This window comes from Ambystoma mexicanum, chromosome 6p (genome assembly GCF_040938575.1).
Source record: "Ambystoma mexicanum isolate Mex_15411 chromosome 6p, UKY_AmexF1_1, whole genome shotgun sequence".
Classification (NCBI taxonomy): Eukaryota; Metazoa; Chordata; class Amphibia; order Caudata; family Ambystomatidae; genus Ambystoma; species Ambystoma mexicanum.
In genome coordinates this window covers 35,735,233-35,807,321 of record NC_090935.1, presented here as the reverse complement: position 1 = coordinate 35,807,321, position 72,089 = coordinate 35,735,233, and positions in this window count along the sequence as shown.

Here is a 72,089-nt window from a genome sequence, read left to right as displayed (position 1 = left end):
CAGGGATAGCCAGGGGCCTCGCCACATGTGCCGCCCCGGGCCTCAGCAACATATCCAGGCCCTCCACACACACTCCATGGGAGTGCATGTGCATCTCCCATTGGTGGTGCCCTGACGCAGTGCAGGGATAGCCAGGTGCCTTGCCACATGTGCCGCCCCGGGCCTCAGCAACATGTCTATGCCCTTCATGCACACTCCATGGGAGTGCATGTGCGTCTCCCATTGCTGGTGCCCTGACGCAGTGCAGGTATGGCCAGGAGCCTCGCCACATGTGCCGCCCCGGGCATCACCCACATATCTAGGCCCTCCACAGACACTCCATGGGAGTGCACGTGCGTCTCCCATTGCTGGTGCCCTGATGCAGTGCAGGGATAGCCACAAACCTTGCACATGTGCCGCCCCGGGCCTCAGCAACATATCTAGGCCCTCCGCACACGCTCCATGGGAGTGCATGTGCGTCTCCCATTGCTGGTGCGTTGAAGCAGGGCAAGGATGGGCGAGAGCCTCACCACATGTGCCGCCCCGGGCCTCAGCAACATATCTAGGCCCTCCACACACACTCCATGGGAATGCATGTGCGTCTCCCATTGCTGGTGCCCTGACGCAGTGCAGGGATAGCCAGGAGCCTCGCCACATGTGCACCCCTGGGCCTCAGCAACATATCTAGGCCCTCCATACACACTCCATGGGAGTGCATGTGCGTCTCCCATTGCTGATACCCTGACGCAGTGCAAGGATAGATCGGAGCCTCGCCACATGTGCCGCCCCGTTCCTCACCCACATATCTATGCCCTCCACACAAACTCCTTGGGAGTGCAAGGATGGCCAGGAGCCTCGCCACATGTGCCGCCCCGGGCCTCAGCAACATATCTAGGCCCTCCACACACACTCCATGGCAGTGCATGTGCGTCTCCCAGTGCTGGTGCCCTGACGTAGTGCAGGGATAGCCAGGAGCCTCGCCACATGTGCCGCCCCGGGCCTCAGCAACATATCTAGGCCCTCCACTCCCACTCCATGGGAGTGCATGTACACCTCCCATTGCTGGTGCCCTGATGCAGTGCAGGGATAGCCAGGAGCCTCGCCACATGTGCCGCCCCGGGCCTCAGCAACATATCTAGGCCCTCCACACACACTCCATGGGAGTGCATGTGCGCCTCCCATTGCTGGTGCCCTGACGCAGTGCAGGGATAGCCAGGAGCCTCGCCACATGTGCCGTCCTGGGCCTCAGCAACATATCTACGCCCTCCACACACACTCCATGGGCGTGCATGTGTGTCTCCCATTGCTGGTGCTGCGCATGCAGTGCAGGTATATCCAGGAGCCTTGCCACATGTGCCGCCCCGGGCCTCAGCAACATGTCTATGCCCTCCATGCACACTCCATGGGAGTGCATGTGCGTCTCCCATTCCTGGTGCCCTGACGCAGTGCAGGGAAGGCCAGGAGCCTCGCCACATGTGCACCCCTGGGCCTCAGCAACATATTTAGGCCCTCCACACACACTCAATGGCAGTGCATGTGCGTCTCCCATTGCTGGTGCTGCGCATGCAGTGCAGGTATAGCCAGGAGCCTTGCCACATGTGCCGCCCCAGGCCTCAGCAACATGTCTATGCCCTCCATGCACACTCCATGGGAGTGCATGTGCGTCTCCCATTCCTGGTGCCCTGACGCAGTGCAGGGAAGGCCAGGAGCCTCGCCACATGTGCACCCCTGGGCCTCAGCAACATATTTAGGCCCTCCACACACACTCAATGGCAGTGCATGTGCGTCTCCCATTGCTGGTGCCCTGATGCAGTGCAGGGATAGCCATAACCCTCGCACATGTGCCGCCCAGGGCCTCAGCAACATATCTAGTCCCTCCGCACACACTCCATGGGAGTGCATATGCGTCTCCCATTGCTGGTGCCCTGAAGCAGTGCAAGGATGGCCAGGAGCCTCGCCACATGTGCCGCCCCGAGGAATCAACAACAAATCTAGGCCCTCCACACACACTCTATGGGAGTGCATGTGCGCCTCCCATTGCTTGTGCCCTTCCGCAGTGCAAGGATAGCCAGGAGCCTCGCCACATGTGCCGCCCCGGGGACTCAGCAACATATCTATGCCCTCCACACACACTCCATGGGAGTGCATGTGCGTCTCCCATTGCTGGTGCCCTGATGCAGTGCAGGGATTGCCGAGAGCCTCACCACATGTGCCGCCCCGGGCCTCAGCAACATATCTAGGCCCTCCACACATACTCCATGGGAGTGCATGTGCGTCTCCCATTGCTGGTGCCCTGACGCAGTGCAGGGATAGCCAGGAGCCTCGCCACATGTGCACCCCCGGGCCTCAGCAACATATCTAGGCCCTCCATACACACTCCATGGGAGTGCATGTGCGTCTCCCATTGCTGGTGCCCTGACGCAGTGCAGGGATAGCCAGGAGCCTCGCCACATGTGCAGTCCCGGGGCCTCAGCAACATATCTGCGCCCTCTGCAGACACTCCATGGGAGTGCATGTGTGTCTCCCATTTCTGGTCCCCTGACGGAGTGCAGGGATGGCCAGGAGCCTCGCAACATGTGCCGTCCCGGGGCCTCAGCAACATATCTGCGCCCCCCGCACACACTCCATGGCAGTGCGTGTGCGTCTCCCATTGCTGGTGCCCTGACGCAGTGCAGGGATAGCCAGGAGCCTTGCCACATGTGCCGCCCCGGGCCTCAGCAACATATCTAGGCCCCCACACACACTCAATGGCAGTGCATGTGCGTCTCCGATTGCTGGTGCCCTGACGTAGTGCAGGGATAGCCAGGAGCCTCGCCACATGTGCCGCCCCGGGCCTCAGCAACATATCTACACCATCCATACACACTCCATGGGAGTGCATGTGCGTCTCCCATTGCTGGTACCCTGACGCAGTGCAAGGATAGATCGGAGCCTCGCCACATGTGCCGCCCCGGGCCTCACCCACATATCTATGCCCTCCACACAAACTCCTTGGGAGTGCAAGGATGGCCAGGAGCCTCACCACATGTGCCGCCCCTGGCTTCAGCAACATATCTAGGCCCTCCACACACACTCCATGGGAGTGCAAGGATGGCCAGGAGCCTCATCACTAGTGCCGCCCCGGGGCCTCAGCAACATATCTAGGCCCTCCACACACTCCATGAGAGTTCATGTGCGTCTCCCATTGCTGGTGCCCTGACGTAGTGCAGGGATAGCCAGGAGCCTCGCCACATGTGCCGCCCCGGGCCTCAGCAACATATCTAGGCCCTCCACACACACTCCATGGCAGTGCATGTGCTTCTCCCATTACTGGTGCCCTGACGTAGTGCAGGGATAGCCAGGAGCCACACCACATGTGCCGCCCCGGGCCTCAGCAACATATCTAGGCCCTCCACACACACTCCATGGCAGTGCATGTGCATCTCCCATTGCTGGTGCCCTGACGCAGTGCAGGGATAGCCGGGAGCCTCGCCACATGTGCACCCCCGGGCCTCAGCAACATATCTAGGCCCTCCACACACACGCCATTGCAGTGCATGTGCGTCTCCCATTGCTGGTGCCCTGACGCAGTGCAGGGATAGCCAGGAGCCTCGCCACATGTGCCGTCCCGGGGCCTCAGCAACATATCTGCGCCCTCAGCAGACACTCCATGGGAGTGCTTGTGTGTCTCCCATTGCTGGTCCCCTGACGCAGTGCAGGGATGGCCAGGAGCCTCGCAACATGTGCCATCCCGGGGTCTCAGCAACATATCTGCGCCCTCCGCAGACACTCCATGGCAGTGCGTGTGCATCTCCCATTGCTGGTGCCATGACGCAGTGCAGGGATAGCCAGGAGCGTTGCCACATGTGCCGCCCCGGGCCTCAGCAACATATCTAGGCCCCCCACACACACTCCATGGCAGTGCATGTGCGTCTCCCATTGCTGGTGCCCTGACGTAGTGCAGGGATAGCCAGGAGCCTTGCCACATGTGCCGCCCCGGGTCTCAGCAACATATCTACACCATCCATACACACTCCATGGGAGTGCATGTGCGTCTCCCATTGCTGGTGCCCTGACGCAGTGCAAGGATAGATCGGAGCCTCGCCACATGTGCAGCCCCGGGCCTCACCCACATATCTATGCCCTCCACACAAACTCCTTGGGAGTGCAAGGATGGCCAGGAGCCTCACCACATGTGCCGCCCCTGGCTTCAGCAACATATCTAGGCACTCCACACACACTCCATGGGCGTGCAAGGATGGCCAGGAGCCTCATCACTAGTGCCGCCCCGGGGCCTCAGCAACATATCTAGGCCCTCCACACACACTCCATGGGAGTGCATGTGCGTCTCCCATTGCTGATGCTCTGACGTAGTGCAGGGATAGCCAGGAGCCTCGCCACATGCGCCGCCCCGGGCCTCAGCAACATATCTAGGCCCTCCACACACACTCCATGGGAGCGCAAAGATGGCCAGGAGTCTCGCCACCTGTGCCGTCCCGGGGCCTCAGCAACATATCTGCGCCCTCCGCACACACTCCATGGCAGTGCGTGTGCGTCTCCCATTGCTAGTGCCCTGACGCAGTGCAGGGATATCCAAGAGCCTCACCACATGTGCCGCCCCGGGCCTCAGCAAAATATCTAGGCCCTCCGCACACACTCCATCGGAGTGCAAGGATGGCCAGGAGCCTCACCACATGTGCCGCCCCGGGCCTCAGCAACATATCTAGGCCCTCCACACACGCTCCATGGGAGAGCAAGGATGGCCAGGACCCTCACCACTAGTGCCGCCCTGGGCCTCAGCAACATATCTAGGCCCTCCACACACACTCCATGGGAGTGCATGTGCGCCTCCCATTGCTGGTGCCCTGACGCAGTGCAGGGATAGCCAGGGGCCTCGCCACATGTGCCGCCCCGGGCCACAGCAACATATCCAGGCCCTCCACACACACTTCATGGGAGTGCATGTGCGTCTCCCATTGCTGGTGCCCTGACGCAGTGCAGGGATAGCCAGGATCCTCGCCACATGTGCCCCCCTGGGCCTCAGCAACATATCTAGGCCCTCCATACACACTCCATGGGAGTGCATGTGCGTCTCCCATTGCTGGTGCCCTGACGCAGTGCAGGGATAGCCACGGGCCTCACCACATGTGCCGTCCCTGGGTCTCAGCAACATATCTGCACCCTCAGCAGACAATCCATGGGAGTGCATGTGTGTCTCCCATTGCTGGTGCCCTGACGCAGTGCAGGGAGGGCCAGGAGCCTCGCCACATGTGCCGTCCCAGGGCCTCAGCAACATATCTGCGTCCTCCGCACACACTCCATGGGAGTGCATGTGCGTCTCCCATTGCTGGTGCCCTTATGCAGTGCAGGGATGGCCAGGAGCCTCGCCACATCTGCTGCCCCGGGCCTCATCAACATATCTAGGCCCTCCACACACACTCCATGGGAGTGCATGTGCGTCTCCCATGCTGGTGCCCTGATGTAGTGCAGGGATAGCCAGGAGCCTCGCCACATGTGCCACCCCGGGGCTCAGCAACATATCTAGGCCCTCCACACACACGCCATTGCAGTGCATGTGCGTCTCCCATTGCTCGTGCCCAGACGCAGTGCAGGGATAGCCAGGAGCCTCACAACAGGTGCCGCCCCGGGCCTCAGCAACATATCTAGGCCCTCCACACAAACGCCATTGCAGTGCATGTGCATCTCCCATTGCTGGTGCCCTGACGCAGTGCAGGGATAGCCAGGAGCCTCGCCACATGTGCCGCCCCGGGCATCAGCAACATATCTAGGCCCTCCACACACACTTCATGGGAGTGCATGTGCATCTCCCATTGCTGGTGCCCTGACGCAGTTCAGGGATAGCCTCTAGCTTCGCCACATGTGCCTTCCCGGGCCTCAGCAACATATCTAGGTCCACCACACACTCCAGGGGAGTGCATGTGCGTCTCCCATTGCTGGTGCCGTGACGCAGTGCAGGGATAGCCAGGAGCATCGCCACATGTGCCTCCCCGAGGCCTCAGCAACATATCTACACCCTCCACACACACTCCATGGCAGTGCATGTGTGTCTCCCATTGCTGGTCCCCTGACACAGTGCAGGGATGGCCAGGAGCCTCGCAACATGTGCCGTCCCGGGGCCTCAGCAACATATCTGCGCCCTCCGCACACACTCCATGGCAGTGCATGTGCGTCTCCGATTGCTGGTGCCCTGACGTAGTGCAGGGAAAGCCAGGAGCCTCGCCACATGTGCCGCCCCGGGCCTCAGCAACATATCTACACCATCCATACACACCCCATAGGAGTGCATATGCATTTCCCATTGCTGGTGCCCTGACGCAGTGCGAGGATAGATCGGAGCCTCGCCACATGTGCCGCCCCGGGCCTCACCCACATATCTATGCTCTCCACACAAACTCCATGGGAGTGCAAGGATGGCCAGGAGCCTCACCACATGTGCCGCCCCTGGCTTCAGCAACATATCTGGGCACTCCAAACACACTCCATGGGAGTGCAAGGATGGCCAGGAGCCTCATCACTAGTGCCGCCCCGGGGCCTCAGCAACATATCTAGGCCCTCCACACACACTCCATAGGAGTGCATGTGCGTCTCCCATTGCTGGTGGCCTGTCGTAGTGCAGGGATAGCCAGGAGCCTCGCCACATGTGCCGCCCCGGGCCTCAGCAACATATCTAGGCCCTCCACTCCCACTCCATGGGAGTGCATGTACACGTCCCATTGCTGGTGCCCTGATGCAGTGCAGGGATAGCCACTAGCCTCTCCACATGTGCCGCCCCGGGCCTCAGCAACATATCTAGGCCCTCCACACACACTCCATGGCAGTGCATGTGCGTCTCCCATTGCTGGTGCCCTGACGTAGTGCAGGGATAGCCAGGAGCCTCGCCACATGTGCCGCCCCGGGCCTCAGCAACATATCTAGGCCCTCCACTCCCACTCCATGGGAGTGCATGTACACGTCCCATTGCTGGTGCCCTGATGCAATGCAGGGATAGCCAGGAGCCTCGCCACATGTGCCGCCCCGGGCCTCAGCAACATATCTAGGCCCTCCACACACACTCCATGGGAGTGCATGTGCGCCTCCCATTGCTGGTGCCCTGACGCAGTGCAGGGATTGCCAGGGGCCTCGCCACATGTGCCGCCCCGGGCCTCAGCAACATAGCCAGGCCCTCCACACACACTCCATGGGAGTGCATGTGCATCTCCCATTGGTGGTGCCCTGATGCAGTGCAGGGATAGCCAGGAGCCTCGCCACATGTGCCGTCCTGGGCCTCAGCAACATATCTACGCCCTCCACACACACTCCATGGGCGTGCATGTGCATCTCCCATTGCTGGTGCTGCGCATGCAGTGCAGGGATAGCCAGGAGCCTTGCCACATGTGCCGCCCCGGGCCTCAGCAACATGTCTATGCCCTCCATGCACACTCCATGGGAGTGCATGTGCGTCTCCCATTCCTGGTGCCCTGACGCAGTGCAGGGAAGGCCAGGAGCCTCGCCACATGTGCCGCCCCAGGCCTCAGCAACATATCTAGGCCCTCCACACACACTCAATGGCAGTGCATGTGCGTCTCTGATTGCTGGTGCCCTGACGTAGTGCAGGGATAGCCAGGAGCCTCGCCACATGTGCCGCCCCGGGCCTCAGCAACATATCTACACCATCCATACACACTCCATAGGAGTGCATATGCATCTCCCATTGCTGGTGCCCTGACGCAGTGCGAGGATAGATCGGAGCCTCGCCACATGTGCCGCCCCGGGCCTCACCCACATATCTATGCTCTCCACACAAACTCCATGGGAGTGCAAGGATGGCCAGGAGCCTCACCACATGTGCCGCCCCTGGCTTGAGCAACATATCTGGGCACTCCAAACACACTCCATGGGAGTGCAAGGATGGCCAGGAGCCTCATCACTAGTGCCGCCCCGGGCCTCAGCAACATATCTAGGCCCTCCACACACACTCCATGGCAGTGCATGTGCGTCTCCCATTGCTGGTGCCCTGACGTAGTGCAGGGATAGCCAGGAACCTCGCCACATGTGCCGCCCCGGGCCTCAGCAACATATCTAGGCCCTCCACTCCCACTCCATGGGAGTGCATGTACATCTCCCATTGCTGGTGCCCTGATGCAGTGCAGGGATAGCCGGGAGCCTCGCCACATGTGCCGCCCCGGGCCTCAGCAACATATCTAGGCCCTCCACACACACTCCATGGGAGTGCATGTGCGCCTCCCATTGCTGGTGCCCTGACGCAGTGCAGGGATAGCCAGGGGCCTCGCCACAGGTGCCGCCCCAGGCCTCAGCAACATATCCAGGCCCTCCACACACACTCCATGGGAGTGCATGTGCATCTCCCATTGGTGGTGCCCTGATGCAGTGCAGGGATAGCCAGGAGCCTCGCCACATGTGCCGTCCTGGGCCTCAGCAACATATCTACGCCCTCCACACACACTCCATGGGCGTGCATGTGCATCTCCCATTGCTGGTGCTGCGCATGCAGTGCAGGGATAGCCAGGAGCCTTGCCACATGTGCCGCCCCGGGCCTCAGCAACATGTCTATGCCCTCCATGCACACTCCATGGGAGTGCATGTGCGTCTCCCATTCCTGGTGCCCTGACGCAGTGCAGGGAAGGCCAGGAGCCTCGCCACATGTGCCGCCCCAGGCCTCAGCAACATATCTAGGCCCTCCACACACACTCAATGGCAGTGCATGTGCGTCTCTGATTGCTGGTGCCCTGACGTAGTGCAGGGATAGCCAGGAGCCTCGCCACATGTGCCGCCCCGGGCCTCAGCAACATATCTACACCATCCATACACTCTCCATAGGAGTGCATATGCATCTCCCATTGCTGGTGCCCTGACGCAGTGCGAGGATAGATCGGAGCCTCGCCACATGTGCCGCCCCGGGCCTCACCCACATATCTATGCTCTCCACACAAACTCCATGGGAGTGCAAGGATGGCCAGGAGCCTCACCACATGTGCCGCCCCTGGCTTGAGCAACATATCTGGGCACTCCAAACACACTCCATGGGAGTGCAAGGATGGCCAGGAGCCTCATCACTAGTGCCGCCCCAGGGCCTCAGCAACATATCTAGGCCCTCCACACACACTCCATGGGAGTGCATGTGCGTCTCCCATTGCTGGTGCCCTGTCGTAGTGCAGGGATAGCCAGGAGCCTCTCCACATGTGCCGCCCCGGGCCTCAGCAACATATCTAGGCCCTCCACACACACTCCATGGCAGTGCATGTGCGTCTCCCATTGCTGGTGCCCTGACGTAGTGCAGGGATAGCCAGGAACCTCGCCACATGTGCCGCCCCGGGCCTCAGCAACATATCTAGGCCCTCCACTCCCACTCCATGGGAGTGCATGTACACCTCCCATTGCTGGTGCCCTGATGCAGTGCAGGGATAGCTGGGAGCCTCGCCACATGTGCCGCCCCGGGCCTCAGCAACATATCTAGGCCCTCCACACACACTCCATGGGAGTGCATGTGCGCCTCCCATTGCTGGTGCCCTGACGCAGTGCAGGGATAGCCAGGGGCCTCGCCACAGGTGCCGCCCCAGGCCTCAGCAACATATCCAGGCCCTCCACACACACTCCATGGGAGTGCATGTGCATCTCCCATTGGTGTTTCCCTGACGCAGTGCAGGGATAGCCAGGAGCCTCGCCACATGTGCCGTCCTGGGCCTCAGCAACATATCTACGCCCTCCACACACACTATATGGGCGTGCATGTGCGTCTCCCATTGCTGGTGCCCTGACGCAGTGCAGGGAAGCCCAGGAGCCTCGCCACATGTGCCGCCCCAGGCCTCAGCAACATATCTAGGCCCTCCACACACACTCAATGGCAGTGCATGTGCGTCTCCCATTGCTGGTGCCCTGATGCAGTGCAGGGATAGCCAGGAACCTTGCCACATGTGCCACCCGGGCCTCAGCAACATATCTAGGCCCTCCACTCCCACTCCATGGGAGTGCATGTACACCTCCCATTGCTGGTGCCCTGATGCAGTGCAGGGATAGCCGGGAGCCTCGCCACATGTGCCGCCCCGGGCCTCAGCAACATATCTAGGCCCTCCACACACACTCCATGGGAGTGCATGTGCGCCTCCCATTGCTGGTGCCCTGACGCAGTGCAGGGATAGCCAGGGGCCTCGCCACATGTGCCGCCCCAGGCCTCAGCAACATATCCAGGCCCTCCACACACACTCCATGGGAGTGCATGTGCATCTCCCATTGGTGTTGCCCTGACGCAGTGCAGGGATAGCCAGGAGCCTCGCCACATGTGCCGTCCTGGGCCTCAGCAACATATCTACGCCCTCCACACACACTCCATGGGCGTGCATGTGCGTCTCCCATTGCTGGTGCCCTGACGCAGTGCAGGGAAGGCCAGGAGCCTCGCCACATGTGCCGCCCCAGGCCTCAGCAACATATCTAGGCCCTCCACACACACTCAATGGCAGTGCATGTGCGTCTCCCATTGCTGGTGCCCTGATGCAGTGCAGGGATGGCCAGGAGCCTCGCCACATGTGCCGCCCCGGGCCTCACCCACATATCTAGGCCCTCCACACACACTCCATGGGAGTGCACGTGCGTCTCCCATTGCTGGTGCCCTGATGCAGTGCAGGGATAGCCATAAACCTCGCACATGCGCCGCCCCGGGCCTCAGCAACATATCTAGGCCCTCCGCACACACTCCATGGGAGTGCATGTGCGTCTCCCATTGCTGGAGCCCTGAAGCAGTGCAAGGATGGCCAGGAGCCTCGCCACATGTGCTGCCCAGAGGAATCAACAACATATCTAGGCCCCCCACACACACTCTATGGGAGTGCATGTGCGCCTCCCATTGCTTGTGCCCTTCCGCAGTGCAAGGATAGCCAGGAGCCTCGCCACATGTGCCGCCCCGGGGACTCAGCAACATATCTATGCCCTCCACACACACTCCATGGGAGTGCATGTGCGTCTCCCATTGATGGTGCCCTGATGCAGTGCAGGGATTGCCGTAAGCCTCACCACATGTGCCGCCCCGGGCCTCAGCAACATATCTAGGCCCTCCACACACACTCCATGGGAGTGCATGTGCGTCTCTGATTGCTGGTGCCCTGACGTAGTGCAGGGATAGCCAGGAGCCTCGCCACATGTGCCGCCCCGGGCCTCAGCAACATATCTACACCATCCATACACACTCCATAGGAGTGCATATGCATCTCCCATTGCTGGTGCCCTGACGCAGTGCGAGGATAGATCGGAGCCTCGCCACATGTGCCGCCCCGGGCCTCACCCACATATCTATGCTCTCCACACAAACTCCATGGGAGTGCAAGGATGGCCAGGAGCCTCACCACATGTGCCGCCCCTGGCTTGAGCAACATATCTGGGCACTCCAAACACACTCCATGGGAGTGCAAGGATGGCCAGGAGCCTCATCACTAGTGCCGCCCCAGGGCCTCAGCAACATATCTAGGCCCTCCACACACACTCCATGGGAGTGCATGTGCGTCTCCCATTGCTGGTGCCCTGTCGTAGTGCAGGGATAGCCAGGAGCCTCTCCACATGTGCCGCCCCGGGCCTCAGCAACATATCTAGGCCCTCCACACACACTCCATGGCAGTGCATGTGCGTCTCCCATTGCTGGTGCCCTGACGTAGTGCAGGGATAGCCAGGAACCTCGCCACATGTGCCGCCCCGGGCCTCAGCAACATATCTAGGCCCTCCACTCCCACTCCATGGGAGTGCATGTACACCTCCCATTGCTGGTGCCCTGATGCAGTGCAGGGATAGCCGGGAGCCTCGCCACATGTGCCGCCCCGGGCCTCAGCAACATATCTAGGCCCTCCACACACACTCCATGGGAGTGCATGTGCGCCTCCCATTGCTGGTGCCCTGACGCAGTGCAGGGATAGCCAGGGGCCTCGCCACAGGTGCCGCCCCAGGCCTCAGCAACATATCCAGGCCCTCCACACACACTCCATGGGAGTGCATGTGCATCTCCCATTGGTGTTTCCCTGACGCAGTGCAGGGATAGCCAGGAGCCTCGCCACATGTGCCGCCCTGGGCCTCAGCAACATATCTACGCCCTCCACACACACTCCATGGGCGTGCATGTGCGTCTCCCATTGCTGGTGCCCTGACGCAGTGCAGGGAAGGCCAGGAGCCTCGCCACATGTGCCGCCCCAGGCCTCAGCAACATATCTAGGCCCTCCACACACACTCAATGGCAGTGCATGTGCGTCTCCCATTGCTGGTGCCCTGATGCAGTGCAGGGATAGCCAGGAACCTTGCCACATGTGCCACCCGGGCCTCAGCAACATATCTAGGCGCTCCACTCCCACTCCATGGGAGTGCATGTACACCTCCCATTGCTGGTGCCCTGATGCAGTGCAGGGATAGCCGGGAGCCTCGCCACATGTGCACCCCCGGGCCTCAGCAACATATCTAGGCCCTCCATACACACTCGATGGGAGTGCATGTGCGCCTCCCATTGCTGGTGCCCTGACGCAGTGCAGGGATAGCCATGAGCCTCGCCACATGTGCCGCCCCAGGGCCTCAGCAACATATCTGCGCCCTCCGCAGACACTCCATGGGAGTGCATGTGTGTCTCCCATTGCTGGTCCCCTGACGGAGTGCAGGGATGGCCAGGAGCCTCGCAACATGTGCCGTCCCGGGGCCTCAGCAACATATCTGCGCCCCCGCACACACTCCATGGCAGTGCGTGTGCGTCTCCCATTGCTGCATACATGCCAACATTCTGTGACAAAAAATCTGTAGGAATCTTAAAGTTTCAAAAATAGTAATTAGCATAAGGTTGACATCATAGGAAATGATGTCACATTAATGTGACCCAATGAAGTGGCAGGGCGTGACCTCACAGAAAAAGTCACATGAACTTTGGCCTCAAGTGACATATGGCCTTGTAGAGATCATAGAAAAGTTGAACATAATGGTTATGAGGAGATGGCCAGCCAGCAGGCAGCTTAAACAGGAAAGACCCACTGAAAATCTATAAATCCTTCTATGTCAGCAAGTCTCTGCAATTAGGAATGTGTGTGAAAAGCGAGGTGATAACACTTCTATACCCCAAGGAAAGTAACGCTTCTAAGACAATCCCTAGAACAAAAGTGATATAGAGACAAATATATTGCTGTGCCCTTTAGTCCATAACCTAGATGGAGTACATACTGGATGAGGCGATGTGAAGCAAAAAATAGATCATTGCCTTAATTTGCCGCAAAGTTGTTACACAGAAAACGTGAATGTTTCAAGGTGCCAAATGAGTGCTATAAATATAGGCCTCTAATGGGATGGCTCTGCCTTTCATATCACATGTAACTATTCAGAAAGCAGTTTCTCAGGCACATTTCCCCTTGGGCAGAGGAGCGGGAGCGAAGAACCTAGTAATTGAGTGTAGTGCCCCTAACCACAACTGACCCTCCTGTATAGCATGGGTGCCTGAACTTTGCAAGTTTGAATCCAACTCAGCCGTTCGTAAACGCCACTTTATTGCTTTTGAAAACAGCTCTCACCCTCATCCCGAGAAGCAGCCTGTGAAGGTACCAAACAATTGATCATCACAAGTAGCTTCCTGTACCACATGGCTCAAGGTATTCAATTTGGCCTGTGGTTTAGCCTGTGAAAAGAAAGCCAGAAATGTCCCACAATTTGGAGAAGGGACCCCCAGATTAGCATTTTCCAGAGCCTTTACCACCTCCTTATACAAAGGTGGAGCCCATTTAATCCATAAATTGTGATACTTTCCTTTACTTCACAGAGCACGCAACACCCTTATTGCAGGGGAAACGCAATTAGCAGAACATATTCAGCACCAATAAAATATCAACGGTTCCAAACGCCCAGCTAATTTTCCAAAGCGGGAGCATGTGGCCACCACAAACGTGTGTAAAATCTCGAAGATAACCTCCAAATGTGTGATGCGCGGGTAGCAACAACGTGAATGTATTTATTTAGGTTTATTTTACGTGTAAAGCCAGGCATCTGCCTCCATTCCAGCTATGAGCAGCAGCTCAGTAGCTCCCTCCATTCGCTGCCCTTCCCTTACATAGACGGAGTATATAATGCCTGCACATGGGCCTCTAAACAAAACGAAAGGTCCATCATGCAGTAATTTCCTTGGGACCTGCGGCCTACCCCTCCTCCCACTGCTCTGCCTTAACCTCCTCGCAGCCCCTCTCCCTCCCCCAGCCCACCTGGCGTGCCCCTGCTAATGAGCGCTGACCCATTAAAAACACATTCCAGCTTGGACGCTCCCCTTTCTTTTGTGTCGTGCTTTGCCGGCTGTGAGAGACAAATGCTTTCACAATTAATCTGGGCGGTTTTCTATTTCCATAACTACTACTAGGCAAGCTGGGAAGTAAACAAGGCGTCTGCAGAAACGAGATGGAGTTAGTTTAAAGGTAGACATGAAAGCATGGGAAGTGGTATGATACTGGGGAGAGGAGGAGGACAACATGCATGGGGACACTTCAGGGGGTGGGGGACACGATTTCTGCAGCAGTGCCTGAGAGGAGTCGTGACAAGAACTTACCCGCGAAAGGCAAGTTAGGCACTGTGAGTCAATCACCAGCACTGCAGTGCCCGAAGGATGGCACTGACGCTGCAGGGCCGCATCCACTCACTGCCATTGCAGACACAGCCTTGCTTGGTGCGCAGCACTAGCAGGGCAGAGCCGGAGTCACGTGACGGCCGCCCATTTCAGATTTTGATTGATGACAGAGGCGCTGGCGTGCGCCTAGAGCACGCCAGCGCCTCTGTCATCAATCAAAATCTGAAATGGGCCGTCACGCCCCCAGTGCTCTGGGGCCTGACTGAAAGAGTCTGAAAAAGCCGTAGTGCAGCCACGAAAATCGGTAGGCGGTAGGACTGCTTAAAAAGCGGTATCCTACCGCCTAAATCGGTAGGGTTGGCAAGTATGTTGCTGGTGCCCTGACGCAGTGCAGGGATAGCCAGGAGCCTTGCCACATGTGCTGCCCCGGGCCTCAGCAACATATCTAGGCCCCCCACACACACTCAATAGCAGTGCATTTGCGTCTCCGATTGCTCGTGCCCTGACGTAGTGCAGGGATAGCCAGGAGCCTCGCCACATGTGCCGCCCCGGGCCTCAGCAACATATCTACACCATCCATACACACTCCATGGGAGTGCATGTGCGTCTCCCATTGCTGGTACCTTGACGCAGTGCAAGGATAGATCGGAGCCTCGCCACATGTGCCGCCCCGGGCCTCACCCACATATCTATGCCCTCCACACAAACTCCTTGGGAGTGCAAGGATGGCCAGGAGCCTCACCACATGTGCCGCCCCTGGCTTCAGCAACATATCTAGGCACTCCACACACACTCCATGGGAGTGCAAGGATGGCCAGGAGCCTCATCACTAGTGCCGCCCCGGGGCCTCAGCAACATATCTAGGCCCTCCACACACACTCCATGGGAGTGCATGTGCGTCTTCCATTGCTGGTGCCCTGACGTAGTGCAGGGATAGCCAGGAGCCTCGCCACATGTGCCGCCCCGGGCCTCAGCAACATATCTAGGCCCTCCACACACACTCCATGGCAGTGCATGTGCGTCTCCCATTACTGGTGCCCTGACGTAGTGCAGGGATAGCCAGGAGCCACGCCACATGTGCCGCCCCGGGCCTCAGCAACATATCTAGGCCCTCCATACACACTCCATGGGAGTGCATGTGCGTCTCCCATTGCTGGTGCCCTGACGCAGTGCAGGGATAGCCAGGAGCCTCGCCACATGTGCCGTCCCGGGGCCTCAGCAACATATCTGCGCCCTCCGCAGACACTTCATGGGAGTGCATGTGTGTCTCCCATTGCTGGTACCCTGACGCAGTGCAGGGATGGCCAGGAGCCTCGCAACATGTGCCATCCCGGGGCCTCAGCAACATATCTGCGCCCTCCGCACACACTCCATGGCAGTGCGTGTGCATCTCCCATTGCTGGTGCCCTGACGCAGTGCAAGGATAGATCGGAGCCTCGCCACATGTGCAGCCCCGGGCCTCACCCACATATCTATGCCCTCCACACAAACTCCTTCGGAGTGCAAGGATGGCCAGGAGCCTCACCACATGTGCCGCCCCTGGCTTCAGCAACATATCTAGGCACTCCACACACACTCCATGGGCGTGCAAGGATGGCCAGGAGCCTCATCACTAGTGCCGCCCCGGGGCCTCAGCAACATATCTGCGCCCTCCACACACACTCCATGGGAGTGCATGTGCGTCTCCCGTTGCTGATGCTCTGACGTAGTGCAGGGATAGCCAGGAGCCTCGCCACATGTGCCGCCCCGGGCCTCAGCAACATATCTGGGCCCTCCACACACACTCCATGGCAGTGCATGTGCGTCTCCCATTGCTGATGCCCTGACGTAGTGCAGGGATAGCCAGGAGCCACGCCACATGTGCCGCCCCGGGCCTCAGCAACATATCTAGGCCCTCCACACACACTCCATGGGAGTGCAAGGATGGCCAGGAGCCTCAACATATGTGCCGCCCCTGGCTTCAGCAACATATCTAGTCCCTCCACACACACTCCATGGGAGCGCAAGGATGGCCAGGAGTCTAGCCACATGTGCCGTCCCGGAGCCTCAGCAACATATCGGCGCCCTCCGCACACACTCCATGGCAGTGCGTGTGCGTCTCCCATTGCTGGTGCCCTGACGCAGTGCAGGGATATCCAGGAACCTCACCACATGTGCCGCCCCGGGCCTCAGCAAAATATCTAGGCCCTCCTCACACACTCCATCGGAGTGCAAGGATGGTCAGGAGCCTCACCACATGTGCCGCCCCGGGCCTCAGCAACATATCTAGGCCCTCCACACACACTCCATGGGAGAGCAAGGATGGTCAGGAGCCTCACCACTAGTGCCGCCCCGGGCCTCAGCAACATATCTATGCCCTCCACACACACTCCATGGGAGTGCATGTGCGCCTCCCATTTCTGGTGCCCTGACGCAGTGCAGGGATAGCCAGGGGCCTCGCCACATGTGCCGCCCCGGGCCTCAGCAACATATCCAGGCCCTCCACACACATTTCATGGGAGTGCATGTGCGTCTCCCATTCCTCGTGTCCTGACGCAGAGCAGGGATGGCCAGGAGCCTCACCACATGTGCCGCCCCAGGCCTCAGCAACATATCTAGGCCCTCCACACACACTCCATGGGAGTGCATGTGCGTCTCCCATTGCTGGTGCCCTGACGCAGTGCAGGGATGGCCAGGAGCCTCGTCACATGTGCCGCCCCGGGCCGCACCCACATATCTAGGCCCTCCACACACACTCCATGGGAGTGCACGTGCGTCTCCCATTGCTGGTGCCCTGATGCAGTGCAGGGATAGCCATGAACCTCACCACATGTGCCGCCCCGGGCCTCAGCAACATATTTAGGCCCTCCGCACACACTCCATGGGAGTGCATGTGCGTCTCCCATTGCTGGTGCCCTGAAGCAGTGCAAGGATGGCCAGGAGCCTCGCCACATGTGCCGCCCCGAGGAATCAACAACATATCTAGGCCCTCCACACACACTCCATGGGAGTGCATGTGCGCCTCCCATTGCTGGTGCCCTGAAGCAGTGCAAGGATGGCCAGGAGCCTCGCCACATGTGCCGCCCCGGGCCTCACCCACATATCTAGGCCCTCCACACACACTCTATGGGAGTGCATGTGCATCTCGCATTGCTGGTGCCCTGACGTAGTGCAGGGATAGCCAGGTGCCTCGCCACATGTGCCGCCCCGGGCCTCAGCAACATATCTAGGCCCTCCACACACACTCCATGGGAGTGCATGTGCGCCTCCCATTGCTGGTGCCCTGACGCAGTGCAGTGATAGCCAGGGGCCTCGCCACATGTGCCGCCCCGGGCCTCAGCAACATATCCAGGCCCTCCACACACACTCCATGGGACTGCATGTGCATCTCCCATTGGTGGTGCCCTGACGCAGTGCAGGGATAGCCAGGAGCCTCACCACATGTGCCGTCCTGGGCCTCAGCAAAATATCTACGCCCTCCACACACATTCCATGGGCGTGCATGTGCGTCTCCCATTGCTGATGCTGCGCATGCAGTGTAGGGATAGCCAGGAGCCTTGCCACATGTGCCGCCCCGGGCCTCAGCAACATGTCTATGCCCTTCATGCACACTCCATGGGAGTGCATGTGCGTCTCCCATTGCTGGTGCCCTGACGCAGTGCAGGGATGGCCAGGAGCCTCGCCACATGTGCCGCCCCGGGCATCTCCCACATATCTAGGCCCTCCACACACACTCCATGGGAGTGCACGTGCGTCTCCCATTGCTGGTGCCCTGATGCAGTGCAGGGATAGCCACAAACCTTGCACATGTGCCGCCCCGGGCCTCAGCAACATATCTAGGCCCTCCGCACACACTCCATGGGAGTGCATGTGCGTCTCCCATTGCTGGTGCCCTGAAGCAGGGCAAGGATGGCCGAGAGCCTCACCACATGTGCCGCCCCGGGCTTGAGCAACATATCTAGGCCCTCCACACACACTCCATGGGAATGCATGTGCGTCTCCCATTGCTGGTGCCTTGACGCAGTGCAGGGATAGCCAGGAGCCTCGCCACATGTGCACCCCTGGGCCTCAGCAACATATCTAGGCCCTCCATACACACTCCATGGGAGTGCATGTGAGTCTCCCATTGCTGGTGCCCTGACGCAGTGCAGGGATAGCCAGGAGCCTCGCCACATGTGCCGTCCCGGGGCCTCAGCAACATATCTGCGCCCTCCGCAGACACTCCATGGGAGTGCATGTGGGTCTCCCATTGCTGGTCCCCTGACGCAGTGCAGGGTAAGGCAGGAGCCTCGCAACATGTGCCATCCCGGGGCCTCGGCAACATATCTGCGCCCTCCGCACACACTCCATGGCAGTGCGTGTGCATCTCCCATTGCTGGTGCCCTGACGCAGTGCAAGGATAGATCGGAGCCTCGCCACATGTGCAGCCCCGGGCCTCACCCACATATCTATGCCCTCCACACAAACTCCTTGGGAGTGCAAGGATGGCCAGGAGCCTCACCACATGTGCCGCCCCTGGCTTCAGCAACATATCTAGGCACTCCACACACACTCCATGGGCGTGCAAGGATGGCCAGGAGCCTCATCACTAGTGCCGCCCCGGGCCTCAGCAACATATCTAGGCCCTCCACACACACTCCATGGGAGTGCATGTGCGTCTCCCATTGCTGATGCTCTGACGTAGTGCAGGGATAGCCAGGAGCCTCGCCACATGTGCCGCCCCGGGCCTCAGCAACATATCTGGGCCCTCCACACACACTCCATGGCAGTGCATGTGCGTCTCCCATTGCTGATGCCCTGATGTAGTGCAGGGATAGCCAGGAGCCACGCCACATGTGCCGCCCCGGGCCTCAGCAACATATCTAGGCCCTCCACACACACTCCATGGGAGTGCAAGGATGGCCAGGAGCCTCAACACATGTGCCGCCCCTGGCTTCAGCAACATATCTAGTCCCTCCACACACACTCCATGGGAGCGCAAGGATGGCCAGGAGTCTAGCCACCTGTGCCGTCCTGGGGCCTCAGCAACATATCTGCGCCCTCCGCACACACTCCATGGCAGTGCGTGTGCGTCTCCCATTGCTGGTGCCCTGACGCAGTGCAGGGATATCCAGGAGCCTCACCACATGTGCCGCCCCGGGCCTCAGCAAAATATCTAGGCCCTCCGCACACACTCCATCGGAGTGCAAGGATGGTCAGGAGCCTCACCACATGTGCCGCCCCGGGCCTCAGCAACATATCTAGGCCCTCCACACACACTCCATGGGAGAGCAAGGATGGCCAGGAGCCTCACCACTAGTGCCGCCCCGGGCCTCAGCAACATATCTATGCCCTCCACACACACTCCATGGGAGTGCATGTGCGCCTCCCATTTCTGGTGCCCTGACGCAGTGCAGGGATAGCCAGGGGCCTCGCCACATGTGCCGCCCCGGGCCTCAGCAACATATCCAGGCCCTCCACACACATTTCATGGGAGTGCATGTGCGTCTCCCATTCCTCGTGTCCTGACGCAGAGCAGGGATGGCCAGGTGCCTCACTACATGTGCCGCCCCAGGCCTCAGCAACATATCTAGACCCTCCACACACACTCCATGGGAGTGCATGTGCGTCTCCCATTGCTGGTGCCCTGACTCAGTGCAGGGATGGCCAGGAGCCTCGTCACATGTGCCGCCCCGGGCCGCACCCACATATCTAGGCCCTCCACACACACTCCATGGGAGTGCACGTGCGTCTCCCATTGCTGGTGCCCTGATGCAGTGCAGGGATAGCCATGAACCTCACCACATGTGCCGCCCCGGGCCTCAGCAACATATTTAGGCCCTCCGCACACACTCCATGGGAGTGCATGTGTGTCTCCCATTGCTGGTGCCCTGAAGCAGTGCAAGGATGGCCAGGAGCCTCGCCACATGTGCTGCCCCGAGGAATCAACAACATATCTAGGCCCTCCACACACACTCCATGGGAGTGCATGTGCGCCTCCCATTGCTGGTGCCCTGAAGCAGTGCAAGGATGGCCAGGAGCCTCGCCACATGTGCCGCCCCGAGCCTCACCCACATATCTAGGCCCTCCACACACACTCTATGGGAGTGCATGTGCATCTCGCATTGCTGGTGCCCTGACGTAGTGCAGGGATAGCCAGGTGCCTCGCCACATGTGCCGCCGCGGGCCTCAGCAACATATCTAGGCCCTCCACACACACTCCATGGGAGTGCATGTGCGCCTCCCATTGCTGGTGCCCTGACGCAGTGCAGTGATAGCCAGGGGCCTCGCCACATGTGCCGCCCCGGGCCTCAGCAACATATCCAGGCCCTCCACACACACTTCATGGGAGTGCATGTGCATCTCCCATTGGTGGTGCCCTGACGCAGTGCAGGGATAGCCAGGAGCCTCACCGCATGTGCCGTCCTGGGCCTCAGCAAAATATCTTCGCCCTCCACACACATTCCATGGGCGTGCATGTGCGTCTCCCATTGCTGGTGCTGCGCATGCAGTGTAGGGATAGCCAGGAGCCTTGCCACATGTGCCGCCCCGGGCCTCAGCAACATTTCTATGCCCTTCATGCACACTCCATGGGAGTGCATGTGCGTCTCCCATTGCTGGTGCCCTGATGCAGTGCAGGGATGGCCAGGAGCCTCGCCACATGTGCCGCCCCGGGCATCACCCACATATCTAGGCCCTCCACACACACTCCATGGGAGTGCACGTGCGTCTCCCATTGCTGGTGCCCTGATGCAGTGCAGGGATAGCCACAAACCTTGCACATGTGCCGCCCCGGGCCTCAGCAACATATCTAGGCCCTCCGCACACACTCCATGGGAGTGCATGTGCGTCTCCCATTGCTGGTGCCCTGAAGCAGGGCAAGGATGGCCGAGAGCCTCACCACATGTGCCGCCCCGGGCCTCAGCAACATATCTAGGCCCTCCACACACACTCCATGGGAATGCATGTGCGTCTCCCATTGCTGGTGCCCTGACGCAGTGCAGGGATAGCCAGGAGCCTCGCCACATGTGCACCCCTGGGCCTCAGCAACATATCTAGGCCCTCCATACACACTCCATGGGAGTGCATGTGCGTCTCCCATTGCTGGTGCCCTGACGCAGTGCAGGGATAGCCAGGAGCCTCGCCACATGTGCCGTCCCGGGGCCTCAGCAACATATCTGCGCCCTCCGCAGACACTCCATGGGAGTGCATGTGGGTCTCCCATTGCTGGTCCCCTGACGCAGTGCAGGGATGGCCAGGAGCCTCGCAACATGTGCCGTCCCGGGGCCTCAGCAACACATCTGCGCCCTCCGCACACACTCCATGGCAGTGCATGTGCGTCTCCGATTGCTGGTGCCCTGACGTAGTGCAGGGATAGCCAGGAGCCCCGCCACATGTGCCGCCCCGGGCCTCAGCAACATATCTACACCATCCATACACACTCCATGGGAGTGCATGTGCTTCTCCCATTGCTGGTACCCTGACGCAGTGCAAGGATAGATTGGAGCCTCGCCACATGTGCCGCCCCGTTCCTCACCCACATATCTATGCCCTCCACACAAACTCCTTGGGAGTGCAAGGATGGCCAGGAGCCTCACCACATGTGCCGCCCCTGGCTTCAGCAACATATCTAGGCCCTCCACACACACTCCATGGGAGTGCATGTGCGTCTCCCATTGCTGGTGCCCTGACGTAGTGCAGGGATAGCCAGGAGCCTCGCCACATGTGCCGCCCCGGGCCTCAGCAACATATCTAGGCCCTCCACACACACTCCATGGCAGTGCATGTGCGTCTCCCATTACTGGTGCCCTGACGTAGTGCAGGGATAGCCAGGAGCCACGCCACATGTGCCGTCCCGGGCCTCAGCAACATATCTAGTCCCTCCACACACACTCCATGGCAGTGCATGTGCGTCTCCCATTGCTGGTGCCCTGACGCAGTGCAGGGATAGCCAGGAGCCTCGCCACATGTGCCGTCCCGGGGACTCAGCAACATATCTGCGCCCTCCGCAGACACTCCATGGGAGTGCATGTGTGTCTCCCATTGCTGGTCCCCTGACGCAGTGCAGGGATGGCCAGGAGCCTCGCAACATGTGCCGTCCCGGGGCCTCAGCAACATATGTGCGCCCTCCGCACACACTCCATGGCAGTGCGTGTGCATCTCCCATTGCTGGTGCCCTGACGCAGTGCACGGATAGCCAGGAGCCTTGACACATGTGCCGCCCCCGGCCTCAGCAACATATCTAGGCCCCTCACACACACTCCATGGCAGTGCATGTGCGTCTCCGATTGCTGGTGCCCTGACGTAGTGCAGGGATAGCCAGGAGCCTTGCCACATCTGCCGCCCCGGGCCTCAGCAACATATCTACACCTTCCATACACACTCCATGGGAGTGCATGTGCGTCTCCCATTGCTGGTACCCTGACGCAGTGCAGGGATAGCCAGGGGCCTCGCCACATGTGCCGCCCCGGGCCTCAGCAACATATCCAGGCCCTCCACACACACTCCATGGGAGTGCATGTGCGTCTCCCATTGCTGGTGCCCTGACGCAGTGCAGGGATAGCCAGGATCCTCGCCACATGTGCCCCCCTGGGCCACAGCAACATATCTAGGCCCTCCATACACACTCCATGGGAGTGCATGTGCGTCTCCCATTGCTGGTGCCCTGACGCAGTGCAGGGATAGCCAGGGGCCTCACCACATGTGCCGTCCCTGGGTCTCAGCAACATATCTGCACCCTCAGCAGACAATCGGTGGGAGTGCATGTGTGTCTCCCATTGCTGGTGCCCTGACGCAGTGCAGGGAGGGCCAGGAGCCTCGCCACATGTGCCACCCCGGGCCTCAGCAACATATCTAGGCCCTCCACACACACTCCATGGAAGTGCATGTGAGTCTTCCATTGCTGGTGCCCTGGCGCAGTCCAGGGATAGCCAGGAGTCTCGCCACATGTGCCGCCCCGGGGACTCAGCAACATATCTAGGCCCTCCACACACACTCCATGGGAGTGCAAGGATGGCCAGGAGCCTCGCCACATGTGCCACCCCGGGCCTCAGCAACATATCTAGGCCCTCCACACACACTCCATAGGAGTGCATGTGCGTCTCCCATTGCTGGTGCCCGGACGCAGTGCAGGGATAGCCAGAAGCTTCGCCACATGTGCCGCCCCGGGAACTCAGCAACATATCTAGGCCCTCCACAGACACTCCCTGGGAGTGCATGTGCATCTCACATTGCTGGTGCCCTGACGCAGTGCAAGGCGGAGCCTCGCCACCTGTGCCGTCCCGGGCCTCAGCAACATATCTAGGCCCTCCACGCACACTCCATGGAAGTGCATGTGTGTCTCCCATTGCTGGTGCCCTAACGCAGTGCAGGGATAGCCAGTCAGCCTCGCCACATGTGCTGCCCCGGGCCTCAGCAACATATCTAGGCCCTTCACACACACTCCATTGGAGTGCATTTGCGTCTCCCATGCTGATGCCCTGACGCAGTGCAGGGATAGCCAGGAACCTCACCACAGGTGCCGCCCCGGGCCTCAGCAACATATCTAGGCCCTCCACACTCACTCCATGGGAGTGCATGTGCGCCTCCCATTGCTGGTTCCCTGACGCAGTGCAGGGATAGCCAAGAGCCTCGCCACATGTGCCGCCTTGGGCATTAGCAACATATCTAGATCCTCTGCACACACTCCATGACAGTGCATGTGCGTCTCCCATTGCTGGTGCCCTGACGCAGTGCAGGGATAGCCAGGAGCCTCGCCACATGTGCCGCTGCGGGGACTCAGCAACATATCTAGGCCCTCCACACACACTCCATGGGAGTGCATGGGCGACTTCCATTGCTGGTGCCCTGACGCAGTGCAGGGATAGCCAGGAGCCTCGCCACATGTGCCGTCCCGAGCATCAACAACATATCTAGGCCCTCCACACACACTCCATGGGAGTGCACGTGCGTCTCCCATTGCTGGTGCCCTGATGCAGTGCAGGGATAGCCACAAACCTTGCACATGTGCCGCCCCGGGCCTCAGCAACATATCTAGGCCCTCCGCACACACTCCATGGGAGTGCATGTGCGTCTCCCATTGCTGGTGCCCTGAAGCAGGGCAAGGATGGCCGAGAGCCTCACCACATGTGCCGCCCCGGGCCTCAGCAACATATCTAGGCCCTCCACACACACTCCATGGGAATGCATGTGCGTCTCCCATTGCTGGTGCCCTGACGCAGTGCAGGGATAGCCAGGAGCCTCGCCACATGTGCACCCCTGGGCCTCAGCAACATATCTAGGCCCTCCATACACACTCCATGGGAGTGCATGTGCGTCTCCCATTGCTGGTGCCCTGACGCAGTGCAGGGATAGCCAGGAGCCTCGCCACATGTGCCGTCCCGGGGCCTCAGCAACATATCTGCGCCCTCCGCAGACACTCCATGGGAGTGCATGTGGGTCTCCCATTGCTGGTCCCCTGACGCAGTGCAGGGATGGCCAGGAGCCTCGCAACATGTGCCGTCCCGGGGCCTCAGCAACACATCTGCGCCCTCCGCACACACTCCATGGCAGTGCATGTGCGTCTCCGATTGCTGGTGCCCTGACGTAGTGCAGGGATAGCCAGGAGCCCCGCCACATGTGCCGCCCCGGGCCTCAGCAACATATCTACACCATCCATACACACTCCATGGGAGTGCATGTGCTTCTCCCATTGCTGGTACCCTGACGCAGTGCAAGGATAGATTGGAGCCTCGCCACATGTGCCGCCCCGTTCCTCACCCACATATCTATGCCCTCCACACAAACTCCTTGGGAGTGCAAGGATGGCCAGGAGCCTCACCACATGTGCCGCCCCTGGCTTCAGCAACATATCTAGGCCCTCCACACACACTCCATGGGAGTGCATGTGCGTCTCCCATTGCTGGTGCCCTGACGTAGTGCAGGGATAGCCAGGAGCCTCGCCACATGTGCCGCCCCGGGCCTCAGCAACATATCTAGGCCCTCCACACACACTCCATGGCAGTGCATGTGCGTCTCCCATTACTGGTGCCCTGACGTAGTGCAGGGATAGCCAGGAGCCACGCCACATGTGCCGTCCCGGGCCTCAGCAACATATCTAGTCCCTCCACACACACTCCATGGCAGTGCATGTGCGTCTCCCATTGCTGGTGCCCTGACGCAGTGCAGGGATAGCCAGGAGCCTCGCCACATGTGCCGTCCCGGGGACTCAGCAACATATCTGCGCCCTCCGCAGACACTCCATGGGAGTGCATGTGTGTCTCCCATTGCTGGTCCCCTGACGCAGTGCAGGGATGGCCAGGAGCCTCGCAACATGTGCCGTCCCGGGGCCTCAGCAACATATGTGCGCCCTCCGCACACACTCCATGGCAGTGCGTGGGCATCTCCCATTGCTGGTGCCCTGACGCAGTGCACGGATAGCCAGGAGCCTTGACACATGTGCCGCCCCCGGCCTCAGCAACATATCTAGGCCCCTCACACACACTCCATGGCAGTGCATGTGCGTCTCCGATTGCTGGTGCCCTGACGTAGTGCAGGGATAGCCAGGAGCCTTGCCACATCTGCCGCCCCGGGCCTCAGCAACATATCTACACCTTCCATACACACTCCATGGGAGTGCATGTGCGTCTCCCATTGCTGGTACCCTGACGCAGTGCAGGGATAGCCAGGGGCCTCGCCACATGTGCCCCCCTGGGCCACAGCAACATATCTAGGCCCTCCATACACACTCCATGGGAGTGCATGTGCGTCTCCCATTGCTGGTGCCCTGACGCAGTGCAGGGATAGCCAGGGGCCTCACCACATGTGCCGTCCCTGGGTCTCAGCAACATATCTGCACCCTCAGCAGACAATCGGTGGGAGTGCATGTGTGTCTCCCATTGCTGGTGCCCTGACGCAGTGCAGGGAGGGCCAGGAGCCTCGCCACATGTGCCACCCCGGGCCTCAGCAACATATCTAGGCCCTCCACACACACTCCATGGAAGTGCATGTGAGTCTTCCATTGCTGGTGCCCTGGCGCAGTCCAGGGATAGCCAGGAGTCTCGCCACATGTGCCGCCCCGGGGACTCAGCAACATATCTAGGCCCTCCACACACACTCCATGGGAGTGCAAGGATGGCCAGGAGCCTCGCCACATGTGCCACCCCGGGCCTCAGCAACATATCTAGGCCCTCCACACACACTCCATAGGAGTGCATGTGCGTCTCCCATTGCTGGTGCCCGGACGCAGTGCAGGGATAGCCAGAAGCTTCGCCACATGTGCCGCCCCGGGAACTCAGCAACATATCTAGGCCCTCCACAGACACTCCCTGGGAGTGCATGTGCATCTCACATTGCTGGTGCCCTGACGCAGTGCAAGGCGGAGCCTCGCCACCTGTGCCGTCCCGGGCCTCAGCAACATATCTAGGCCCTCCACGCACACTCCATGGAAGTGCATGTGTGTCTCCCATTGCTGGTGCCCTAACGCAGTGCAGGGATAGCCAGTCAGCCTCGCCACATGTGCTGCCCCGGGCCTCAGCAACATATCTAGGCCCTTCACACACACTCCATTGGAGTGCATTTGCGTCTCCCATGCTGATGCCCTGACGCAGTGCAGGGATAGCCAGGAACCTCACCACAGGTGCCGCCCCGGGCCTCAGCAACATATCTAGGCCCTCCACACTCACTCCATGGGAGTGCATGTGCGCCTCCCATTGCTGGTTCCCTGACGCAGTGCAGGGATAGCCAAGAGCCTCGCCACATGTGCCGCCTTGGGCATTAGCAACATATCTAGATCCTCTGCACACACTCCATGACAGTGCATGTGCGTCTCCCATTGCTGGTGCCCTGACGCAGTGCAGGGATAGCCAGGAGCCTCGCCACATGTGCCGCTGCGGGGACTCAGCAACATATCTAGGCCCTCCACACACACTCCATGGGAGTGCATGGGCGACTTCCATTGCTGGTGCCCTGACGCAGTGCAGGGATAGCCAGGAGCCTCGCCACATGTGCCGTCCCGAGCATCAACAACATATCTAGGCCCTCCACACACACTTCATGGGATTGCATGTGCGTCTCCCATTGCTGGTGCCCTGACGCAGTGCAGGGATAGCCAGGAGCATTGCCACATGTCACTCCCGGGGCCTCAGCAACATATCTACGCCCTCCACACACACTCCATGGCAGTGTGTGTGCGTCTCCCATTGCTGGTGCCCTGACGCAGTGCAGGGATAGCCAGGAGCCTTGCCACATGTGACGCCCCGGGCCTCAGCAACATATCTAGGCCCCCCACACACATTCCATGGCAGTGCATGTGCGTCTCCGATTGCTGGTGCCCTGACGTAGTGCAGGGATAGCCAGGAGCCTCGCCACATGTGCCGCCCCGGACCTCAGCAACATATCTACACCATCCATACACACTCCATGGGAGTGCATGTGCGTCTCCCATTGCTGGTGCCCTGACGCAGTGCGAGGATAGATCGGAGCCCCGCCACATGTGCCGCCCCGGGCCTCACCCACATATCTATGCCCTCCACACAAACTCCATGGGAGTGCAAGGATGTCCAGGAGCATCACCACATGTGCCGCCCCTGGCTTCAGCAACATATCTAGGCACTCCAAACACACTCCATGGGAGTGCAATGATGGCCAGGAGCCTCATCACTAGTGCCGCCCCGGGGCCTCAGCAACATATCTATGCCCCCCACACACACTCCATGGTAGTGCATGTGCGTCTTCCATTGCTGGTGCCCTGTCGTAGTGCCGGGATAGCCAGGAGCCTCGCCACATGTGCCGCCCTGTGCCTCAGCAACATATCTAGGCCCTCCACACACACTCCATGGGAGTGCATGTGCGCCTCCCATTGCTGGTGCCCTGACGCAGTGCAGGGATAGCCAGGAGCCTCGCCACATGTGCCGCCCCGGGCCTCAGCAACATATCTAGGCCCTCCACACACACTGCATGGGAGTGCATGTGCGCCTCCCATTGCTGGTGCCCTGACGCAGTGCTTGGATAGCCAGGAGCCTCGCCACATGTGCCGCCCCGGGTCTCAGCAACATATCTAGGCCCTCCACACACACTCCATGGGAGTGCATGTGCATCTCCCATTGGTGGTGCCCTGACGCAGTGCAGGGATAGCCAGGAGCCTCGCCACATGTGCCGTCCTGGGCCTCAGCAACATATCTATGCCCTCCACACACACTCCATGGGAGTGCATGTGCGTCTCCCATTGCTGGTGCTGCGCACGCAGTGCAGGGATAGCCAGGAGCCTTGCCACATAAGCCGCCCTGGGTCTCAGCAACATGTCTATGCCCTCCATGCACACTCCATGGGAGTGCATGTGTGTCTCCCATTCCTGGTGCCCTGACGCAGTGCAGGGATGGCCAGGAGCCTCTCCACATGTGCCGCCCTGGGCCTCACCCACATATCTAGGCCCTCCACACACACTCCATGGGAGTGCACGTGCATCTCCCATTGCTGGTGCCCTGATGCAGTGCAGGGATAGCCATAAACCTCGCACATGTGCCGCCCCGGGCCTCAGCAACATATCTAGGCCCTCCACACACACTCCATGGGAGTGCATGTACGCCTCCCATTGCAGGTGCCCTGACGCAGTGCAGGGATTGCCGAGAGCCTCGCCACATGTGCCGCCCCGGGCCTCAGCAAAATATCTAGGCCCTCCACACACACTCAATGGGAGTGCATGTGCGTCTCCCATTGCTGGTGCCCTGACGCAGTGCAGGGATAGCCAGGAGCCTCGCCACATGTGCACCCCCGGGCCTCAGCAACATATCGAGGCCCTCCATACACACTCCATGGGAGTGCATGTGCGTCTCCCATTGCTGGTGCCCTGACGCAGTGCAGGGATAGCCAGGAGCTTCGCCACATGTGCCGTCCTGGGGCCTCAGCAACAGATCTGCGCCCTCCGCAGACACTCCATGGGAGTGCATGTGTGTCTCCCATTGCTGGTCCCCTGACGCAGTGCAGGGATGGCCAGGAGCCTCGCAACATGTGCCGTCCCGGGGCCTCAGCAACATATCTGCACCCTCCGCACACACTCCATGGCAGTGCGTGTGCGTCTCCCATTGCTGGTGCCCTGACGCAGTGCTGGGATAGCCAGGAGCCTCGCCACATGTGCCGCCCCGGGCCTCAGCAACATATCTAGGCCCCCACACACACACTCCGTGGCAGTGCATGTGCGTCTCCTATTGCTGGTGCCCTGAAGTAGTGCAGGGATAGCCAGGAGCCTCGCCACATGTGCCGCCCCGGGCCTCAGCAACATATCTACACCATCCATACACACTCAATGGGAGTGCATGTGCGTCTCCCATTGCTGGTGCCCTGACACAGTGCAAGGATAGATCGGAGCCTCACCACATGTGCCGGCCCGGGCCTCACTCACATATCTATGCCCTCCACACAAACTCCTTGGGAGTGCAAGGATGGCCAGGGGCCTCACCACATGTGCCGCCCCTGGCTTCAGCAACATATCTAGGCACTCCACAAACACTCCATGGGAGTGCAAGGATGGCCAGGAGCCTCATCACTAGTGCCGCTCCGGGGCCTCAGCAACATATCTAGGCCCTCCACACACACTCCATGGGAGTGCATGTGCGTCTCCCATTGCTGGTGCCCTGACGTGGTGCAGGGATAGCCAGGAGCCTCGCCACATATGCCGCCCCCGGCCTCAGCAACATATCTAGGCCCTCCACACACACTGCATGGGAGTGCATGTGCGTCTCCCATTGCTGGTGCCCTGACGTGGTGCAGGGATAGCCAGGAGCCTCGCCACATGTGCCGCCCCGGGCCTCAGCAACATATCTAGGCCCTCCACACACACTCCATGGGAGTGCATGTGCGCCTCCCATGCTGGTGCCCTGACGCAGTGCAGGGATAGCCAGGAGCCTCGCCACATGTGCGGCCACGGGCCTCAGCAACATATCTAGGCCCTCCACACACACTCCATGGGAGTGCATGTGCATCTCCCATTGGTGGTGCCCTGATGCAGTGCAGGGATTGCCAGGTGCTCGCCACATGTGCCCTCCTGGGCCTCAGCAACATATCTACGCCCTCCACACACACTCCATGGGAATGCATGTGCGTCTCCCATTGCTGGTGCTGCGCACGCAGTGCAGGGATAGCCAGGAGCCTTGCCACATGTGCTGCCCCGGGCCTCAGCAACATGTCTATGCCCTCCATGCACACTTCATGGGAGTGAATGTGCGTCTCCCATTCCTCGCGCCCTGACGCAGTACAGGGATGGCCAGGAGCCTCAACACATGTGCCGCCCCGGGCCTCAGCAACATATCTAGGCCCTCCACACACACTCCATGGGAGTGCATGTTCGTCTCCCATTGCTGGTGCCCTGATGCAGTGCAGGGATAGCCAGGAACCTCACCACATATGCCGCCCCGGGCCTCAGCAACATGTCTATGCCCTCCATGAACACTCCATGGGAGTGCATGTGCATCTCCAATTGCTGGTGCCCTGATGCAGTGCAGGGATAGCAATGAACCTCGCCACATGTGCCGCCCCGGGCCGCAGCAACATATCTAGGCCCTCCGCACACACTCCATGGGAGTGCATGAGCGTCTCCCATTGCTGGTGCCCTGAAGCAATGCAAGGATGGCCAGGAGCCTCGCCACATGTGCCGCCCCGGGCCTCACCCACATATCTACGCCCTCCACACACACTCCATGGGAGTGCACGTGCGTCTCCCATTGCTGGTGCCCTGATGCAGTGCAGGGATGGCCATGAACCTCACCACATGTGCTGCCCCGGGCCTCAGCAACATATCTAGGCCCTCCGCACACACTCCATGGGAGTGCATGTGCGTCTCCCATTGCTGGTGCCCTGAAGCAAGGCAAGGATGGCCAGGAGCCTCGGCAAATGTGCCGCCATGGGCCTCACCCACATATCTATGCCCCCCACACACACTCCTTGGGAGTGCATGTGCGTCTCCCATTGCTGGTGCCCTGACGTAGTGCAGGGATAGCCAGGAGCCTCGCCACATGTGCCGCCCGGGCCTCAGCAACATATCTAGGCCCTCCACACACACTCCATGGCAGTGCATGTGCGTCTCCCATTGCTGGTGCCCTGACGTAGTGCAGGGATAGCCAGGAGCCTCGCCACATGGGCCGCCCCGGGCCTCAGCAACATATCTAGGCCCCCCACACACACTCCTTGGGAGTGCATGTGCGTCTCCCATTGCTGGTGCCCTGATGCATTGCAAGGATAGATCGGAGCCTCGCCACATGTGCCGCCCCGAGCCTCACCCACATATCTATGCCCTCCACACAAACTCCATGGGAGTGCAAGGATGGCCAGGAGCCTCACCACATGTGCCGCCCCTGGCTTCAGCAACATATCTAGGCACTCCACACACACTCCATGGGAGTGCAAGGATGGCCAGGAGCCTCATCACTAGTGCCGCTCCGGGGCCTCAGCAACATATCTAGGCCCTCCACACACACTCCATGGGAGTGCATGTGGGTCTCCCATTGCTGGTGCCCTGACGTAGTGCAGGGATAGCCAGGAGCCTCGCCACATGTGCCGCCCCGGGCCTCAGCAACATATCTAGGCCCTCCACACACACTCCATGGCAGTGCATGTGCGTCTCCCATTGCTGGTGCCCCGACGTAGGGCAGGGATAGCCAGGAGCCTCGCCACATGTGCCGCCCCGGGTCTCAGCAACATATCTAGGCCCTCCGCACGCACTCAATGGGAGTGCATGTGCATCTCCCATTGCTGGTGCCCTGACGCAGTGCAGGGATAGCCAGGAGCCTCGCCACATATGCCGCTCCTGGCCTCAGCAACATATCTACGTCCTGCACACACACTCCATGGGAGTGCATGTGCGTCTCCCATTGCTGGTTGCCCTGACGCAGTGCAGGGATAGCCACGGAGCCTCACCTCCTGTGCCCTACCGGGCCTCAGCAACATATCTAGGCCCTCCACACACACTCCATGGGAGTGCATGTGCGTCTCCCATTGCTGGTGCCCTGACACAGTGCAGGGATAGCCAGGAGCCTCGCCACATGTGCCGCCCCGGACCGCAGCAACATATCTAGGCCCTGCAGACACACTCCCTGGGAGTGCATGTGCTTCTCCCATTGCTGGTTGCCGTGACGAAGTGCAGGGATAGCCAGGAGCCTCACCACATGTGCCACCCGGGCCTCAGCAACATATCTACGCCCTCCACACACACTCCATGGGAGTGCATGTGCGCCTTCCATTGCTGGTGCCCTGACGCAGTGCAGGGATAGCCAGGAGCCTATCCACATGTGCCGCCCCGGGCCTCAGCAACATATCTAGGCCCTCCACACACACTCCGTGGGAGTGCATGTGCGTCTCCCACTGCTTGGGCCCCTGACACAGGGCAAGGATAGCCAGGAGCCTCGCCACATGTGCTGCCCCAGGCCTCAGCAACATATCTAGACCCTCCACACACACTCAATGGGAGTGCATGTGCGTCTCCCATTGTTGGTGCCCTGACGCAGTGCAGGGATAGCCGAGCCTCGCCACATGTGCTGCTTCAGGCCTCACCCACATATCTACGCCCTCCACACACACTCCATGGGAGTGCATGTGCGTCTCTCATTGCTGGTGCCCTGACGCAGTGCAGGGATAGCCAGGAGCCTCGCCACATGTGCCGCCCCAGGCCTCAGCAACATATCTACGCCCTGCACACTCCATGGGAGTGCATGTGCTTCTCCCATTGATGTGGCCCAACCCAGTGCAGGGATAGCCAGGAGCCTCACCACATGTGCCGCCCTGGGCCTCAGCAACATATCTAGGCACTCCACACACACTCCATGGGAGTGCATGTGCGCCTCCCATTGCTGGTGCCCTGACGCAGTGCAGGGATAGCCAGGAGCCTCGCCACATGTGCCGCCCTGGGCCTCAGCAACATATCTAGGCACTCCACACACACTCCATGGGAGTGCATGTGCGTCTCCCATTGCTGGTGCCCTGACGCAGGGCAAGGATAGCCACGGAGCCTCGCCACATGTGCCGTCCCTGACCTCAGCAGCATATGTAGGCCCGCGACACACACTCCATGGGAGTGCATGTGCGTCTCCCATTGCTGGTGCCCTGACGCAGTGCAAGGATAGCCAGGAGCCTCGCCACATGTGCCGCCCCGGGCCTCAGCAACATATCTAGGCCCTGCACACACACTATCTGGGAGTGCATGTGCGTTTCACATTGCATGTGCCGCCCCAGGCCTCAGCAACATATCTAGGTCCTCCACACAGACTCCATGGGAGTTCATGTATGTCTCCCATTGCTGGTGCCCTGACGCAGTGCAGGGATAGCCAGGAGCCATGCCACATGTGCCGCCCCGGGCCTCAGCAACATATCTAGGCCCTCCACACACACTCCATGGGAGTGCATGTGTGTCTCCTATTGCTGGTGCCCTGACGCAGTGCAGGGATAGCCAGGTGCCTCGCCACATGTGTCTCCCCGGGCCTCAGCAACATATATAGAACATCCGCACACACTCCATGGGAGTGCATGTGTGTCTGCCATTGCTGGTGCCCTGACGCATTGCAGGGATAGCCAGGAGCCTCGCCACATGTGCCGCCCAGGGCCTCACCCACATATCTAGGCCCTCCACACACACTCCATGGGAGCGCATGTGCGTCTCCCTTTGCTAATGCCCTGACGCAGTGCAGGGATAGCCAGGAGCCTCGCCACCTGTGCCTCCCCGGGACTCAGCAACATATCTATGCCCTCCACACAAACTCCATGGGAGTGCAAGGATGTCCAGGAGCATCACCACATGTGCCGCCCCTGGCTTCAGCAACATATCTAGGCACTCCAAACACACTCCATGGGAGTGCAATGATGGCCAGGAGCCTCATCACTAGTGCCGCCCCGGGGCCTCAGCAACATATCTATGCCCCCCACACACACTCCATGGTAGTGCATGTGCGTCTTCCATTGCTGGTGCCCTGTCGTAGTGCCGGGATAGCCAGGAGCCTCGCCACATGTGCCGCCCTGTGCCTCAGCAACATATCTAGGCCCTCCACACACACTCCATGGGAGTGCATGTGCGCCTCCCATTGCTGGTGCCCTGACGCAGTGCAGGGATAGCCAGGAGCCTCGCCACATGTGCCGCCCCGGGCCTCAGCAACATATCTAGGCCCTCCACACACACTCCATGGGAGTGCATGTGCGCCTCCCATTGCTGGTGCCCTGACGCAGTGCTTGGATAGCCAGGAGCCTCGCCACATGTGCCGCCCCGGGCCTCAGCAACATATCTAGGCCCTCCACACACACTCCATGGGAGTGCATGTGCATCTCCCATTGGTGGTGCCCTGACGCAGTGCAGGGATAGCCAGGAGCCTCGCCACATGTGCCGTCCTGGGCCTCAGCAACATATCTATGCCCTCCACACACACTCCATGGGAGTGCATGTGCGTCTCCCATTGCTGGTGCTGCGCACGCAGTGCAGGGATAGCCAGGAGCCTTGCCACATAAGCCGCCCTGGGTCTCAGCAACATGTCTATGCCCTCCATGCACACTCCATGGGAGTGCATGTGTGTCTCCCATTCCTGGTGCCCTGACGCAGTGCAGGGATGGCCAGGAGCCTCTCCACATGTGCCGCCCTGGGCCTCACCCACATATCTAGGCCCTCCACACACACTCCATGGGAGTGCACGTGCATCTCCCATTGCTGGTGCCCTGATGCAGTGCAGGGATAGCCATAAACCTCGCACATGTGCCGCCCCGGGCCTCAGCAACATATCTAGGCCCTCCACACACACTCCATGGGAGTGCATGTACGCCTCCCATTGCAGGTGCCCTGACGCAGTGCAGGGATTGCCGAGAGCCTCGCCACATGTGCCGCCCCGGGCCTCAGCAAAATATCTAGGCCCTCCACACACACTCAATGGGAGTGCATGTGCGTCTCCCATTGCTGGTGCCCTGACGCAGTGCAGGGATAGCCAGGAGCCTCGCCACATGTGCACCCCCGGGCCTCAGCAACATATCGAGGCCTTCCATACACACTCCATGGGAGTGCATGTGCGTCTCCCATTGCTGGTGCCCTGACGCAGTGCAGGGATAGCCAGGAGCTTCGCCACATGTGCCGTCCTGGGGCCTCAGCAACAGATCTGCGCCCTCCGCAGACACTCCATGGGAGTGCATGTGTGTCTCCCATTGCTGGTCCCCTGACGCAGTGCAGGGATGGCCAGGAGCCTCGCAACATGTGCCGTCCCGGGGCCTCAGCAACATATCTGCACCCTCCGCACACACTCCATGGCAGTGCGTGTGCGTCTCCCATTGCTGGTGCCCTGACGCAGTGCTGGGATAGCCAGGAGCCTCGCCACATGTGCCGCCCCGGGCCTCAGCAACATATCTAGGCCCCCACACACACACTCCGTGGCAGTGCATGTGCGTCTCCTATTGCTGGTGCCCTGAAGTAGTGCAGGGATAGCCAGGAGCCTCGCCACATGTGCCGCCCCGGGCCTCAGCAACATATCTACACCATCCATACACACTCAATGGGAGTGCATGTGCGTCTCCCATTGCTGGTGCCCTGACACAGTGCAAGGATAGATCGGAGCCTCACCACATGTGCCGGCCCGGGCCTCACTCACATATCTATGCCCTCCACACAAACTCCTTGGGAGTGCAAGGATGGCCAGGGGCCTCACCACATGTGCCGCCCCTGGCTTCAGCAACATATCTAGGCACTCCACAAACACTCCATGGGAGTGCAAGGATGGCCAGGAGCCTCATCACTAGTGCCGCTCCGGGGCCTCAGCAACATATCTAGGCCCTCCACACACACTCCATGGGAGTGCATGTGCGTCTCCCATTGCTGGTGCCCTGACGTGGTGCAGGGATAGCCAGGAGCCTCGCCACATATGCCGCCCCCGGCCTCAGCAACATATCTAGGCCCTCCACACACACTCCATGGGAGTGCATGTGCGTCTCCCATTGCTGGTGCCCTGACGTGGTGCAGGGATAGCCAGGAGCCTCGCCACATGTGCCGGCCTGGGCCTCAGCAACATATCTAGGCCCTCCACACACACTCCATGGGAGTGCATGTGCGCCTCCCATGCTGGTGCCCTGACGCAGTGCAGGGATAGCCAGGAGCCTCGCCACATGTGCCGCCACGGGCCTCAGCAACATATCTAGGCCCTCCACACACACTCCATGGGAGTGCATGTGCATCTCCCATTGGTGGTGCCCTGATGCAGTGCAGGGATTGCCAGGTGCTCGCCACATGTGCCCTCCTGGGCCTCAGCAACATATCTACGCCCTCCACACACACTCCATGGGAATGCATGTGCGTCTCCCATTGCTGGTGCTGCGCACGCAGTGCAGGGATAGCCAGGAGCCTTGCCACATGTGCTGCCCCGGGCCTCAGCAACATGTCTATGCCCTCCATGCACACTTCATGGGAGTGAATGTGCGTCTCCCATTCCTCGCGCCCTGACGCAGTACAGGGATGGCCAGGAGCCTCAACACATGTGCCGCCCCGGGCCTCAGCAACATATCTAGGCCCTCCACACACACTCCATGGGAGTGCATGTTCGTCTCCCATTGCTGGTGCCCTGATGCAGTGCAGGGATAGCCAGGAACCTCACCACATATGCCGCCCCGGGCCTCAGCAACATGTCTATGCCCTCCATGAACACTCCATGGGAGTGCATGTGCATCTCCAATTGCTGGTGCCCTGATGCAGTGCAGGGATAGCAATGAACCTCGCCACATGTGCCGCCCCGGGCCGCAGCAACATATCTAGGCCCTCCGCACACACTCCATGGGAGTGCATGAGCGTCTCCCATTGCTGGTGCCCTGAAGCAATGCAAGGATGGCCAGGAGCCTCGCCACATGTGCCGCCCCGGGCCTCACCCACATATCTACGCCCTCCACACACACTCCATGGGAGTGCACGTGCGTCTCCCATTGCTGGTGCCCTGATGCAGTGCAGGGATGGCCATGAACCTCACCACATGTGCTGCCCCGGGCCTCAGCAACATATCTAGGCCCTCCGCACACACTCCATGGGAGTGCATGTGCGTCTCCCATTGCTGGTGCCCTGAAGCAAGGCAAGGATGGCCAGGAGCCTCGGCAAATGTGCCGCCATGGGCCTCACCCACATATCTATGCCCCCCACACACACTCCTTGGGAGTGCATGTGCGTCTCCCATTGCTGGTGCCCTGACGTAGTGCAGGGATAGCCAGGAGCCTCGCCACATGTGCCGCCCGGGCCTCAGCAACATATCTAGGCCCTCCACACACACTCCATGGCAGTGCATGTGCGTCTCCCATTGCTGGTGCCCTGACGTAGTGCAGGGATAGCCAGGAGCCTCGCCACATGGGCCGCCCCGGGCCTCAGCAACATATCTAGGCCCCCCACACACACTCCTTGGGAGTGCATGTGCGTCTCCCATTGCTGGTGCCCTGATGCATTGCAAGGATAGATCGGAGCCTCGCCACATGTGCCGCCCCGAGCCTCACCCACATATCTATGCCCTCCACACAAACTCCATGGCAGTGCAAGGATGGCCAGGAGCCTCACCACATGTGCCGCCCCTGGCTTCAGCAACATATCTAGGCACTCCACACACACTCCATGGGAGTGCAAGGATGGCCAGGAGCCTCATCACTAGTGCCGCTCCGGGGCCTCAGCAACATATCTAGGCCCTCCACACACACTCCATGGGAGTGCATGTGGGTCTCCCATTGCTGGTGCCCTGACGTAGTGCAGGGATAGCCAGGAGCCTCGCCACATGTGCCGCCCCGGGCCTCAGCAACATATCTAGGCCCTCCACACACACTCCATGGCAGTGCATGTGCGTCTCCCATTGCTGGTGCCCCGACGTAGGGCAGGGATAGCCAGGAGCCTCGCCACATGTGCCGCCCCGGGTCTCAGCAACATATCTAGGCCCTCCGCACGCACTCAATGGGAGTGCATGTGCATCTCCCATTGCTGATGCCCTGACGCAGTGCAGGGATAGCCAGGAGCCTCGCCACATATGCCGCTCCTGGCCTCAGCAACATATCTACGTCCTGCACACACACTCCATGGGAGTGCATGTGCGTCTCCCATTGCTGGTTGCCCTGACGCAGTGCAGGGATAGCCACGGAGCCTCACCTCCTGTGCCCTACCGGGCCTCAGCAACATATCTAGGCCCTCCACACACACTCCATGGGAGTGCATGTGCGTCTCCCATTGCTGGTGCCCTGACACAGTGCAGGGATAGCCAGGAGCCTCGCCACATGTGCCGCCCCGGACCTCAGCAACATATCTAGGCCCTGCAGACACACTCCCTGGGAGTGCATGTGCTTCTCCCATTGCTGGTTGCCGTGACGAAGTGCAGGGATAGCCAGGAGCCTCACCACATGTGCCACCCGGGCCTCAGCAACATATCTACGCCCTCCACACACACTCCATGGGAGTGCATGTGCGCCTTCCATTGCTGGTGCCCTGACGCAGTGCAGGGATAGCCAGGAGCCTATCCACATGTGCCGCCCCGGGCCTCAGCAACATATCTAGGCCCTCCACACACACTCCGTGGGAGTGCATGTGCGTCTCCCACTGCTTGGGCCCCTGACACAGGGCAAGGATAGCCAGGAGCCTCGCCACATGTGCTGCCCCAGGCCTCAGCAACATATCTAGACCCTCCACACACACTCAATGGGAGTGCATGTGCGTCTCCCATTGTTGGTGCCCTGACGCAGTGCAGGGATAGCCGAGCCTCGCCACATGTGCTGCTTCAGGCCTCACCCACATATCTACGCCCTCCACACACACTCCATGGGAGTGCATGTGCGTCTCTCATTGCTGGTGCCCTGACGCAGTGCAGGGATAGCCAGGAGCCTCGCCACATGTGCCGCCCCAGGCCTCAGCAACATATCTACGCCCTGCACACTCCATGGGAGTGCATGTGCTTCTCCCATTGATGTGGCCCAACCCAGTGCAGGGATAGCCAGGAGCCTCACCACATGTGCCGCCCTGGGCCTCAGCAACATATCTAGGCACTCCACACACACTCCATGGGAGTGCATGTGCGCCTCCCATTGCTGGTGCCCTGACGCAGTGCAGGGATAGCCAGGAGCCTCGCCACATGTGCCGCCCTGGGCCTCAGCAACATATCTAGGCACTCCACACACACTCCATGGGAGTGCATGTGCGTCTCCCATTGCTGGTGCCCTGACGCAGGGCAAGGATAGCCACGGAGCCTCGCCACATGTGCCGTCCCTGACCTCAGCAGCATATGTAGGCCCGCGACACACACTCCATGGGAGTGCATGTGCGTCTCCCATTGCTGGTGCCCTGACGCAGTGCAAGGATAGCCAGGAGCCTCGCCACATGTGCCGCCCCGGGCCTCAGCAACATATCTAGGCCCTGCACACACACTATCTGGGAGTGCATGTGCGTTTCACATTGCATGTGCCGCCCCAGGCCTCAGCAACATATCTAGGTCCTCCACACAGACTCCATGGGAGTTCATGTATGTCTCCCATTGCTGGTGCCCTGACGCAGTGCAGGGATAGCCAGGAGCCATGCCACATGTGCCGCCCCGGGCCTCAGCAACATATCTAGGCCCTCCACACACACTCCATGGGAGTGCATGTGTGTCTCCTATTGCTGGTGCCCTGACGCAGTGCAGGGATAGCCAGGTGCCTCGCCACATGTGTCTCCCCGGGCCTCAGCAACATATATAGAACATCCGCACACACTCCATGGGAGTGCATGTGTGTCTGCCATTGCTGGTGCCCTGACGCATTGCAGGGATAGCCAGGAGCCTCGCCACATGTGCCGCCCAGGGCCTCACCCACATATCTAGGCCCTCCACACACACTCCATGGGAGCGCATGTGCGTCTCCCTTTGCTAATGCCCTGACGCAGTGCAGGGATAGCCAGGAGCCTCGCCACCTGTGCCTCCCCGGGACTCAGCAACATATCTAGGACCACCACACACACTCCATGGGAGTGCATGTGCGTCTCCCATTGCTGGTGCCCTGACACAGTGCAGGGATAGCCAGGAGCTTCGCCACATGTGCCGCCCCAGGCCTCAGCAACCTATCTAGGCCCTCCACACACACTCTATGGGAGGGCATTTATTTATTTATTTATTTATTTATTTAATTTGTATAGCGCACAACAACCCTTGGGCATTGAGGTGCTGTTACTTGAGGGGAACTTAGTTACAGGGAGAGGACACATGGGGAGAAACAGATATACAATGAGCAGGTTTCAAAAACACATTTGGATACATGAAATATACATATAGGCATAGGTGAGTCGCATTTATGTGGACTCACATTTATGTGATAAACAGGTAGAATATGGCTGTAGATTGTGGCATATTTCAGGTGAAGAGCATTGTTTTCAATGCTTTGCAAAAGGTCATGAGGGAGGCCTCACCTCGTATAGTGGGAGGTAGGGCATTCCAATGTGCTGGTGCTAGGTAGGGGAAGCTGGAGCCACCTGCTCTCACTCTTCTTACCAAAGGCACACAGAGCATGTTGGCGTAGGGTGCCCTGATTGGCCTTGTGGAGGAGGAGGGGTGAATCCTTTGCGAGAGGTATTCGGGTGCAGAGTGGTGGATGCACTTGTGGGTCAGTGACAGGGTTTTGAATAAGATTCTCTCTTTTATTGGGAGCCAGTGTGCTGCTTTCCTGGCGGCAGTAATGTTCTCTCTTTTTGCGATGCCTTGAGCTGCGCGCAGAGCGTTGTTCTGGATGACTTGTAGTCTATCCAGGTTTTTTGTGGAGGTTTCCAGGAAGAGGACGTTGCAGTAGTCTAACCTTGAGCCTGTGATGGCCCTGGCTATGTTAGTGCAGTTCTTTTTGGAGAGAAATGGTCTGGCTGCGTTAATTAATTTGGCATGGTAGGCTGCCGAGGAGGCGATGGCACTAACTTGTTTGCTCATGGATTGATTGGAGTCCAAATAGACTCCAAGGGTTTTAACTGAGTCTGATACAGGAATTTTGATGGAGTCAATAGTGAAGTGGCTAAATTGTGAGTTGAGGTTTTTTAGTGTGTCGGGGGAGCCTACCAAGAGGAGTTCTGTCTTGTCAGAGTGGAGGCACAGTCCGTTTATAGCCATCCAGGCCTGGATGGTGTTGTAGATGTTGTTAAGCATGGCAGAGTTTGTGTCATAGTTTCCTGTGAGGGTGAGGAGGATCTGTGTATCGTCTGCGTAGTTTGTATAGGAAATGCCCATAGCGTCGAGGATGAGAACCACCCATTGCTGGTGCCCTGACGCAGTGTTGGGATGGCCAGGAGCCTTGCCACATGTGCGCCACGGGGCCTCAGCAACATATCTAGGCCCTCCACACACACTCCATGGGAGTGCATGTGCTTCTCCCATTGCTGGTGCCCTGACACAGTGCAGGGATAGCCAGGAGCCTCGCCACATGTGCCGCCCTGGACCTCAGCAACATATCTAGGCCCTGCACACACACTCACTGGGAGTGCATGTGCGTCTCCCATTGCTGGTTGCCGTGACGCAGTGCAGGGATGGCCAGGAGCCTCGCCACATGTGCCGCCCCAGGTCTCAGCAACATATCTAGGCCCTCCACACACACTCCATGGGAGTGCATGTGTGTCTCCCATTGCTGGTGCCCTGACGCAGTGCAGGGATAGCCAGGAGCCTCGCCACCTGTGCCGCCCCGGGGCCTCAGCAACATTTCTAGGCCCTCCACACACACTGCATGGGAGTGCATGTACGTCTCCCATTGCTGGGGCCCTTTACGCAGGGCAAGGATAGCCAGGAGCCTCGCCACATGTGCCGCCTGGGCCTCAGCAACATATCTAGGCTATCCACACACACTCCGTCGGAGTGCATGTGCATCTCCCATTGCTGGAGCCCCTGACGCAGGGCAAGGATAGCCAGGAGCCTCGCCACATGTGCCACCCCGGGCCTCACCCTCATATCTAGGCCCTCCACACACACTCCATGGGAGTGCATGTGCGTCTCCCATTGCTGGTGCCCTGACGCAGTGCAGGGATAGCCAGGAGCCTCGCCACATGTGCTGCCCCGGGCCTCACCCACATATCTACGCCCTCCACACACACTCCATGGGAGTGCATGTACGTCTCCCATTGCTGGTGCCCTGTTGCACTGCAGGGATAGCCAGGAGCTTCGCCACATGTGCCGCCCCAGGCCTCAGCAACATATCTACGCCCTTCACACACACTCCATGGGAGTGCATGTACGTCTCCCATTGCTGGTGCCCTGACGCAGTGCAGGGATAGCCAGGAGCCTCACCACATGTGCTGCCCCGGGCCTCAGCAACATATCTACGCCCTGCACACATACTCCATGGGAGTGCATGTGCATCTACCATTGCTGGTGCCCTGACGCAGTGCAGGGATAGCCAGGAGCCTTCCACTTGTGTCCCACCGGGCCTCAGCAACATATCTAGGCCCTCCACACACACTCTATGGGAGTGCATGTGCGTCTCCCATTGCTCGTGCCCTGACACAGTGCAGGGATACCCAGGAGCCTCGCCACATGTGCCACCCCGGGCCTCAGCAACATATCTAGGCCCTGCAGACACACTCCCTGGGAATGCATGTGCGTCTCCCATTGCGGGTTGCCGTGATGAACTGCAGGGATAGCCAGGAGCCTCACCACATGTGCTGCCCGGGCCTCAGCAACATATCTACGTCCTCCACAAACACCCCATGGGAGTGCATATGCGTCTCCCATTGCTGGTGCCCTGACGCAGTGCAAGGATAGCCGGAGCCTCGCCACATGTGCTGCCCCAGGCCTCACCCACATATCTACGCCCTCCACACACACTCCATGGGAGTGCATATGCGCCTCCCATTGCTGGTGCCCTGACGCAGTGCAGGGATAGCCAGGAGCCTCGCCACATGTGCCGCCCCGGGCCTCAGCAACATATCTAGTCCATCCACACACACTCCATGGGAGTGCATGCGCGTCTCCCATTGCTGGTGCCCTGACGCAGTGCAGGGATAGCCAGGAGCCTTCCACTTGTGTCCCACCGGGCCTCAGCAACATATCTAGGCCCTCCACACACACTCTATGGGAGTGCATGTGCGTCTCCCATTGCTCGTGCCCTGACACAGTGCAGGGATACCCAGGAGCCTCGCCACATGTGCCACCCCGGGCCTCAGCAACATATCTAGGCCCTGCAGACACACTCCCTGGGAATGCATGTGCGTCTCCCATTGCGGGTTGCCGTGATGAACTGCAGGGATAGCCAGGAGCCTCACCACATGTGCTGCCCGGGCCTCACCAACATATCTACGTCCTCCACAAACACCCCATGGGAGTGCATATGCGTCTCCCATTGCTGGTGCCCTGACGCAGTGCAAGGATAGCCGGAGCCTCGCCACATGTGCTGCCCCAGGCCTCACCCACATATCTACGCCCTCCACACACACTCCATGGGAGTGCATATGCGCCTCCCATTGCTGGTGCCCTGACGCAGTGCAGGGATAGCCAGGAGCCTCGCCACATGTGCCGCCCCGGGCCTCAGCAACATATCTAGTCCATCCACACACACTCCATGGGAGTGCATGCGCGTCTCCCATTGCTGGTGCCCTGACGCAGTGCAGGGATAGCCAGGAGCCTCGCCACATGTGCCGCACCGGGCCTCAGCAACATATCTAGTCCATCCACACACACTCCATGGGAGTGCATGTGCGTCTCCCACTGCTGGGGTACCTGACGCAGGGCAAGGATAGCCAGGAGCCTCGCCACATGTGCCCCCCCGGACCTCAGCAACATATCTAGTCCCTCCACACACACTCCGTGGGAGTGCATGTGCGTCTCCCACTGCTGGGGTACCTGACGCAGGGCAAGGATAGCCAGGAGCCTCGCCACATGTGCCGCCCCAGGCCTCAGCAACATATCTAGGCCCTCCACACACACTCCATGGGAGTGCATGTGCATCTCCCATTGCTGGTGCCCTGTCGCAGTGCAGGGATAGTCAGGAGCCTCGCCGCATGTGCCGCCCCGGGCCTCAGCAACATATCTATGCCCTCCACACACACTCCATGGGAGTGCATGTGCATCTCCCATTGCTGGTGCCCTGACGCAGTGCAGGGATAGCCAGGAGCCTCACCACATGTGTCGTCCTGGGCCTCAGAAACATATCTACTCCCTCCACACACACTCCATGGGAGTGCATGTGCGTCTCCCATTGCTGGTGCTGCGCACACAGTGCAGGGATAGCCAGGAGCCTTGCCACATGTGCCGCCCCGGGCCTCAGCAACATGTCTATGCCCTCCACACACACTCCATGGGAGTGCATGTGCGTCTCCATTGCTAGTGCCCTGACACAGTTCAGGGATAGCCAGGAGCCTCGCCACCTGTGCCTCCCCGGGATTCAGCAACATATCTAGGACCTCCACACACACTCCATGGGAGTGCATGTGCGTCTCCCATTGCTGGTGCCCTGACGCAGTGCAGGAATGGCCAGGAGCCTCGCCACATGTGCCGCCCCGGGCATCAGCAACACATCTAGGCCCTCCACACACACTCCATAGGAGTATATGTGCGTCTCCCATTGCTGGTGGCCTGACGCAGTGCAGGGATAGCCAGGAGCTTCGCCACATGTGCCGCCCTGGGCCTCAGCAACATATCTAGGCCCTCCACACACACTCCATGGGAGTGCATGTGTGTCTCCCATTGCTGGAGCCCTGACGCAGTGCAGGGATAGCCAGAAGCCTGGCCACATGTGCCGCCCCCGGCCTCAGCAACATATTTAGGGCCTCCACACACACTCCATGGGAGTGCATGTGCATCTCCCATGCTGGTGCCCTGATGCAGTGCAGGGATAGCCAGGAGCCTTGCCACATGTGCCGTCCACCGGCCTCAGGAACATATCTAGGCCCTCCACACACACTCCATGAGAGTCCATGTGCGTCTCCCATGCTGGTGCCCTGATGCAGTGCAGGGATAGCCAGGAGCCTCGCCACATGTGCCGCCCCGGGGCTAAGCAACATATGTAGGCCCTCCACACACACTCCATTGCAGTGCATGTGCCTCTCCCATTGCTGGTGCCCTGACGCAGTGCAGGGATAGCCAGGAGCATCGCCACAGGTGCCGCCCCGGGCCTCAGCAACTTATCTAGGCTCTCCACACACTCCATGGGAGTGCATGTGCGTCTCCCATTGCTTGTACCCTGACGCAGTGCAGGGATAGCCAGGAGTCTCGCCACATGGGCCCCCCGGGGCCTCAGCAACATACATAGGCCCTCCACACACACTCCATGGGAGTGCATGTGCGTCTCACATTGCTGGTGCCCTGACGCAGGACAAGGATAGCCAGGAGCCTCGCCACATGTGCTGCCCCGGGCCTCAGCAACATATCTAGGCCCTCCACACACACTCCATGGGAGTGCATGTGCGTCTCCCACTGCTGGTACCCTGACGCAGTGCAGGGATAGCCAAGAGCCTCGCCACAAATGCCGCCCCGGGCTTCAGCAACATATCTAGGCCCTTCACACACACTCCATGGGAGTGCATGTGCGTCTCCCATTGCTGGTGCCCTGACACTGTGCAGGGATAGCCAGGAGCCTCGCCACATGTGCTGCCCCGGGCCTCAGCAACATATCTAGTCCATCCACACACACTCCATGGGAGTGCATGCGCGTCTCCCATTGCTGGTGCCCTGACGCAGTGCAGGGATAGCCAGGAGCCTTCCACTTGTGTCCCACCGGGCCTCAGCAACATATCTAGGCCCTCCACACACACTCTATGGGAGTGCATGTGCGTCTCCCATTGCTCGTGCCCTGACACAGTGCAGGGATACCCAGGAGCCTCGCCACATGTGCCACCCCGGGCCTCAGCAACATATCTAGGCCCTGCAGACACACTCCCTGGGAATGCATGTGCGTCTCCCATTGCGGGTTGCCGTGATGAACTGCAGGGATAGCCAGGAGCCTCACCACATGTGCTGCCCGGGCCTCACCAACATATCTACGTCCTCCACAAACACCCCATGGGAGTGCATATGCGTCTCCCATTGCTGGTGCCCTGACGCAGTGCAAGGATAGCCGGAGCCTCGCCACATGTGCTGCCCCAGGCCTCACCCACATATCTACGCCCTCCACACACACTCCATGGGAGTGCATATGCGCCTCCCATTGCTGGTGCCCTGACGCAGTGCAGGGATAGCCAGGAGCCTCGCCACATGTGCCGCCCCGGGCCTCAGCAACATATCTAGTCCATCCACACACACTCCATGGGAGTGCATGCGCGTCTCCCATTGCTGGTGCCCTAACGCAGTGCAGGGATAGCCAGGAGCCTCGCCACATGTGCCGCACCGGGCCTCAGCAACATATCTAGTCCATCCACACACACTCCATGGGAGTGCATGTGCGTCTCCCACTGCTGGGGTACCTGACGCAGGGCAAGGATAGCCAGGAGCCTCGCCACATGTGCCCCCCCGGACCTCAGCAACATATCTAGTCCCTCCACACACACTCCGTGGGAGTGCATGTGCGTCTCCCACTGCTGGGGTACCTGACGCAGGGCAAGGATAGCCAGGAGCCTCGCCACATGTGCCGCCCCAGGCCTCAGCAACATATCTAGGCCCTCCACACACACTCCATGGGAGTGCATGTGCATCTCCCATTGCTGGTGCCCTGTCGCAGTGCAGGGATAGTCAGGAGCCTCGCCGCATGTGCCGCCCCGGGCCTCAGCAACATATCTATGCCCTCCACACACACTCCATGGGAGTGCATGTGCATCTCCCATTGCTGGTGCCCTGACGCAGTGCAGGGATAGCCAGGAGCCTCACCACATGTGTCGTCCTGGGCCTCAGAAACATATCTACTCCCTCCACACACACTCCATGGGAGTGCATGTGCGTCTCCCATTGCTGGTGCTGCGCACGCAGTGCAGGGATAGCCAGGAGCCTTGCCACATGTGCCGCCCCGGGCCTCAGCAACATGTCTATGCCCTCCACACACACTCCATGGGAGTGCATGTGCGTCTCCATTGCTAGTGCCCTGACACAGTTCAGGGATAGCCAGGAGCCTCGCCACCTGTGCCTCCCCGGGATTCAGCAACATATCTAGGACCTCCACACACACTCCATGGGAGTGCATGTGCGTCTCCCATTGCTGGTGCCCTGACGCAGTGCAGGAATGGCCAGGAGCCTCGCCACATGTGCCGCCCCGGGCATCAGCAACACATCTAGGCCCTCCACACACACTCCATAGGAGTATATGTGCGTCTCCCATTGCTGGTGGCCTGACGCAGTGCAGGGATAGCCAGGAGCTTCGCCACATGTGCCGCCCTGGGCCTCAGCAACATATCTAGGCCCTCCACACACACTCCATGGGAGTGCATGTGTGTCTCCCATTGCTGGAGCCCTGACGCAGTGCAGGGATAGCCAGAAGCCTGGCCACATGTGCCGCCCCCGGCCTCAGCAACATATTTAGGGCCTCCACACACACTCCATGGGAGTGCATGTGCATCTCCCATGCTGGTGCCCTGATGCAGTGCAGGGATAGCCAGGAGCCTTGCCACATGTGCCGTCCACCGGCCTCAGGAACATATCTAGGCCCTCCACACACACTCCATGAGAGTCCATGTGCGTCTCCCATGCTGGTGCCCTGATGCAGTGCAGGGATAGCCAGGAGCCTCGCCACATGTGCCGCCCCGGGGCTAAGCAACATATGTAGGCCCTCCACACACACTCCATTGCAGTGCATGTGCCTCTCCCATTGCTGGTGCCCTGACGCAGTGCAGGGATAGCCAGGAGCATCGCCACAGGTGCCGCCCCGGGCCTCAGCAACTTATCTAGGCTCTCCACACACTCCATGGGAGTGCATGTGCGTCTCCCATTGCTTGTACCCTGACGCAGTGCAGGGATAGCCAGGAGTCTCGCCACATGGGCCCCCCGGGGCCTCAGCAACATACATAGGCCCTCCACACACACTCCATGGGAGTGCATGTGCGTCTCACATTGCTGGTGCCCTGACGCAGGACAAGGATAGCCAGGAGCCTCGCCACATGTGCTGCCCCGGGCCTCAGCAACATATCTAGGCCCTCCACACACACTCCATGGGAGTGCATGTGCGTCTCCCACTGCTGGTACCCTGACGCAGTGCAGGGATAGCCAAGAGCCTCGCCACAAATGCCGCCCCGGGCTTCAGCAACATATCTAGGCCCTTCACACACACTCCATGGGAGTGCATGTGCGTCTCCCATTGCTGGTGCCCTGACACTGTGCAGGGATAGCCAGGAGCCTCGCCACATGTGCTGCCCCGGGCCTCAGCAACATATCTAGGCCCTACACACACACTCCATGGCAGTGCCTGTGTATCTCCTATTGCTGGTGCCCTGACGCAGTGCAGGGATGGCCAGGAGCCTCGCCACATGTGCCGCCCCGGGCCTCAGCAACATATCTAGGCCCTCCACACACACTCCATGGGAGTGCATGTGCATCTCCCATTCCTGGTGCCCTGACGCAGTGCAAGGCGGAGCCTCGCCACATGTGCCGCCCCGGGCCTCAGCAACATATCTAGGCCCTCCACACACACTCCATGGGAGTACATGTGCGTCTCCCATTGCTGGTGCTGCGCACGCAGTGCAGGGATAGCCAGGAGCCTTGCCACATGTGCCGCCCCGGGCCTGAGCAACATGTCTATGCCCTCCATGCACACTCCATGGGAGTGCATGTGCGTCTCCCATTGCTGGTGCCCTGACGCAGTGCAGGGATGGCCAGGAGCCTCGCCACATGTGCCTCCCCGGGCCTCAGCAACATATCTAGGCCCTCCACGCACTCCATGTGAGTGCATGTGCGTCTCCCATTGCTGGTGCCCTGACGCAGTGCAGGGATAGCCAGGAGCCTCGCCACATGTGCCGCCCCGGGCCTCAGCAACATATCTAGGCCCTCCACACACACTCCATGGGAGTACATGTGCGTCTCCCATTGCTGGTGCTGCGCACGCAGTGCAGGGATAGCCAGGAGCCTCGCCACATGTGCCTCCCCGGGCCTCAGCAACATATCTAGGCCCTCCATGCACTCCATGTGAGTGCATGTGCGTCTCCCATTGCTGGTGCCCTGACGCAGTGCAGGGATAGCCAGGAGCCTCGCCACAGGTGCCGCTCCGGGCCTCAGCATCATATCTAGGCCCTCCACACACACTCCATGGGAGTGCATGTGCGTCTCCCATTGCTGGTGCCCTGACGCAGTGCAGGGATAGCCAGGAGCCTCGCCACATGTGCTGCCCCGGGGACTCAGCAACATATCTAGGCCCTCCACACACACTCCATGGGAGTGCATGTGCATCTCCCATTGCTGGTGCCCTGACGCAGTGCAAGGATAGCCAGGAGCCTCGCCACATGTGCTGACCCGGGCCTCAGCAACATATCTAAGCCCTCCACACACACTCGATGGGAGTGCATGTGCGTGTCCCATTGCTGGTCCCCTGACACAGTGCAGGGATGGCTAGGAACCCCGCCACATGTGCCGCCCCGGGCCTCAGCAACATATCTAGGCCCTCCACACACACTCCATGGAAGTGCATGTGCGTCTCCCATGCTGGTGCCCTGATGCAGTGCAGAGATAGCCAGGAGCCTCGCCACCTGTGCCTTCCCGGGATTCAGCAACATATCTAGGACCTCCACACACACTCCATGGGAGTGCATGTGCGTCTCCCATTGCTGGTGCCCTGACGCAGTGCAGGGATGGCCAGGAGCCTCGCCACACGTGTCGTCCTGGGCCTCAGAAACATATCTACTACCTCCACACACACTCCATGGGAGTGCATGTGCGTCTCCCATTGCTGGTGCTGCACATGCAGTGCAGGGATAGCCAGGAGCCTTGCCATATGTGCCACCCCGGTCCTCAGCAACATGTCTATGCCCTCCACACACACTCCATGGGAGTGCATGTGCGTCTCCCATTGCTGGTGCCCTGACGCAGTGCAGAGATAGCCAGGAGCCTCGCCACCTGTGCCTCCCCGGGATTCAGCAACATATCTAGGACCTCCACACACACTCCATGGGAGTGCATGTGCGTCTCCCATTGCTGGTGCCCTGACGCAGTGCAGGGCTGGCCAGGAGCCTCGCCACACGTGCCGCCCCGGGCCTCAGCAACATATCTAGGCCCTCCACACACATTCCATGGGAGTGCATGTGCGTCTCCCATTGCTGGTGCCCTGACCCAGTGCAGGAATAGCCAGTTGCCTCGCCACATGTGCTGCCCCGGGCCTCAGCAACCTATCTAGGCCCTCCACACACACTCCATGGGAGTGCATGTGCGTCTCCCATTGCTGGTGCCCTGACGCAGTGCAAGGTGGAGCCTCGCCACATGTGCCACCCTGGGCCTCAGCAACATATCTGCGCCCTCCACACACACTCCATTGGAGTGCATGTGTGTCTCCCATTGCTGGTGCCCTGACGCAGTGCAGGGATAGCCAGGAGCCTCGCCACATGTGCCGCCCGGGCCTCAGGAACATATCTAGGCCTTCAACAAACACTCCATGGGAGTGCATGTTCGCAACCCATTGCTGGTGCCCTTACGCAGTGCAGGCATATCCAGGAGCCTCGCCACAAGTGCCGCCCCGGGCCTCAGCAACATGTCTAGGTCCTCCACACACACTCCATGGGAGTGCATGTGCGTCTCCCATAGCTGGTGCCCTGACGCAGTGCAGGGATAGACAGGAGCCTAGCCACATGTGCCGCCCCGGGCCTCAGCAACATATCTAGGCCCTCCACAAACACTCCATGGGAGTGCATGTACGCCTCCCATTGCTGGGGCCCTGATGCAGTGCAGGGATAGCCAATTGCCTCGCCACATGTGACGCCCTGGGCCTCAGCAACATATCTGCGCCCTCCACACACACTCCATGGGAGTGAATGTGTGTCTCCCATTGCTGGTGCCCTGACACAGTGCAGGAATGGCCAGGAGCCTCGCCACATGTGCCCCCCCGGGCCTCAGCAACATATCTAGGCCCTCCACACACACTCCATGGGAGTGCATGTGCGTCTCCCATTGCTGGTGCCCTGACGCAGTGCAAGGATAGCCACGGAGCCTCGCCACATGTGCCGCCCCGGGCCTCAGCAACATATCTAGGCCCTCCACACACACTCCATGGGAGTGCATGTACGCCTCCCATTGCTGGTGCCCTGACGCAGTGCAGGGATAGCCAGTTGCCTCATATGCCGCCCCAGGCCTCAGCAATATATCTAGGCCCTCCACACACACTCCATGGGAGTGCATGTGCGTCTCCCATTGCTGGTGCCCTGACGCAATGCAAGGCAGAGCCTCGCCACATGTGCCGCCCTGGGCCTCAGCAACATATCTGCGCCCTCCACACACAATCCATGGGAGTGCATGTGTGTCTCCCATTGCTGGTGCCCTGATGCAGTGCAGGGATAGCCAGGAGCCTCGCCACATGTGCTGACCCGGGGCCTCAGCAACATTTCTAGGCCCTCCACACACACTCCATGGGAGTGCATGTGCGTCTCCCATTGCTGGGGCCCCTGACGCAGGGCAAGGATAGCCAGGAGCCTCGCCACATGTGCCGCCCAGGCCTCAGCAACATATCTAGGCCCTCCACACACACTCCATGGGAGTGCATGTGCGTCTCCCATTGCTGGTGCCCTGTCGCAGTGCAGGGATAGCCAGGAGCCTCACCACTTGTGCTGCCCCGGGCATCACCCACATATCTACGCCCTCCACACACACTCCATGGGAGTGCATGTACGTCTCCCATTGCTGGTGCCCTGATGCCCTGCAGGGATAGCCAGGAGCTTCGCCACATGTGCCGCCCCAGGTCCTCAGCAACATATCTACGCCCTCCACACACACTCCATGGGAGTGCATGTACGTCTCCCATTGCTGGTGCACTGACGCAGTGCAGGGATAGCCAGGAGCCTCGCCACTTGTGTCCCACCGGGCCTCAGCAACATATCTAGGCCCTCCACACACACTCCATGGGAGTGCATGTGCGTCTCCCATTGCTCGTGCCCTGACACAGTGCAGGAATACCCAGGAGCTTTGCCACATGTGCTGCCCCGGGCCTCAGCAATATATCTACGTCCTCCACAAACACTCCATGGGAGTGCATGTGCATCTCCCATTGCTGGTGCCCTGACGCAGTGCAAGGATAGCCAGGAGGCTCGCCACATGTGCTGCCCCAGGCCTCACCCACATATCTACGCCCTCCACACACACTCCATGGGAGTGCATATGCGCCTCCCATTGCTGGTGCCGTGACGCAGTGCAGGGATAGCCAGGAGCCTCGCCACATGTGCCGCCCCGGGCCTCAGCAACATATCTAGCCCCTCCACACACACTCCGTGGGAGTGCATGTGCGTCTCCCACTGCTGGGGTACCTGACGCAGGGCAGGGATAGCCAGGAGCCTCACCACATGTGTCGTCCTGGGCCTCAGAAACATATCTACGCCCTCCACACACACTCCATGGGAGTGCATGTGCGTCTCCCATTGCTGGTGCTGCGCACGCAATGCAGGGATAGCCAGGAGCCTTGCCACATGTGCCGCCCCGGGCCTCAGCAACATGTCTATGCCCTCCACACACACTCCATGGGAGTGCATGTGCGTCTCCCATTGCTGGTGCCCTGACGCAGTGCAGGGATAGCCAGGAGCCTCGCCACCTGTGCCTTCCCGGGATTCAGCAACATATCTAGGACCTCCACACACACTCCATGGGAGTGCATGTGCGTCTCCCATTGCTGGTGCCCTGACGCAGTGCAGGGATGGCCAGGAGCCTCGCCACATGTGCCGCCCCGGGCCTCAGCAACATATCTAGGCCCTCCACTCACATTCCATGGGAGTGCATTTGCGTCTTTCATTGCTGGTGCCCTGACGCAGTGCAGGAATAGCCAGTTGCATCGCCACATGTGCCGCCCCGGGCCTCAGCAACCTATCTAGGCCCTCCACACACACTCCATGGGAATGCATGTGCGTCTTCCATTGCTGGTGCCCTGACGCAGTGCAAGGCGGAGCCTCGCCACATGTGCCACCCTGGGCCTCAGCAACATATCTGCGCCCTCCACACACACTCCATGGGAGTGCATGTGTGTCTCCCATTGCTGGTGCCCTGACGCAGTGCAGGGATAGCCAGGAGCCTCGCCACATGTGCTGACCCGGGCCTCAGCAACATATCTAGGCCCTCCACACACACTCCATGGGAGTGCATATGCGTCTCCCATTGCTGGTGCCCTGACGCAGTGCAGGGATAGCCAGGAGCCTCGCCACATGTGCCGCCCCGGGCCTCAGCAACATATCTAGTCCATCCACACACACTCCATGGGAGTGCATGCGCGTCTCCCATTGCTGGTGCCCTGACGCAGTGCAGGGATAGCCAGGAGCCTCGCCACATGTGCCGCACCGGGCCTCAGCAACATATCTAGTCCATCCACACACACTCCATGGGAGTGCATGTGCGTCTCCCACTGCTGGGGTACCTGACGCAGGGCAAGGATAGCCAGGAGCCTCGCCACATGTGCCCCCCCGGACCTCAGCAACATATCTAGTCCCTCCACACACACTCCGTGGGAGTGCATGTGCGTCTCCCACTGCTGGGGTACCTGACGCAGGGCAAGGATAGCCAGGAGCCTCGCCACATGTGCCGCCCCAGGCCTCAGCAACATATCTAGGCCCTCCACACACACTCCATGGGAGTGCATGTGCATCTCCCATTGCTGGTGCCCTGTCGCAGTGCAGGGATAGTCAGGAGCCTCGCCGCATGTGCCGCCCCGGGCCTCAGCAACATATCTATGCCCTCCACACACACTCCATGGGAGTGCATGTGCATCTCCCATTGCTGGTGCCCTGACGCAGTGCAGGGATAGCCAGGAGCCTCACCACATGTGTCGTCCTGGGCCTCAGAAACATATCTACTCCCTCCACACACACTCCATGGGAGTGCATGTGCGTCTCCCATTGCTGGTGCTGCGCACGCAGTGCAGGGATAGCCAGGAGCCTTGCCACATGTGCCGCCCCGGGCCTCAGCAACATGTCTATGCCCTCCACACACACTCCATGGGAGTGCATGTGCGTCTCCATTGCTAGTGCCCTGACACAGTTCAGGGATAGCCAGGAGCCTCGCCACCTGTGCCTCCCCGGGATTCAGCAACATATCTAGGACCTCCACACACACTCCATGGGAGTGCATGTGCGTCTCCCATTGCTGGTGCCCTGACGCAGTGCAGGAATGGCCAGGAGCCTCGCCACATGTGCCGCCCCGGGCATCAGCAACACATCTAGGCCCTCCACACACACTCCATAGGAGTATATGTGCGTCTCCCATTGCTGGTGGCCTGACGCAGTGCAGGGATAGCCAGGAGCTTCGCCACATGTGCCGCCCTGGGCCTCAGCAACATATCTAGGCCCTCCACACACACTCCATGGGAGTGCATGTGTGTCTCCCATTGCTGGAGCCCTGACGCAGTGCAGGGATAGCCAGAAGCCTGGCCACATGTGCCGCCCCCGGCCTCAGCAACATATTTAGGGCCTCCACACACACTCCATGGGAGTGCATGTGCATCTCCCATGCTGGTGCCCTGATGCAGTGCAGAGATAGCCAGGAGCCTTGCCACATGTGCCGTCCACCGGCCTCAGGAACATATCTAGGCCCTCCACACACACTCCATGAGAGTCCATGTGCGTCTCCCATGCTGGTGCCCTGATGCAGTGCAGGGATAGCCAGGAGCCTCGCCACATGTGCCGCCCCGGGGCTAAGCAACATATGTAGGCCCTCCACACACACTCCATTGCAGTGCATGTGCGTCTCCCATTGCTGGTGCCCTGACGCAGTGCAGGGATAGCCAGGAGCATCGCCACAGGTGCCGCCCCGGGCCTCAGCAACTTATCTAGGCTCTCCACACACTCCATGGGAGTGCATGTGCGTCTCCCATTGCTTGTACCCTGACGCAGTGCAGGGATAGCCAGGAGTCTCGCCACATGGGCCCCCCGGGGCCTCAGCAACATACATAGGCCCTCCACACACACTCCATGGGAGTGCATGTGCGTCTCACATTGCTGGTGCCCTGACGCAGGACAAGGATAGCCAGGAGCCTCGCCACATGTGCTGCCCCGGGCCTCAGCAACATATCTAGGCCCTCCACACACACTCCATGGGAGTGCATGTGCGTCTCCCACTGCTGGTACCCTGACGCAGTGCAGGGATAGCCAAGAGCCTCGCCACAAATGCCGCCCCGGGCTTCAGCAACATATCTAGGCCCTTCACACACACTCCATGGGAGTGCATGTGCGTCTCCCATTGCTGGTGCCCTGACACTGTGCAGGGATAGCCAGGAGCCTCGCCACATGTGCTGCCCCGGGCCTCAGCAACATATCTAGGCCCTACACACACACTCCATGGCAGTGCCTGTGTATCTCCTATTGCTGGTGCCCTGACGCAGTGCAGGGATGGCCAGGAGCCTCGCCACATGTGCCGCCCCGGGCCTCAGCAACATATCTAGGCCCTCCACACACACTCCATGGGAGTGCATGTGCATCTCCCATTCCTGGTGCCCTGACGCAGTGCAAGGCGGAGCCTCGCCACATGTGCCGCCCCGGGCCTCAGCAACATATCTAGGCCCTCCACACACACTCCATGGGAGTACATGTGCGTCTCCCATTGCTGGTGCTGCGCACGCAGTGCAGGGATAGCCAGGAGCCTTGCCACATGTGCCGCCCCGGGCCTGAGCAACATGTCGATGCCCTCCATGCACACTCCATGGGAGTGCATGTGCGTCTCCCATTGCTGGTGCCCTGACGCAGTGCAGGGATGGCCAGGAGCCTCGCCACATGTGCCTCCCCGGGCCTCAGCAACATATCTAGGCCCTCCACGCACTCCATGTGAGTGCATGTGCGTCTCCCATTGCTGGTGCCCTGACGCAGTGCAGGGATAGCCAGGAGCCTCGCCACATGTGCCGCCCCGGGCCTCAGCAACATATCTAGGCCCTCCACACACACTCCATGGGAGTACATGTGCGTCTCCCATTGCTGGTGCTGCGCACGCAGTGCAGGGATAGCCAGGAGCCTCGCCACATGTGCCTCCCCGGGCCTCAGCAACATATCTAGGCCCTCCATGCACTCCATGTGAGTGCATGTGCGTCTCCCATTGCTGGTGCCCTGACGCAGTGCAGGGATAGCCAGGAGCCTCGCCACAGGTGCCGCTCCGGGCCTCAGCATCATATCTAGGCCCTCCACACACACTCCATGGGAGTGCATGTGCGTCTCCCATTGCTGGTGCCCTGACGCAGTGCAGGGATAGCCAGGAGCCTCGCCACATGTGCTGCCCTGGGGACTCAGCAACATATCTAGGCCCTCCACACACACTCCATGGGAGTGCATGTGCATCTCCCATTGCTGGTGCCCTGACGCAGTGCAAGGATAGCCAGGAGCCTCGCCACATGTGCTGACCCGGGCCTCAGCAACATATCTAAGCCCTCCACACACACTCGATGGGAGTGCATGTGCGTGTCCCATTGCTGGTCCCCTGACACAGTGCAGGGATGGCTAGGAACCCCGCCACATGTGCCGCCCCGGGCCTCAGCAACATATCTAGGCCCTCCACACACACTCCATGGAAGTGCATGTGCGTCTCCCATGCTGGTGCCCTGATGCAGTGCAGAGATAGCCAGGAGCCTCGCCACCTGTGCCTTCCCGGGATTCAGCAACATATCTAGGACCTCCACACACACTCCATGGGAGTGCATGTGCGTCTCCCATTGCTGGTGCCCTGACGCAGTGCAGGGATGGCCAGGAGCCTCGCCACACGTGTCGTCCTGGGCCTCAGAAACATATCTACTACCTCCACACACACTCCATGGGAGTGCATGTGCGTCTCCCATTGCTGGTGCTGCACATGCAGTGCAGGGATAGCCAGGAGCCTTGCCATATGTGCCACCCCGGTCCTCAGCAACATGTCTATGCCCTCCACACACACTCCATGGGAGTGCATGTGCGTCTCCCATTGCTGGTGCCCTGACGCAGTGCAGAGATAGCCAGGAGCCTCGCCACCTGTGCCTCCCCGGGATTCAGCAACATATCTAGGACCTCCACACACACTCCATGGGAGTGCATGTGCGTCTCCCATTGCTGGTGCCCTGACGCAGTGCAGGGCTGGCCAGGAGCCTCGCCACACGTGCCGCCCCGGGCCTCAGCAACATATCTAGGCCCTCCACACACATTCCATGGGAGTGCATGTGCGTCTCCCATTGCTGGTGCCCTGACCCAGTGCAGGAATAGCCAGTTGCCTCGCCACATGTGCTGCCCCGGGCCTCAGCAACCTATCTAGGCCCTCCACACACACTCCATGGGAGTGCATGTGCGTCTCCCATTGCTGGTGCCCTGACGCAGTGCAAGGTGGAGCCTCGCCACATGTGCCACCCTGGGCCTCAGCAACATATCTGCGCCCTCCACACACACTCCATTGGAGTGCATGTGTGTCTCCCATTGCTGGTGCCCTGACGCAGTGCAGGGATAGCCAGGAGCCTCGCCACATGTGCCGCCCGGGCCTCAGGAACATATCTAGGCCTTCAACAAACACTCCATGGGAGTGCATGTTCGCAACCCATTGCTGGTGCCCTTACGCAGTGCAGGCATATCCAGGAGCCTCGCCACAAGTGCCGCCCCGGGCCTCAGCAACATGTCTAGGTCCTCCACACACACTCCATGGGAGTGCATGTGCGTCTCCCATAGCTGGTGCCCTGACGCAGTGCAGGGATAGACAGGAGCCTAGCCACATGTGCCGCCCCGGGCCTCAGCAACATATCTAGGCCCTCCACAAACACTCCATGGGAGTGCATGTACGCCTCCCATTGCTGGGGCCCTGATGCAGTGCAGGGATAGCCAATTGCCTCGCCACATGTGACGCCCTGGGCCTCAGCAACATATCTGCGCCCTCCACACACACTCCATGGGAGTGAATGTGTGTCTCCCATTGCTGGTGCCCTGACACAGTGCAGGAATGGCCAGGAGCCTCGCCACATGTGCCCCCCCGGGCCTCAGCAACATATCTAGGCCCTCCACACACACTCCATGGGAGTGCATGTGCGTCTCCCATTGCTGGTGCCCTGACGCAGTGCAAGGATAGCCACGGAGCCTCGCCACATGTGCCGCCCCGGGCCTCAGCAACATATCTAGGCCCTCCACACACACTCCATGGGAGTGCATGTACGCCTCCCATTGCTGGTGCCCTGACGCAGTGCAGGGATAGCCAGTTGCCTCATATGCCGCCCCAGGCCTCAGCAATATATCTAGGCCCTCCACACACACTCCATGGGAGTGCATGTGCGTCTCCCATTGCTGGTGCCCTGACGCAGTGCAAGGCAGAGCCTCGCCACATGTGCCGCCCTGGGCCTCAGCAACATATCTGCGCCCTCCACACACAATCCATGGGAGTGCATGTGTGTCTCCCATTGCTGGTGCCCTGATGCAGTGCAGGGATAGCCAGGAGCCTCGCCACATGTGCTGACCCGGGGCCTCAGCAACATTTCTAGGCCCTCCACACACACTCCATGGGAGTGCATGTGCGTCTCCCATTGCTGGGGCCCCTGACGCAGGGCAAGGATAGCCAGGAGCCTCGCCACATGTGCCGCCCAGGCCTCAGCAACATATCTAGGCCCTCCACACACACTCCATGGGAGTGCATGTGCGTCTCCCATTGCTGGTGCCCTGTCGCAGTGCAGGGATAGCCAGGAGCCTCACCACTTGTGCTGCCCCGGGCCTCACCCACATATCTACGCCCTCCACACACACTCCATGGGAGTGCATGTACGTCTCCCATTGCTGGTGCCCTGATGCCCTGCAGGGATAGCCAGGAGCTTCGCCACATGTGCCGCCCCAGGTCCTCAGCAACATATCTACGCCCTCCACACACACTCCATGGGAGTGCATGTACGTCTCCCATTGCTGGTGCACTGACGCAGTGCAGGGATAGCCAGGAGCCTCGCCACTTGTGTCCCACCGGGCCTCAGCAACATATCTAGGCCCTCCACACACACTCCATGGGAGTGCATGTGCGTCTCCCATTGCTCGTGCCCTGACACAGTGCAGGAATACCCAGGAGCTTTGCCACATGTGCTGCCCCGGGCCTCAGCAATATATCTACGTCCTCCACAAACACTCCATGGGAGTGCATGTGCATCTCCCATTGCTGGTGCCCTGACGCAGTGCAAGGATAGCCAGGAGGCTCGCCACATGTGCTGCCCCAGGCCTCACCCACATATCTACGCCCTCCACACACACTCCATGGGAGTGCATATGCGCCTCCCATTGCTGGTGCCGTGACGCAGTGCAGGGATAGCCAGGAGCCTCGCCACATGTGCCGCCCCGGGCCTCAGCAACATATCTAGCCCCTCCACACACACTCCGTGGGAGTGCATGTGCGTCTCCCACTGCTGGGGTGCCTGACGCAGGGCAGGGATAGCCAGGAGCCTCACCACATGTGTCGTCCTGGGCCTCAGAAACATATCTACGCCCTCCACACACACTCCATGGGAGTGCATGTGCGTCTCCCATTGCTGGTGCTGCGCACGCAATGCAGGGATAGCCAGGAGCCTTGCCACATGTGCCGCCCCGGGCCTCAGCAACATGTCTATGCCCTCCACACACACTCCATGGGAGTGCATGTGCGTCTCCCATTGCTGGTGCCCTGACGCAGTGCAGGGATAGCCAGGAGCCTCGCCACCTGTGCCTTCCCGGGATTCAGCAACATATCTAGGACCTCCACACACACTCCATGGGAGTGCATGTGCGTCTCCCATTGCTGGTGCCCTGACGCAGTGCAGGGATGGCCAGGAGCCTCGCCACATGTGCCGCCCCGGGCCTCAGCAACATATCTAGGCCCTCCACTCACATTCCATGGGAGTGCATTTGCGTCTTTCATTGCTGGTGCCCTGACGCAGTGCAGGAATAGCCAGTTGCATCGCCACATGTGCCGCCCCGGGCCTCAGCAACCTATCTAGGCCCTCCACACACACTCCATGGGAATGCATGTGCGTCTTCCATTGCTGGTGCCCTGACGCAGTGCAAGGCGGAGCCTCGCCACATGTGCCACCCTGGGCCTCAGCAACATATCTGCGCCCTCCACACACACTCCATGGGAGTGCATGTGTGTCTCCCATTGCTGGTGCCCTGACGCAGTGCAGGGATAGCCAGGAGCCTCGCCACATGTGCTGACCCGGGCCTCAGCAACATATCTAGGCCCTCCACACACACTCCATGGGAGTGCATATGCGTCTCCCATTGCTGGTGTCATGACGCAGTGCAGGGATAGCCAGGAGCCTCGCCACATGTGCCGCCCCAGGCCTCGGCAACATAACTAGGCCCTCCACACACACTCCATGGGAGTGCATGTGCGTCTCCCATTGCTGGTGGCCTGACGCAGTGCAGGGATAGCCAGGAGCCTCGCCACATGTGCCGCCCCAGGGACTCAGCAAAATATCTAGGCTCTCCACAGACTCTCCATGGGAGTGCATGTGCGTCTCCCATTGCTGGTGGCCTGACGCTGTGCAGGGATGGCCAGGAGCCTCGCCACATGTGCCCCCCGAGCCTCAGCAACATATCTAGGCCCTCCACACACACTCCGTGGGAGTGCATGTGTGTCTCCCATTGCTGGGGCCCCTGACGCAGGGCAAGGATAGCCAGGAGCCTCGCCACATGTGCCGCCCAGGCCTCAGCAACATATCTAGGCCCTCCACACACACACTCCATGGGAGTGCATGTGCGTCTCCCATTGCTGGTGCCCTGTCGCAGTGCAGGGATAGCCAGGAGACTCACCACATGTGCTGCCCCGGGCCTCACCCACATATCTACGCCCTCCACACACTCCATGGGAGTGCATGTACGTCTCCCATTGCTGGTGCCCTGATGCCCTGCAGGGATAGCCAGGAGCTTCGCCACATTTGCCGCCCCAGGTCCTCAGCAACATATCTACGCCCTCCACACACACTCCATGGGAGTGCATGTACGTCTCCCATTGCTGGTGCACTGACGCAGTGCAGGGATAGCCAGGAGCCTCACCACATGTGCTGCCCCGGGCCTCACCCACATATCTACGCCCTCCACACACACTCCATGGGAGTGCATGTGCGTCTCCCATTGCTGGTGCCCTGACGCAGTGCAGGGATAGCCAGGAGCCTCGCCACCTGTGCCTTCCCGGGATTCAGCAACATATCTAGGACCTCCACACACACTCCATGGGAGTGCATGTGCGTCTCCCATTGCTGGTGCCCTGACGCAGTGCAGGGATGGCCAGGAGCCTCGCCACATGTGCCGCCCCGGGCCTCAGCAACATATCTAGGCCCTCCACACACATTCCATGGGAGTGCATTTGCGTCTTTCATTGCTGGTGCCCTGACGCAGTGCAGGAATAGCCAGTTGCATCGCCACATGTGCCGCCCCGGGCCTCAGCAACCTATCTAGGCCCTCCACACACACTCCATGGGAATGCATGTGCGTCTTCCATTGCTGGTGCCCTGACGCAGTGCAAGGCGGAGCCTCGCCACATGTGCCACCCTGGGCCTCAGCAACATATCTGCGCCCTCCACACACACTCCATGGGAGTGCATGTGTGTCTCCCATTGCTGGTGCCCTGACGCAGTGCAGGGATAGCCAGGAGCCTCGCCACATGTGCTGACCCGGGCCTCAGCAACATATCTAGGCCCTCCACACACACTCCATGGGAGTGCATATGCGTCTCCCATTGCTGGTGTCATGACGCAGTGCAGGGATAGCCAGGAGCCTCGCCACATGTGCTGACCCGGGCCTCAGCAACATATCTAGGCCCTCCACACACACTCCATGGGAGTGCATGTACGCCTCCCATTGCTGGTGCCCTGATGCAGTGCAGGGATAGCGAGTTGCCTCATATGCCGCCCCAGGCCTCAGCAACATATCTAGGCCCTCCACACACACTCCATGGGAGTGCATGTGCGTCTCCCATTGCTGGTGCCCTGACGCAGTGCAAGGCAGAGCCTCGCCACATGTGCCGCCCTGGGCCTCAGCAACATATCTGCGCCCTCCACACACAATCCATGGGAGTGCATGTGTGTCTCCCATTGCTGGTGCCCTGATGCAGTGCAGGGATAGCCAGGAGCCTCGCCACCTGTGCCGCCCCGGGGCCTCAGCAACATTTCTAGGCCCTCCACACACACTCCATGGGAGTGCATGTGCGTCTCCCATTGCTGGGGCCCCTGACGCAGGGCAAGGATAGCCAGGAGCCTCGCCACATGTGCCGCCCAGGCCTCAGCAACATATCTAGGCCCTCCACACACACTCCATGGGAGTGCATGTGCGTCTCCCATTGCTGGTGCCCTGTCGCAGTGCAGGGATAGCCAGGAGCCTCACCACTTGTGCTGCCCCGGGCCTCACCCACATATCTACGCCCTCCACACACACTCCATGGGAGTGCATGTACGTCTCCCATTGCTGGTGCCCTGATGCCCTGCAGGGATAGCCAGGAGCTTCGCCACATGTGCCGCCCCAGGTCCTCAGCAACATATCTACGCCCTCCACACACACTCCATGGGAGTGCATGTACGTCTCCCATTGCTGGTGCACTGACGCAGTGCAGGGATAGCCAGGAGCCTCGCCACTTGTGTCCCACCGGGCCTCAGCAACATATCTAGGCCCTCCACACACACTCCATGGGAGTGCATGTGCGTCTCCCATTGCTCGTGCCCTGACACAGTGCAGGGATACCCAGGAGCTTTGCCACATGTGCTGCCCCGGGCCTCAGCAACATATCTACGTCCTCCACAAACACTCCATGGGAGTGCATGTGCATCTCCCATTGCTGGTGCCCTGACGCAGTGCAAGGATAGCCAGGAGGCTCGCCACATGTGCTGCCCCAGGCCTCACCCACATATCTACGCCCTCCACACACACTCCATGGGAGTGCATATGCGCCTCCCATTGCTGGTGCCGTGACGCAGTGCAGGGATAGCCAGGAGCCTCGCCACATGTGCCGCCCCGGGCCTCAGCAACATATCTAGTCCCTCCACACACACTCCGTGGGAGTGCATGTGCGTCTCCCACTGCTGGGGTACCTGACGCAGGGCAGGGATAGCCAGGATCCTCACCACATGTGTCGTCCTGGGCCTCAGAAACATATCTACGCCCTCCACACACACTCCATGGGAGTGCATGTGCGTCTCCCATTGCTGGTGCTGCGCACGCAGTGCAGGGATAGCCAGGAGCCTTGCCACATGTGCCGCCCCGGGCCTCAGCAACATGTCTATGCCCTCCACACACACTCCATGGGAGTGCATGTGCGTCTCCCATTGCTGGTGCCCTGACGCAGTGCAGGGATAGCCAGGAGCCTCGCCACCTGTGCCTTCCCGGGATTCAGCAACATATCTAGGACCTCCACACACACTCCATGGGAGTGCATGTGCGTCTCCCATTGCTGGTGCCCTGACGCAGTGCAGGGATGGCCAGGAGCCTCGCCACATGTGCCGCCCCGGGCCTCAGCAACATATCTAGGCCCTCCACTCACATTCCATGGGAGTGCATTTGCGTCTTTCATTGCTGGTGCCCTGACGCAGTGCAGGAATAGCCAGTTGCATCGCCACATGTGCCGCCCCGGGCCTCAGCAACCTATCTAGGCCCTCCACACACACTCCATGGGAATGCATGTGCGTCTTCCATTGCTGGTGCCCTGACGCAGTGCAAGGCGGAGCCTCGCCACATGTGCCACCCTGGGCCTCAGCAACATATCTGCGCCCTCCACACACACTCCATGGGAGTGCATGTGTGTCTCCCATTGCTGGTGCCCTGACGCAGTGCAGGGATAGCCAGGAGCCTCGCCACATGTGCTGACCCGGGCCTCAGCAACATATCTAGGCCCTCCACACACACTCCATGGGAGTGCATATGCGTCTCCCATTGCTGGTGTCATGACGCAGTGCAGGGATAGCCAGGAGCCTCGCCACATGTGCCGCCCCAGGCCTCGGCAACATAACTAGGCCCTCCACACACACTCCATGGGAGTGCATGTGCGTCTCCCATTGCTGGTGGCCTGACGCAGTGCAGGGATAGCCAGGAGCCTCGCCACATGTGCCGCCCCAGGGACTCAGCAAAATATCTAGGCTCTCCACAGACTCTCCATGGGAGTGCATGTGCGTCTCCCATTGCTGGTGGCCTGACGCTGTACAGGGATGGCCAGGAGCCTCGCCACATGTGCCCCCCGAGCCTCAGCAACATATCTAGGCCCTCCACACACACTCCGTGGGAGTGCATGTGTGTCTCCCATTGCTGGGGCCCCTGACGCAGGGCAAGGATAGCCAGGAGCCTCGCCACATGTGCCGCCCAGGCCTCAGCAACATATCTAGGCCCTCCACACACACTCCATGGGAGTGCATGTGCGTCTCCCATTGCTGGTGCCCTGTCGCAGTGCAGGGATAGCCAGGAGCCTCACCACATGTGCTGCCCCGGGCCTCACCCACATATCTACGCCCTCCACACACTCCATGGGAGTGCATGTACGTCTCCCATTGCTGGTGCCCTGATGCCCTGCAGGGATAGCCAGGAGCTTCGCCACATTTGCCGCCCCAGGTCCTCAGCAACATATCTACGCCCTCCACACACACTCCATGGGAGTGCATGTACGTCTCCCATTGCTGGTGCACTGACGCAGTGCAGGGATAGCCAGGAGCCTCACCACATGTGCTGCCCGGGCCTCACCCACATATCTACGCCCTCCACACACACTCCATGGGAGTGCATGTGCGTCTCCCATTGCTGGTGCCCTGACGCAGTGCAGGGATAGCCAGGAGCCTCGCCACCTGTGCCTTCCCGGGATTCAGCAACATATCTAGGACCTCCACACACACTCCATGGGAGTGCATGTGCGTCTCCCATTGCTGGTGCCCTGACGCAGTGCAGGGATGGCCAGGAGCCTCGCCACATGTGCCGCCCCGGGCCTCAGCAACATATCTAGGCCCTCCACACACATTCCATGGGAGTGCATTTGCGTCTTTCATTGCTGGTGCCCTGACGCAGTGCAGGAATAGCCAGTTGCATCGCCACATGTGCCGCCCCGGGCCTCAGCAACCTATCTAGGCCCTCCACACACACTCCATGGGAATGCATGTGCGTCTTCCATTGCTGGTGCCCTGACGCAGTGCAAGGCGGAGCCTCGCCACATGTGCCACCCTGGGCCTCAGCAACATATCTGCGCCCTCCACACACACTCCATGGGAGTGCATGTGTGTCTCCCATTGCTGGTGCCCTGACGCAGTGCAGGGATAGCCAGGAGCCTCGCCACATGTGCTGACCCGGGCCTCAGCAACATATCTAGGCCCTCCACACACACTCCATGGGAGTGCATATGCGTCTCCCATTGCTGGTGTCATGACGCAGTGCAGGGATAGCCAGGAGCCTCGCCACATGTGCCGCCCCAGGCCTCGGCAACATAACTAGGCCCTCCACACACACTCCATGGGAGTGCATGTGCGTCTCCCATTGCTGGTGGCCTGACGCAGTGCAGGGATAGCCACTGAACCTTGCCACATGTGCCGGCCCGGCCTCAGCAACATATCTAGGCCCTCCACACACACTCCATGGAAGTGCATGTACGCCTCCCATTGCTGGTGCCCTGATGCAGTGCAGGGATAGCCAATTGCCTCGCCACATGTGCCCTCCCGGGCCTCAGCAACATATCTAGGCCCTCCACACACACTCCATGGGAGTGCATGCGCGACTCCCATTGCTGGTGCCCTGACGCAGTGCAAGGATAGCCACGGAGCCTTGCCACATGTGCCGCCCCAGCCTCAGCAACATATCTAGGCCCTCCACAAACACTCCATGGGAGTGCATGTACGCCTCCCATTGCTGGTGCCCTGATGCAGTGCAGGGATAGCCAATTGCCTCGCCACATGTGACGCCCTAGGCCTCAGCAACATATCTGCGCCCTCCACACACACTCCATGGGAGTGAATGTTTGTCTCCCATTGCTGGTGCCCTGACGCAGTGCAGGAATGGCCAGGAGCCTCGCCACATGTGCCCCCCGGGCCTCAGCAACATATCTAGGCCCTCCACACACACTCCATGGGAGTGCATGTACGCCTCCCATTGCTGGGGCCCTGACGCAGTGCAGGTATAGCCAGTTGCCTCATATGCCGCCCCAGGCCTCAGCAACATATCTAGGCCCTCCACACACACTCCATGGGAGTGCATGTGCGTCTCCCATTGCTGGTGCCCTGACGCAGTGCAAGGCAGAGCCTCGCCACATGTGCCGCCCTGGGCCTCAGCAACATATCTGCGCCCTCCACACACAATCCATGGGAGTGCATGTGTGTCTCCCATTGCTGGTGCCCTGATGCAGTGCAGGGATAGCCAGGAGCCTCGCCACCTGTGCCGCCCCGGGGCCTCAGCAACATTTCTAGGCCCTCCACACACACTCCATGGGAGTGCATGTGCGTCTCCCATTGCTGGGGCCCCTGACGCAGGGCAAGGATAGCCAGGAGCCTTGCCACATGTGCCGCCCGGGCCTCAGCAACATATCTAGGCTATCCACACACACTCCGTGGGAGTGCATTTGTGTCTCCCATTGCTGGGGCCCCTGACGCAGGGCAAGGATAGCCAGGAGCCTCGCCACATGTGCCGCCCAGGCCTCAGCAACATATCTAGGCCCTCCACACACACTCCATGGGAGTGCATGTGCGTCTCCCATTGCTGGTGCCCTGTCGCAGTGCAGGGATAGCCAGGAGCCTCACCACATGTGCTGCCCCGGGCCTCACCCACATATCTACGCCCTCCACACACACTCCATGGGAGCGCATGTACGTCTCCCATTGCTGGTGCCCTGATGCCCTGCAGGGATAGCCAGGAGCTTCGTCACATGTGCCGCCCCAGGTCCTCAGCAACATATCTACGCCCTCCACACACACTCCATGGGAGTGCATGTACGTCTCCCATTGCTGGTGCACTGACGCAGTGCAGGGATAGCCAGGAGCCTCACCACATGTGCCGCCCCGGGCCTCAGCAACATATCTACACCTTCCACACACACTCCATGGGAGTGCATGTGCGTCTCCTATTGCTGGTGCCCTGACGTAGTGCAGGGATAGTCAGGAGCCTCGTCACATGTGCCGCCCTGGGCCTCAGCAACATATCTATGCCCTCCACACACATTCCATGGGAGTACATGTGTGTCTCCCATTGCTGGTGCCCTGACGCAGTGCAGGGATAGCCAGGAGCTTCGCCACATGTGCCTCCCCGGGCCTCAGCAACATATCTAAGCCCTCCGCACACACTCCATGGGAGTGCATGTGCGTCTCCCATTGCTGGTGCCCTGACGCAGGGCAAGGATAGCCAGGAGCCTCGCAACATTTCCCCTCCCGGGCCTCAGCAACATATCTAGGCCCTCCACACACACGCCATGGGAGTGCATGTGCGTCTCCCATTGCTGGTGCCCTGACGCAGTGCAGGGATAGCCAGGAGCATCGCCACAGGTGCCGCCCCGGGCCTCAGCAACATATCTAGGCTCCGCACACACTCCATGGGAGTGCATGTGCGTCTCCTATTGCTGGTGCCCTGACGCAGTGCAGGGATAGCCAGGAGCCTCGCCAAATGTGCCGCCCCGGGCCTCAGCAACATATCTAGGCCCTCCACACACACTCCATGGCAGTGCATGTGCGTCTCCTATTGCTGGTGCCCTGACGTAGTGCAGGGATACCCAGGAACCTCGCCAAATGTGCCGCCCCGTGCCTCAGCAACATATATAGGCCCTCCACACACACTCCATGGGAGTGCATGTGCGTCTCCCATTGCTGGTGCCCTGACGCAGTGCAGGGATAGCCACGGAGCCTCGCCACATGTTCCGCCCCGGGCCTCAGCAACATATCTAGGCCCTCCGCACACACTCCATGGGAGTGCATGTGCGTCTCCCATTGCTGGTGCCCTGACGCAGTGCAGGGATAGCCACGGAGCCTCGCCACATGTGCCGCCCCGGGCCTCAGCAACATATCTAGGCCCTCCACACACACTCCATGGGAGTGCATGTGCGTCTCCCGTTGATGGTGCTGCGCACACAGTGCAGGAATAGCCAGGAGCCTTTCCACATGTGCCGCCCCGGGCCTCAGCAACATATCTAGGCCCTCCACAAACACTCCATGGGAGTGCATGTGCATCTCCCATTGGTGGTGCCCTGACGCAGTGCAGGGATAGCCAGGAGCCTCGCCACATGTGCCGCCCCGGGCCTCAGCAACATATCTAGGCCCTCCACACACACTGCATGGGAGTGCATGTGCATCTCCCATTGGTGGTGCCCTGACGCAGTTCAAGGATAGCCAGGAGCCTCGCCACATGTGCCGTCCTGGGCCTCAGCAACATATCTAGGCCCTGCGCACACACTCCATGGGAGTGCATGTGCGTCTCCCATTGCTGGTGCCCTGACGCAGTGCAGGGATAGCCAGGAGCCTCGCCACATGTGCCAGCCCAGGCCTCAGCAACATATCTAGGCCCTCCGCACACACTCCATGGGAGTGCATGTGCGTCTCCCATTGCTGGTGCCCTGACGTAGTGCAGGGATAGTCAGGAGCCTCGTCACATGTGCCGCCCTGGGCCTCAGCAACATATCTATGCCCTCCACACACATTCCATGGGAGTACATGTGTGTCTCCCATTGCTGGTGCCCTGACGCAGTGCAGGGATAGCCAGGAGCTTCGCCACATGTGCCTCCCCGGGCCTCAGCAACATATCTAAGCCCTCCGCACACACTCCATGGGAGTGCATGTGCGTCTCCCATTGCTGGTGCCCTGACGCAGGGCAAGGATAGCCAGGAGCCTCGCAACATTTCCCCTCCCGGGCCTCAGCAACATATCTAGGCCCTCCACACACACGCCATGGGAGTGCATGTGCGTCTCCCATTGCTGGTGCCCTGACGCAGTGCAGGGATAGCCAGGAGCATCGCCACAGGTGCCGCCCCGGGCCTCAGCAACATATCTAGGCTCTGCACACACTCCATGGGAGTGCATGTGCGTCTCCTATTGCTGGTGCCCTGACGCAGTGCAGGGATAGCCAGGAGCCTCGCCAAATGTGCCGCCCCGGGCCTCAGCAACATATCTAGGCCCTCCACACACACTCCATGGCAGTGCATGTGCGTCTCCTATTGCTGGTGCCCTGACGTAGTGCAGGGATACCCAGGAACCTCGCCAAATGTGCCGCCCCGTGCCTCAGCAACATATATAGGCCCTCCACACACACTCCATGGGAGTGCATGTGCGTCTCCCATTGCTGGTGCCCTGACGCAGTGCAGGGATAGCCACGGAGCCTCGCCACATGTTCCGCCCCGGGCCTCAGCAACATATCTAGGCCCTCCGCACACACTCCATGGGAGTGCATGTGCGTCTCCCATTGCTGGTGCCCTGACGCAGTGCAGGGATAGCCACGGAGCCTCGCCACATGTGCCGCCCCGGGCCTCAGCAACATATCTAGGCCCTCCACACACACTCCATGGGAGTGCATGTGCGTCTCCCGTTGATGGTGCTGCGCACACAGTGCAGGAATAGCCAGGAGCCTTTCCACATGTGCCGCCCCGGGCCTCAGCAACATATCTAGGCCCTCCACAAACACTCCATGGGAGTGCATGTGCATCTCCCATTGGTGGTGCCCTGACGCAGTGCAGGGATAGCCAGGAGCCTCGCCACATGTGCCGCCCCGGGCCTCAGCAACATATCTAGGCCCTCCACACACACTGCATGGGAGTGCATGTGCATCTCCCATTGGTGGTGCCCTGACGCAGTTCAAGGATAGCCAGGAGCCTCGCCACATGTGCCGTCCTGGGCCTCAGCAACATATCTAGGCCCTGCGCACACACTCCATGGGAGTGCATGTGCGTCTCCCATTGCTGGTGCCCTGACGCAGTGCAGGGATAGCCAGGAGCCTCGCCACATGTGCCAGCCCAGGCCTCAGCAACATATCTAGGCCCTCCGCACACACTCCATGGGAGTGCATGTGCGTCTCCCATTGCTGGTGCCCTGACGCAGTGCATGGATAGCCAGGAGCCTCGCCACATGTGCCGCCCCGGGCCTCAGCAACATATCTACGCCTTCCACACACACGCCATGGGAGTGCATGTGCGTCTCCCATTGCTGGTGCCCTGACGGAGTGCAGGGATAGCCAGGAGCCTCGCCACATATGCCGCCCCAGGCCTCAGCAACATATCTACACCTTCCACACACACGCCATGGGAGTGCATGTGCGTCTCCCATTGCTGGTGCCCTGACGCAGTGCAGGGATAGTGGGAGCCTCGCCACATGTGCCGCCCGGCCTCACTACGGAACGGTTATCATGCGGTGCTGCCCCTCAGATGCCACTGCGCGTGCAGGCAGGGGCGCCACTGAGTGCTGGTTGTGGCCAGCCATGGGGGGCCTTCTGCAGATCTGCTGCCATTCTCCAGTACAGTCAGGCCATGCTCAACCGCGGAGGCTGCTGGGGGTGTACGGCGGCTTTACTGAGTGTGGCCAATCTTGGCCATTATGCAAGATATTTGGGGGTGTGTTGGGGGGAGGTGTGTGAGGGAGAGTGTGTGTGACGCAGCATAAGGGCAGAAATATGACAAGGCGTCCAGCTACGCGCCTTGGCATGGGCACAATGTTTAAACAGCCTTACGTGGCAGGAGTGTGTGGCTTTGACTAGTGCAGTGTCCGGCTGACGGTGGTGACCTTCCATGTACGGAATTCGTTACACATGCACGTATGTTTGCATTTTCCTCATACACCAACATGCACCTGCTATAAGCTGCCGCAACACGGCCAGCTGCACAGCTAACAATGTGAGACTAAGGGAGGGAGGGCACACAAGTCTTCCCCCCCACCCACACCCCATGACCCCCCGCCCCGTCCCCACCATGGCCGTGGTGGGCCACTCTGGGCCATCAAAACGTCAACCTCGCTCGGTGTGTTCCAAACAGTTTCAAACTTGCCAGACACACCTGTGCCAGCTCTCTAAAATGGCGGTATGGCTACCTTTGACTATGCCAAGGCAGTGGCTGCACGGCAAGGCCTCTTCGCCCCATATGCTTTGCACAGGAGGGGCTCTCCGCCTCACCTCTCCGAGGGCACACACCGCTCCCCGGGGCATGCGCGTGCATTGTGCAGTGCTACAGGAGCTGCAGGGAGCTTTATTATGCGGCCAGTGGGAAGATCAGGGCGAGCGCGTGCTGCCCACATTGCCTGCAGTCCTGTTATGCAGCCCACCACAGAAGCGTCACATTGCCTGCAGTCCTGTGGCATGCTCCCAGTGGGACTTTCCTGCTCTCGAACACCGTGCCAGCGGCCTGCTAAAGCCTCCCCTCCACCCTGTGGGCTTGGTTGGACTTGCTGTGCTCATTGCGCCATGTAGTGGGTGTGGCGCCGCCAGATGACGGGCGCGCACGTGGCGGCGTGACGTTGCACGCCGTCGCGTGCAGTATAAATCAACGGGGCGTTTCCCGGCCGCGTTAGGGCGACCGGGAAGCCCGAACCAAGACGGACACGTGGGTCTCAGTTCTTGGTGCCGGGGCTTGCGGCGAGGCGCGCGGGGGCGCCAGTCACCCTCAACAGTGGCGACGAGTGGGGGAAACGATGCCCGGGCCCGGCAGTGATCATCAGAATAATTTTTCACCAAAACAAGGTCGGAAGACAGACTTCGTTTCAGGCCGCGGGTAGTGCGTTGCCCACGCGGCTGGCGGCCATT